At 44.2% G+C, this 71,675-nt stretch overlaps 3 protein-coding genes and 2 long non-coding RNA genes across 12 annotated transcripts in view; 1 reads left to right on the top strand and 4 right to left on the bottom strand.

The window, feature by feature from the left end:
* Positions 1-170: 170 nt before the first annotated feature.
* LOC125572321 lies at positions 171-1,850 on the bottom strand. The gene is made up of 2 exons (XR_007313764.1): positions 1,798-1,850; positions 171-246 (listed from the first exon to the last, which is right to left on the bottom strand). It is a non-coding gene; the product is annotated as an uncharacterized LOC125572321 (long non-coding RNA).
* An 11,205-nt stretch (positions 1,851-13,055) lies between these two features.
* On the bottom strand, positions 13,056-38,463 carry LOC116610363. 8 transcript variants are annotated; one of them, XR_007313677.1, is made up of 5 exons: positions 37,996-38,463; positions 37,834-37,907; positions 23,792-23,873; positions 18,580-18,661; positions 13,056-13,355 (listed from the first exon to the last, which is right to left on the bottom strand). XR_007313677.1 is itself a non-coding variant. In XM_048732323.1 (4 exons), the coding sequence occupies exons 1-4, from the start codon at positions 38,382-38,384 to the stop codon at positions 13,307-13,309; spliced, it is 447 nt and encodes a 148-aa protein (XP_048588280.1). In that variant the 5' UTR covers positions 38,385-38,463; the 3' UTR covers positions 13,056-13,306. The 8 variants fall into 8 exon arrangements, 3 of the variants coding, with proteins under 3 accessions (XP_048588280.1, XP_048588279.1, XP_048588281.1); XR_007313680.1 differs by lacking the exon at positions 13,056-13,355 and having other exon boundaries at positions 17,937-18,661; positions 37,998-38,062; positions 38,128-38,463; XM_048732323.1 differs by lacking the exons at positions 18,580-18,661; positions 23,792-23,873 and having other exon boundaries at positions 37,996-38,062; positions 38,128-38,463.
* On the bottom strand, positions 31,088-33,515 carry LOC125572195. Its single transcript, XR_007313682.1, has 2 exons — positions 33,058-33,515; positions 31,088-33,015 (listed from the first exon to the last, which is right to left on the bottom strand). It is a non-coding gene; the product is annotated as an uncharacterized LOC125572195 (long non-coding RNA).
* Positions 38,464-38,472: 9 nt separating the features above from the next.
* LOC5502904 (importin subunit alpha-3) lies at positions 38,473-58,777 on the top strand. Its single transcript, XM_048732321.1, has 21 exons — positions 38,473-38,694; positions 39,879-39,923; positions 40,163-40,267; positions 40,690-40,742; positions 40,823-40,870; positions 41,596-41,643; positions 41,716-41,801; positions 41,899-41,985; positions 42,091-42,173; positions 42,576-42,662; positions 49,018-49,062; positions 49,472-49,603; positions 49,747-49,803; positions 50,037-50,108; positions 50,445-50,498; positions 50,807-50,857; positions 52,040-52,180; positions 52,795-52,836; positions 53,122-53,173; positions 53,383-53,474; positions 57,061-58,777. The coding sequence occupies exons 1-21, from the start codon at positions 38,632-38,634 to the stop codon at positions 57,157-57,159; spliced, it is 1,542 nt and encodes a 513-aa protein (XP_048588278.1). The 5' UTR covers positions 38,473-38,631; the 3' UTR covers positions 57,160-58,777.
* Positions 58,778-71,277: 12,500 nt separating this feature from the next.
* Positions 71,278-71,675, bottom strand: part of LOC5502911 (serine/threonine-protein kinase 24) — an 8,480-nt gene continuing 8,082 nt past the window's right edge. The window contains exon 12 of the mRNA XM_032371204.2: positions 71,278-71,675. This exon is cut by the window's right edge and continues 998 nt beyond it. The gene's annotated coding sequence lies outside the window, so the exon portion shown is untranslated.

The following is a 71,675-nucleotide window of genomic DNA, read 5'->3' as shown; positions in this document are numbered from 1 at the left end:
CAATAATGCAATAATAACTGAGCACTTTCCTAGTATTTTTCCCTTTCCCTATTACCTTTAAGATTGATATAAAACTGTTTTCTTTACAAATTTATTAATGAAAAAGCACAAGTTTGTTGTTATCTTTATATAATTTAAGTAACTTTGATCTAATAAAACCCTCTTCCCTTTATAGAACTTGTATCAACGCTACATTCTGACCAGCTTTGCCCTTGCAAAGAAACAAATAATGAATGAAACAGCATTCTAAAGATACAATACACCAAAAACTGGAAATCGACTCTGCTATGGCAGAGTCGATTTCCAGTTTTTGGTGTATTTTATTCATTGTTCTGGTACGAGATCGCGACAGTTTGGGCTTTTTGATTCTATTCCAAATATATAATGATACAGTTATACATTTCAGGTGCCATATGGAAGTTTTGTCTATCACATACTGGTAATACTCCATCACCAGGGATATTATAGTCATGCATTACATATTTTTTATTACATATAAAAAAGAAATGGGACAATATCTATGATAAAAAAATTAACAGTAATGCAACAACACTCTCCTAACATTTCCCCTTTTCCCCATTATCTTTAGGTTGATAGAAAAAGTTTTCTTTACAGATTTATCATTGAGAGCAAGTATCTTGCTCTAAAAAACCTGTTACACTTATACTTTCGTATAAAAGTATAGGTAATAAGGGTGGCATTTATTTTTTTTTTATTTTCGAAGAGAAAATTCTTCTGTAATTGTAAAATTAAAGTTGTTATGATAATGTTGAAAAAATGTTGCTGTATCTTTAAAAAGACTAAATACACAGAATATAAAGACAAGAAAGGTCTTCTTTAGCAATATATGACAGGATGATATTTCTCAGCCTTTATTAAATATATCAACACAGTCAATAAAGTTAGAGAGAACGAAGAATATCAAAGGATGTTGTTATGCTCAACATGTTTGATCACGAACACGAATTCTCAAAGCAAACTCTAGAAACAAATGTATAAATCCAACAAGCTAAGTGGCATTGATACAGTAACTAGACTACTACGTATTTCTGTCGTTAAATTCTTACTTACCGTGAGGAATTCACGCCTGAATTTACTTATAGAACTTGTAAGCATTTACGTATTTACATCAAAACAAGGATATATGACTTTGATATGGCATCTTGACGTCAAACTAAAGCTGGTACGGTGTTTTAGTCTGAGCGATTGGTTATGGAAAAAAAAACGTACAAACAAGCATTATAAAAGCACAACAATAAAAGAAAAATAACTTTCATATTCTCAATACAAATCGTCGTCTAAAACTCACCTTGGCAGTTTTTTTTCTGTTGTGGTTGTGTTGTTCGCTTTTGTTGTAAACTGTGAAGTTGTCAAATTTCTGCTAGCAAGGAACTCGTCGACACAAGCGAATGATTTTTATAGCTGAAAACAGACATCAAGGCCCTTTCTTCTCAGGATCTCCTTACATAATTATAGACGTGAATGAATATACAATGGTAGTGTAGATCCTCTATAGTCCTCTTTTTAGCTGTTGCGACGGGCGGGATTCACGAACACTCGGGTAGATTTTACTGTCGACTCGTACTTCAGACAAAACGGTTCCTAAAAGACTTCAGTCCATTTGAATCCGCATACTTTCTCATTAAATACTGCCTTTTTTTTCTGTGAACATACGAGTTTTTAACTAAAACTCATAAAAGCGTAAGACCGAGAGGGGCCTGAGAGTTGCGCGGCTGGATTACTAGCTGGCTGGCCGATTTGTGACACCACAGGGTAACCGCGCGATGACCACAAAACCAAGTCGCATAGCTTACCATATTTCTATACCTATGGAGCTCCGCGCGCGGCCTGCGGCCGCGCTGGCTTCGCTAGGATCAGTGCTTTACAAGCGGAAAGGCAAATAACATAAATGGATAACTTTTTACAGAGCAGAGATATTGTCTTCCACCATTAGCGCATTTCATTTTTAAATTAAACGTCAAGGAAACAACAGTTTTTTTAACGATGGCTATTGTTAGAAATTCGCGCGCTTTCTTGATGCTGTTCTCTGATTGGTTCAATATGTTTTCGCGCCAAGATGGTCTGTGATTGGTTCTTACCGAGTCTAGGTTTCTGATTGGTTCCTAGCAAGGGCCGAAAGTGTATAAATAGCGAGGTTTCGTTTTTGTTTTTCTATAGTGTCCAACCCATCGATGTGGAAGGAAGCCCTTGTTTCTTTTACTCGAGGGTGCTCGTTTGGATTTGTTTTTTTCGTGAGTGGACGCATCTCTCTTTACCTGTTATGTTGGGAAGTGTCGGAGTGGTTGAGAGAAATGACGCCGGAAAGGAAGGAAGTGGAGACGGAGTGAACCATGCCGCTGCTGGTGCTGCTGCTGGTGCATCTGCTGATGGACCTGCCATGGAAGGCATTCTTCACAATATCACGGGTATTCTTGATTTTGATGGCTTTACAGTGAATAAGGAGTTTTGGTGCAAGGAAGCAGCGTTTTGCCATCACGGTGATGAAGTGGTTGGCAAACATTTTTCGTTCCCCATCGCATTCCGATTCCGAGTCGATTTCCAGTTTTTGGTGTATTGTACATATTTTTTCAAGTTTAGGGCGCCGTGCTCGAAAAGTATGTGTCACTGATTTGCCCTAATGCCGGTCTTGGTAAGATCTTTCATCCACATTAATTACATTGAGATCGCACCAATTTCCAGGGAGAAATTAACAAAATACCACTCGTGACAATTGGCTTTTATTCGATAGCAATTGATCCGAATCAAACCAAACTCATACAGATGAAAGGGCATTAGTAAGATCTTTTATCCACGTTAACTACAATGAGATCGCACTAATTTCCAGAAAGTATTTAACAGAATACCGCTCGTGACAATTGGCTTTTATTCGATAGCAATTGATCCGAATCAAACCAAACACATACGGATTAAGGAAATTTATCGTCTTGCCCATTTACAACCATGACAGGTTATTTACGGAGAGGGGAGGGATGGCATGTGTCGGACAAGGTAACTGACCTCTTATAGTCTAGTTACGAATGTAGTACAAAAAATTGCTTTTAAGCACTGAAGAAAAGATATGAACAACGCTACTAACAAGACGCGCTTCAAAACAAGGATTTTTGTTTGTTTATTATTCGGAACTTTCAACGGAAATCGGAACGCTTAACCTACGAGGCTAAAACTACGAACGCTTGCATGTGTTACATCTAACAAGACGCGCTTCTAAAACAAGGTTTTTTTGTTACTAATCCGATACAAATGGATACAAATTGCATATGACAGAATGTCAAATATGCGTGAAATAACGTAGCACATCTGCGCTTAGTGATGTTGTCTTAGCTTTTCTAAACGGAATGGTTTTTTTTTGTTCAGATTAGAAAGGAAATAAATGGTGATCCTAGTATGACATCCCTACCCCTATCCCCATAACTAAGCAAAATATACTGGTTCCGCCGGTTCCGCTTTTTAGTAATGCCGACATTCTCGTGCTCTGCTGCTAAACGGAGCTGTGCACATAAGACTCTCATGACAAGACGCAAGCGTACCCAAAAGGAATGCGTGTATTGTTACAAGCATTCCTTCGGGGATTTAGAAGACCAGGCGTTGTAATCCTTTACAGTTTGCCTTAGTGTAATCCGCGCTGTCGTCAACGTTGACACATTCCATAAAACAATAAAAGAAAAGAATTGACACAAATTGGAACTTTTAGAACATATTAAAACGCTTTTAGTAGCCGCCCTGATGAAGGACTGCCAGCAGGCAAGTAAAGTGCGAAAAGCTGGAATCTTTCGACTTCTGTTTTCCCTAACTTGTTATAAAACAACAAACGAATACATATGCCGTCAAAAAATCACTTATCTCAGCCGCTTTGCATAAATCTCTTGGAAATTACTACGAGATCCTTAGTCTATATACTTCTGGGGCCTACTCTGTGTACGTTACGGACGGTGTTTGTTATGAATTGAAGTAATAAACGCGAACATTTGTGACGAACTCTTCTCGATTCAAGACTTCTTTTTGTTTAATAAATGCAGTCAAATCTCGCTTTATATTGTTCTGCAGAAGTTTAAAAATTATCGGATTACTTTTATAAATTGGTCTTACCCAAATTTGTTTTATTTCATCGGGATGGTTTGTTGGTGTTTTTGGTTAAAAGCGGGTATTCGTACCATGGCACCTGGGGAGAAGGGGGACATAAAAGGGGAATAATGGTTGTGATACGGGTAGAGGTAGGTGGCAGGGGTGAGGGCGGGAGGGTCATTGTGGGGATAATGCTATGTTGAGTGGAGATGGACTATAAGGAGTGTACGAGATAGTGATGCAATTGTTCTTACCATGGCGTATAGGGTGAATGGGAAGATTAAGGAGGAGGTAGTGGGTAGGGAGGTATAGACCGGTGGCAAATTGACTTTAGATCATAGAGATTGAGTTATAAAAAGCCCTATTTATATCAAGCATACGAAACAGTGAAATAAAGTCCGGATAATATTGTCATACTTTGCACAATATGCAAAAAGGGGACAAAACGAAGCGTTTGAAGTATAAAAACATTACAAAGGAACTAGCAAGTGCCTGGTTTCAAAAGCAAAATAATATTTACCAGCACGTCATAGCACGACAAATTCATCACGACACACAAACAAATCTCACATTGAAATAGGCTTGGAGGATAAAGATTTTATACGATCTTTATACGCTGATAGCATCATGAGAGGAGTGGATGCGGGGGGGGGGGGGGGGGGGGGCAGGGGGTGATTGGCCAACACTTCTAGTCGTACAAAATTTTCGATTTCATATAATATTCTCGCAACAACCACAGCTACTGCAAACGTTATAACTCCAGCGAAAAAAAGGCAGCATTATAGTTTGATCGTTTATAAAACATCACTTATTTGTTACCAGGTCTTGAAATTACTCTCAGAGCCCGAGTACCTAATACGGCTGTTTAGTTGACCGCGCGAGGGTCCGGATCGTAAGCTGCTACAAAAGGTCAAATTACGCAGCGCGTGCAATCGCTCTCACAAATGAATCTAGAAAAAAAGAGGGAATCTACCTCACATCTAATAAATGTATTTGTATATTGGGTTTCCCTTCTAAACGCATTAATATGTTTAGAGGAGAAATATTTACGCTTTACTTGACTACGTGTGTCGTAGGAATTTGACCTAGCTAACAAAACCACAATTTGACAGATAGTGCTTGTTGTCAATTAACACCTTGGCTACTAGATATGGCTCTGATAAAACAAATAGATTAGTGCAGAGTAGGGAACTTATTCAATTAAGTTTTCGCGAATAAGTAAATGGAATCTCCCCATTTCGTTTTACGACTTATCTTTCTACACGCGTACTCAAGTAAAGCGTGAATATTTATCCTCTAAATACTGTATATTAATGCCTTTGAAAGGAAAGCCCAATATGCAAAAGCATTTATTAGTAATAAACGTGGATGAAAGACCTTACTAAGACCCTTCATCTGTATGAGTTTGGTTTGATTCGGATCAATTGCTATCGAATAAAAGCCAAGTGTCACGAGTGGCATTTTGTTAATTTCTTCCTGGAAAATAGAGCGATCTCAATGTAATTAACGTGGATGAAAGATCTTACTAAGACCCTTCCTCTGTATGAGTTTAGTTTGATTCGGATCAATTGCTATCGAATAAAAGCCAATTGTCACGAGTGGTATTCTGTTAATTTCTTCCTGGAAATTGGTGCGATCTCAATGTAATTAATGTCTATAAAAGATCTTACAAAGACCCTTCATCTGTATGAGTTTGGTTTGATTCGGATCAATTGCTATCGAATAAAAGCCAATTGTCACGAGTGGTATTCCGTTAATTTCTTCCTGGAAAATAGTGCGATCTCAATGTAATTAGTGTGGATGAAAGATCTTACCAAGACCCTTCATCTGTGTGAGTTTGGTTTGATTCGGATCATTTGCTATCGAATTAAAGCCAATTGTCACGAGTGGTATTCTGTTAATTTCTTCCTGGAAATTGGTGCGATCTCAATGTAATTAATGTGGATGAAAGATTTTACTAAGACCCTTCATCTGTATGAGTTTGGTTTGATTCGGACCAATTGCTATCGAATTAAAGCCAATTGTCACGAGTGGTATTCTGTTAATTTCTTCCTGGAAATTGGTGCGATCTCAATGTAATTAAAATAGATGAAAGATCTTACTAAAACCCTTCATCTGTATGAGTTTGGTTTGATTCGGATCAATTGCTATCGAATTAAAGCCAATTGTCACGAGTGGTATTCTGTTAATTTCTTCCTGGAAATTGGTGCGATCTCAATGTAATTATTGTGGATGAAAGATCCTACTAAGACCCTTCATCTGTATGAGTTTGGTTTGATTCGGATCAATTGCTATTGAATTAAATGCAATTGTCACGAGTGGTGTTCTGTTAATTTCTTCCCGGAAATTGGTGCGATCTCAATGTAATTAATGTCGATGAAAGATCTTACTAAGACCCTTCATCTGTATGAGTTTGGTTTGATACGGATCAATTGCTATCGAATTAAAGCCAATTGTCACGAGTGGTATTCTGTTAATTTCTTCCTGGAAATTAGTGCGATCTCAGTGTAATTAAAATGGATGAAAGATCTTACTAAGACCCTTCATCTGTATGAGTTTGGTTTGATTCGGATCAATTTCTATCGAATAAAAGCCAATTGTCACGAGTGGTATTCTGTTGATTTCTTCCTTGAAAATAGTGCGATCTCTATGTAGTAAACGTGGAGGAAAGATCTTACCAACACCCGAACAATGTCTACACTTCGAATTTATGATCAAGCGTTGAGTTAAATTGCACGTATTTTTCTTGCTTTTTTAATGGCTTCTTATAGCCAAATTTGTTGTTGCGCGACCTCCCAGAATCCATAATTTGCGCGTTAGTCAACCAAACCAAACAATCAAAACCAGACAAACCGCCCCCAAAGCTTTTGTCTGACTACACGCTATTCCCAAACGAGATAAGGATTTTGGATTCACCGTGGTCGCGCAACAACAAATTTGGCTGTAACTTATCAACGTTAATTATTGTTACGAAAAGTTTTCAAGAGGCTTGTGTTCTTCACGAGTAGTTGTCACGAGTGGTTGTCACGAGTGGTTGTCACCAGTGGTTGTCACCAGTGGTTTTGTCACCAGTGGTTTTGTCACCAGTGGTTGTCACGAGTGGTTGTCACCAGTGGTTGTCACCAGTGGTTGTCACAAGTGGTTGTCACGAGTGGTTGTCACCAGTGGTAAAAAACGTTTTGACCCCTGCTCAGGGGGTGGGGCTGGGGGGCCATCGAGTTGCGGGGCATGAATTTCGATTCGACCCCCTCAACACGCAAAGAGACACAGTAAACGTTTCCACACCGTACGACAATTGAAACGCGGTTGAAGAGGACCCGCACCAAAGCAACCCATGCTACAAGTGATCCCTTCCCTACCAACCCTCACCTTATTTATATACAAAAAACAACAACTTACTACCACAGAAAAGAAGGCTTTTATTAATCTACATCTCTCTCTTTAATTTTACAACTTAAAATAACCATAAGGGTAAGTGCGCATGCTCCGTCGCACGCGTTTGTTGTGAACGACACGAAATGTCTTGTGCGCTGGCACCGTGTGTAAAGTTCTGTGGTGCACATTGCGCTGAATGGTGTAAGGGAGAGTAACGTGACGCTCTTCCGCCACCACGCCTTCAACGCGCAAGAGTTCCAACATGCTGGTCAGGTTCACGATATCAGCCATGCGAAGGTTGATGTGAAGTCCCTTTACTTTACGCGTAGAATGACCCTGTTGCGTGGTGTACCTGTAACTCTTGGGTCCCGTGGACGAATAACGATCGATAAAGTCTCCTGGCTCCAACTCGCTCGTCAGGTCTCCTAGATAGTCCCCGAGGGGTGGTTTCCACTCTCCAGGGCGGTGTAAGAAAATGACGCTATCCGTGTCATGATACAGACAGCGTTCCCCTAACCCGTCCAGCACGTCGTACAACTTGAGGCGCGCGTACGCCGTGGTGAAGGCAGCAATCAAGACGTTGGTGTGGGGTTTCATCTCTTGAAACTTTTCCCCCAGCCTGCAGTGAATTTGAATGAGGTCGTCGTTCACGATGAGCAGATCATTCACCTCGATACTGTCGTTGCTCAGCAGAGCAAAGTAGGCCTTGGGGTCGTCCACGTACTCGGCCAAACTTTCCCCACATACAATTCAGGCCCATCTTTGCCACGGAGCGGAGGCCTGGGTTCTTCTCGATCTTGCTAGGATCCATACGGACGCCTTGGTGGCGCTCGTAATCGTCGACGTACTGCATCTTGTCGGCGTCGGTGGTGCACCAGCGGGCCAACCCGACGCTTCTTCTTTGTACTTCAAGAAGGTCTTGATGTACTCTTCAAACAACCGTGCCCAGCGCTCCCAATGCCACACCTCGTACACACGGATCACGCGATAGCCTTTCTCTAGAGCTTTGTAACCCTCGGGGTGGGCCCACGTTCCCGTGAACGCCCGCTCCTCGTCCGAATGCGTGCACGAGCCTTGCTCCTCCTCTTGGGCACACCGGTGACACAGAGGGAACATCAACTTGTCGTTGACACGGACAGGGAGGACGGGAAAGAATAGGTCGCGTGGCAGTAAAACACGTAGCTTCATCAATCCCTTGTACGCGTAAAGATCTTCCTCGACTCGAAATTCTCGGTAAGGATCGCGTCGGGATGGCCCACGGGGTACTCGCACATGGCATTGACCCACGGGTACAACGACGCAAAGTCATAGTAGTGAATTTCTTCGCCCTGCTCCACGTTGGCTTCGCAATGCAGTCGAATCGCGTTGGTCCTGCCTCCGAAAAAAGCATCACGAGCTTCAAGAGGTTTTCTGTGCTCGACATCCCCCACGAGAGCTCGCAGTTCGGGGTGCGTGTTCAGTTGCGCGTCAACTACGAGGAGGTGTGGGAGACACCTCCTCGTAGTTGTAGCCCTGGGCTTTGAGACGCAACTCCACCGCACGCGTATGCTCGCAAAGCTCTTGCATCGTGGGGTTCGTCAAAGGGTTGACGGTGTGAGGCTGGAAATACGTGGTGCAACCGTGGTAGAAACACCTGTGGTACTGATACACCGTGTTGGTTGACTCGGCGTACCCGTCCACCTTGATCCGACCTATCAAGCGCACTGTGGCGCACAACCGCCACGGTTCCCGGCATGTTGAATAAACACTCCTTCTCCCTCGCGATGTTCGATGTACTTCAACCAGTGCAACGCTTTCAGAAATGGCACGTCGTGGCCACTGTACCCGCGCGTGGGTATCAGTCCAATAGTCTTCTCCAGAAACTTGGTGCGCAGGATACGGCTGGACAACGAGGCAATGGTGATGGCCACCTGAAACGGATGAAGACCTGCAACGGTCATGATGAGCTCGTCGAAAGCGAGTACCGCTCTCTTGCGAGTACCTCAACGTCCAGATCACAGTAGGAAGCAAGATCCTCTTGCAAGTTAAACACGGCGCCACGAGCCACTTCGGCTTGGTGCCAGGCACGTAGGGCGTGGGCATCTTCTTCTTTCATCCCTTGAAGGTCGTTATAACTCAAGTCGGGCATGGGCCCCACGTAGTCTTGGTGCTCGGGGGTATTGAAAAAATGAGGAAACGTTCCCTTTTGGGTCACGTGATCAAACCCAAAAGCTTTGGGGGGCTTGCTCAAAGGCATCTGCAGAAAGTTCAGGGTGCACTTCAAGTCGATCCGCAACGACTTGATGTTCAGGTACATCACCTTTCCTCCAGTGAAAATCACTTCGGGTTTAAAGCCATTCGTAAAAAGGTATTCGAGGATGAAATAGGAGTCGTAACCTTTGAAATTGTGAGCCAAACACGTGTAGCCGGCATTACTAACATCGAACAACCAGCAGTCGCAAAACGCTTCTACCGTGGTACACACGTCTCGCACTCCAGGCGATCCATAGACCACCCCTTGCAGGTCTCACACAGTTTTTGCACCACACACATGGTCTCCTTCCTTTCGATCCATCATATCGACGCGTTTACCACACGTCTCGCACTTGTGGTACCGTTGACAATACGACCAAGAGTCCTGGGGCTCACCACAACCACCACGCTTCTTGGCTCCATGAGGTTTGACACGTCGGTGGTTCTCGAAACATGTCTGCGTGCGAAAGTACCGGTGACACTCGTCACAATACTGCCACTCCAAACGATGGTCTTGTTCGGCGGGCGGAACCAAAGGAGAACACTCTTGCTCACCACACCCATAGCACAGGTTGTTACACTTGTGATTTCTTCGATCGTACCCCTTTTGACAGCTCGTACAATAATAACAGCGACCAAGCATCCCCGGCATGCTATTGATATAATCGAAATGTCCCTTGGCGTAGTAGAGGTAGAGCCTGTACTCGGGAGCACGTAAGTTTCCGGAATAGATTACCGTGTTTACTTGTTCCCTCGACACCACGTTAACCCCGAAGCCGCGTTCTCCCAGATAGCGTTGAAATTGCTGGATCTCGGGGAGACCACACGGCCCCTCGAGGACTCCCGCATCGCGGTGCAGTGCTCGAGCGCGCTCCGTCTGCAAGGGAAGTCTAGCACCTCCAGCTTTTGGGTTGTACAACTTAGCATAGTCAGGATCCTCGGTGAGATGAGCCATTCCGATCACGAGTGCTCGAGCCGCGCACAGTTCGTCGTGATTTCTAACGCGCGTGATGCTCCTTTTTCCCTTAAGCCAAGTCTCTAAATCTCCCGTATCCAGAGTGGAGGAATTCTTCTTAGACATTCCCCGTCTCCCAGCCCCATAAGGCATGTGCGTGCGTACCACATGGAGATGGAAATTACCTAGCAACACAAACTGCTCGTTCGATTGCATCACGGTCTGAACGACTCCCATAATGCGCTGAGGGGTAAGTTGATGTCGCCGCATCAACGGTAAAGCAATGGGATTCTTGAGAGCAGGGGCGTCGAGAGTAAGGCGTGCGTAATCGTGCTTTTGCACCCCGCGTAGCGTATCGCCGAGGACCCGGTCTAACACCCGCTCCACATCCTCCAAAGCTTCCTCGATAGTACCACGAGTAGGTAGATCGACAGACAGTTCATAATCGGTACAGTCAGTACGCATTTTGGTAGAATGTCGAGTAGTCACTTGACGTAAATCATACGTAACATCATCCTTCTCCTCCTCCTCTTCCTCATCATCACTATCAACAGAGCGTTTCTTCCCATGACCTTCTTGTTGTTGCAACCCGGAAGGCCCAGGTTTGTTCAAAAAAGGATCTTCAAACGAAATCTCCTCCCCCTCCCCCTCTGGGGTGCAATAATAATCAACGTGAAAAAAATCAGGAGGAACTCGTTCACTCTCTTCTTCACCCTCTTCTTCAGCCTCTTCTTCACCTTCACCTTTACCTTCACCCTCACCCTCTTCTTCACCTTCACCTTCACCCTCTTCTTCACCTACACCTTCACCTTCACCCTCTTCTTCACCTACACCTTCACCTTCACCCTCTTCTTCACCTACACCTTCACCTTCACCCTCTTCTACACCTTCACCTTCACCCTCTTCTACACCTTCACCTTCACCCTCTTCTACACCTTCACCCTCTTCTTCACCTACACCTTCACCTTCACCCTCTTCTACACCTTCACCTTCACCCTCTTCTTCACCTTCACCTTCACCCTCTTCTTCACCTTCACCCTCTTCTTCACCTTCACCTTCACCCTCTTCTTCACCTTCACCTTCACCCTCTTCTTCACCTTCACCCTCTTCTTCACCTTCACCTTCACCCTCTTCTACACCTTCACCTTCACCCTCTTCTTCACCTTCACCTTCACCCACACCCTCTTCTTCACCTTCACCTTCGCCTTCACCCACACCTTCACCTTCACCTTCACCCACACCTTCACCTTCACCCACACCTTCACCCACACCTTCACCTTCACCCTCTTCTTCACCCACACCTTCACCTTCTTCTTCACCCACACCTTCACCCTCTTCTTCACCCACACCTTCACCCTCTTCTTCACCCACACCTTCACCTTCACCCTCTTCTTCACCCACACCTTCACCCTCTTCTTCACCCACACCTTCACCCTCACCCTCTTCTTCACCCACACCTTCACCCTCTTCTTCACCCACACCTTCACCTTCACCCTCTTCTTCACCCACACCTTCACCTTCACCCTCTTCTTCACCCACACCTTCACCTTCACCCTCTTCTTCACCCACACCTTCACCTTCACCCTCTTCTTCACCCACCTTCACCTTCACCCTCTTCTTCACCCACACCTTCACCTTCACCCTCTTCTTCACCTACACCTTCACCTTCACCCTCTTCTTCACCTACACCTTCACCTTCACCCTCTTCTTCACCTACACCTTCACCCTCTTCTTCACCTACACCTTCACCTTCACCCTCTTCTTCACCTACACCTTCACCTTCACCCTCTTCTTCACCTACACCTTCACCTTCACCCTCTTCTTCACCTACACCTTCACCTTCACCCTCTTCTTCACCTACACCTTCACCTTCACCCTCTTCTTCACCTACACCTTCACCTTCACCCTCTTCTTCACCTACACCTTCACCCTCTTCTTCACCTACACCTTCACCTTCACCCTCTTCTTCACCTACACCCTCTTCTTCACCTTCACCCTCTTCTTCACCTACACCCTCTTCTTCACCTACACCCTCTTCTTCACCTACACCTTCACCTTCACCCTCTTCTACACCTTCACCTTCACCCTCTTCTACACCTTCACCTTCACCCTCTTCTTCACCTTCACTTTCACCCTCTTCTTCACCTTCACCCTCTTCTTCACCTTCACCCTCTTCTTCACCTTCACCCTCTTCTTCACCTTCACCCTCTTCTTCACCTTCACCCTCTTCTTCACCTTCACCCTCTTCTTCACCTTCACCCTCTTCTTCACCTTCACCTTCACCCTCAGCTTCACCTTCACCTTCACCTTCTTCACCCTCTTCTTCACCTTCACCTTCTTCACCCTCTTTTTCACCTTAACCTTGTTCTAAAAAAATAAAACAATCATTTTTAATTTTCAACCTTTTTTCTACCCTCTAAATGGACAAATAAAAATACTTAAACCAATCAGTAACGTTCCTGATGATCTCTTCGATACACAGGGATCCCGTGATCATTATTTTATTTTTTAAAAACACTCTATACTGTTTATAATAACATTTATGACAAAAAAAAACAAAAAGAGAGGGGAGGGGTGGGTAAAAATAAGCCGTGACATCATCAGTATGACGTCTTCCGTTTTCCAAACCTCTGATTGGTCAATACAACCCTTACACGTGACCTACTTGAAGACGACGACGAGCCGGGACCACTTCACAGTCAGACCAAGACTAAAAAACAACAAAGCAATAAAAAAATTCAAAATAATAAAATCCAAAATAATAATTAATAATGGAGCCAAATGCGTGCATCATCTGCAAGAAAATGAGGGAGAACCAATGGAGGTGATTAAATGCTGCAAGCAATCTCTCCACTCCCATTGCCTCACTAAATGGATTAGAAACCAATCCTGAGGGTAGACATGCCACCTGTCCATTCTGTCGCGGAGAAATTTTCCTGCCACCAAGACCCAAGATGAAAAAAATTACCATATCCATCACCGAAGAGGATATGGTCTCAGGAGCTATCACCACTACATCAAGAGAGGTTGACTACAGAGATGGTTGGGGGATAGAAGAGTGGATGGTGGCTGAGGCTCCCCACAGGGACTCAGGGAGCATAGACTTTGCTACGGGACAGAGAAGAGGATAAAGGGACACACTTTTTTAAAGAACATTTTTTATTTAAAACATTTTGTAAAAATACAAATGGTCAATAAAACGTTTATAACCAAGCAAATGTCTATTTTCTCTAAGAAAGAAAAGAGGGGTGACGGGTGGAGGGTCTACAATTTGACGTGCAATGTCTCTGGTCACACCCAAAACTTGTTCCTCTCTCCCTTGCAACAAGCCAGGCAACTCCCCCTTCCGGGCATCTTTAAAATATCCACGGGGGCTAGACAGTCCAACAAATCTTGAATGTAAGATTTCCAATGACCTTGCACAGCAAGCCCAAGTCTATCACTCAGTTTTTGCAATCCCTCCCATGTCAATTCCATACAGTCCTTCAGGGAATCTCTGGCCTTATAAAAGGTCTTATTCCAACGCTCTTGGTCACGGTGCACAAAGCGAGCCCACTCTCCCATCAGTTCAAGGATCACCGCCTCCACATAATGACTCACGACATGCATGACGTTATACGTGTCAATCACATCGTAAGTCGCCTGAGGCTCGTCAAGGTCGTTATAAGACTCCATGGACTCTTCCTCCTCCTCATACATGGAATTTTCCTCATCGCTAGTGTCAATCTCGACGACAACATCGGTATCACTTCCACTACATCCGGCATCTCCTCCTCCTCCTCCACCACTTCTTCTTCTTTGGGCGGGGGAATGGGAACGCTTACGTTTACGCAAGTTGTAGGGAGCTTCTTGCCTTTGCCCTTCTTCTTGGAGGGTGGTGTCCATAGTGGCACTGCCTTCATTTTCTTTGCTTCCTTCGGAGGCAAGATGGACGAACGATGAAATGGTACTTGTGGCCAGAAACTAATTAACTTTGGAAAAGAGTAGGTGTAGCGCCGTAATTAAAGGGATGCGAGAAGCAGTTCCACATAGAACTTTTGACGCCATCCAAAACCAAGTCTCAAAACCAAGAATAGGAACTACATACGGATTCTGGAGCAGATTCGTGCTGAATGCTCCGAGGTAGAGGTGATTGATTCAGGAGTCCTTAAGGATAGGAAGGACAACGTGTGTGTGCAAACTACATCCAACGTTCCCGGTTAGGCAGGACGGGCAGCATCGGTGGAGTTAGTGGGTAATATCCAGGTGGGCCATCAACTCGCCAAAACAACCAGGGCATGCACTAATAGACGAAAACAGCCTGCCTACGATACCAGCAGGGCAGAGTTCAACATTGATGAGGGAAATGTTACCCTCCGAAAAAGTAAAAGAAAGGCAAAAGATCCGCCCGATGCGACCCACCACCCCGGCCAACTGACTGTCGACAGGCCTAAGCACCTAGTGTGTATTTTTCACGCTGCAGCCGACAAAAGGGATGAAATGCACACAGGGGAACAATTGTATCACAACATTGGGGAAGGAATGCCTCTTGCGGAAGAGCAGTAGTGATCAGAAAAAGCTTCTCGATGCAATCGACACGTCTTTGTTGTCTGTCGAGGTCAAGTTGGGTAAATCGAGAGATTTTCTAAAAACCATCCACGACAGACGTCCGAGAGCTGGTCCCAGCTGGGCCGGTTCTGTGGCAGCTTCTAAGACCAGTGACTATCGCAGAAGTAGATGACGCAATTTCCTCCAAGAAATCAGCTAGCAGTCCAGATGGAGTGCCTTGTGATGTCCTTCAAACCATGGGCGCCGCCTCCCTAGCAGATCACTCTTGTGGCTGTTGGCTGGTGCTCGGCCCAAACGCCTAACAGAATGCCGAACAATATTTGTGCCTAAGGAGATAAACACCCAACTGCCCCTCCATCACAGGCCAATCACAATCGGCTCGGTGGTTGTAAGACTCTTCCACCAGATTCTGAGAAAGCAAATGGAAGCTGTACTGCCATTGGGGGCGGGCCAGTGGGGTTTTCGCAAGGGTGACGGAATATTCCAGAACATCTGGCTACTCCGTACTCAAATCAGAGGCAGCACTGATTTGCTGAGCCACTCAAGCTGGTCTTGTTGGATGTGAAAAAGGCCTTGGATACGGTTAGTCACCAATCACTTTTAATTGCGGCGAAGCGTCTTAGAGTGCCCGGGGCCGCTCCTAACGTACATCAATGAACTGTACTTACTCTCGTAGAGAGTCTTGGAGTTGGGGGCGAGAGCAGTGACTCTGTTAAGGTATCCCAAGGGGTAAAGCAAGGGGATCCATTGAGTTCGACGCTATTCAACTGCGTCATTGACTGGGCGGTCTCAGATCTCGACCCAAACATAGGCGTCTTACTAGGGGAGTCTCGAGTCTCCTTTCTAGCTTACGCTGATGACCTGGTTCTCCTATCGGAGACCGATGCTGGACTGACAGGCTAGCTGAACTCAATTGAAAAGAGTCTAGCGCTCTGTGGTCTCCCTCTCAGTACGGGGGACGGTGGTAAATTTGCTTCGCTGAACATTGTGATTGATGGTGAAGCTAAGCGGTGGGTTGTAAACCCTACCCCCTTCCTACGTGTGTCCGGCGGCAAAATTCGATCTCTCGTCACAAATGAGACGAAAAAGTACTTGAGCACTAGCATTGGAATGGAGCCCAGGGCGCGAAAGCTGCTGAATACAAAGTATTCAAAGCACCCGATAACCTGTCTCGAGCTCCGCTTAAGCCGCAACAGAGGTTATTCCTGTAATTGTACAAAAATGAAGGGGGTAGTGGTGCTTGTATCAGAGCTCAGGGAGCTACTTTGAGAATTTTGGGCCATTCCACCAAAGAAATTGCGAAGAAGCGGAAGAAAACCAGACGATGGTTAACCAATGGGGGAAAAAAGAGTCCTTTGAAGACAAGCCAAGGAGGAGCTCGGCCAACAGTTTTGACAAATTGTGCACGCAAATTGATAGAAAAGACCAAGTACAAGCGAAATAATGCAACGAAAAAGATTTCCAAAGATCTACAACAGAAGAATATCTGTGTTTGTAATACAAGTGTGTGGACTAAGGCTGAAACACTTTCTTGTAAAATAAGCGTGTCTACAGAGGGAATCGAAGGGATAACAATGTTTCGGTGTTGGGCAAAAAAAAAAATATAGGACAAATTAGTGATGGGGTCAAAACAGAAATGAGAGACACAGCCCTATCTGGACGTTTTTGAGACCTAAACTCCTGTGTCAGCAATGAGACAGAGAGGAACCATACGTTGGATCCTAGGTAAAAAACCAAGATCAGCCAGATATCAGGGTCTAGTAAGTGGGGCCCCAGTGATGACAGGGATCTCGTGAAAGAACTCCAGGAATTATGAGTCGAGATTGCTGCAGTCAAAGAAACAGTCCAAAAGGGATCTGGGCCCATGCACAAGGGAAACTTCAATGAAGAAAGGGAAGGAGGTGTAAATGACAAGGCAGTTGAGGGTCGCCCCGTTAAAGAGCTACAGCAGTTGAGGGGAGAAATTGCAGCAGTTGAAGAGAGGGTGCACCAGACCACAGGCCAACCCAGGGGTGAGACCAAGCCTGATAGACCAGCCAGACCTCCTCGTTGCCATCGATGTCAGCGAGAAAATCTGGAGCACTGCATCTACTGTTTCAAGTGTGGGAGCTCAGACCATTATGCAAGGAGCTGTAGGAGGAGCCAAAAGCCATCAGTAGCCGGAAACCAGGGAAACGGGCAGCGGTCACACCCTGTCCAATCATTGTGTGCATTGTGGAAAGGCAGAGGGGGAGACCAAAAGGTCAGTTATTGTTCTGATTGCAAAGTAAGCAAATATTGTTCAAAAGAGTGTCAGAAGGCCAATTGGAGAGATATAGGGAACTTTGTAATGCAATTTGTCAATTAAGAGAAAGAGCAAATAGCATTGCCCCCCCTGATCCAGTAGCAGTATATAGTTGTAGCTTTGATGCTAAAAGAGCAAATAAAACTGACCAAGCTTGTTGGAAAGAGGTGTGTTGTTGACTGTGTTCTACAGGGAAAGGAAGTACAAGCCTTATGGGACACAGGGGCCCAAGTAAGCGTGATTTCTAAGAAATGGTTAGACGCCTATCTCCCAGGAGAACAAGTTAGGAGGGTCAAGGAACTGTTAGGGGAGGGGCAGGAACTGTCTCTGGAGGCAGTAAATGGAACCACAATACCCTATGTTGGCTGGGTGCAAGTTCAATTTTGCTTAACTGGGGCTGGGAAGGAAGTAGAGGATCTTGAAATTCCGTTACTAGTGGGTGAAAATGACCAGGAACCGCCAATCATTGGTTTTAATGTTATTGAAGAACTGATTCGGATCAATGACAATGTTGACTGTGTGGGGCTGATACGGGGCGCATTTCAAGGTGTAAACAAAGCCAAAGTAGGGACTCTGGTAAACCTTCTTAGGGATAGTAACCCAGAACAGGAACTTCATGAGGTGAAAGCAGAAAAGCGTGACATAATTATTCCCAAGGGGAGTAGGGTGAGCATAAAGTGCCCGCTTCATCTAGGCCCAGTTACAACCGAGTTTCCCGTAGTTTTTGAGCCTATCGAAGAAGGGTTGGTAATAACCGAGTCACTAAGATCCCCGTAGGGGACTCCAGCCATCTTATGGTCCATGTTGAGAATACAAGTGACCGTAACATCACAATTAAAGTATAGTGGTGCTTTTGCAATCACCCTTAGGACTGTGCTGAGAAGCTTTTTGATAGGGGTTATCCACTTAACTGTGGTTCACAAGAAAAGAAATAAAAGTACAATAGACTACCTCTGAATTTGTTATTGAATTATCTATCATAGATACTTATTTGGAGAACATCATTCAATTTTATGGCCAGTAAAACAACAAACACTCAAGTAATCTGTTGGAAAAGTGGCTGCCTTACAGGGGTGGTTTAATAACAACTAAAACTGCTTACCCAGTGCTTTTATTGCAAGCTATTTTCAGAGACAGCAGTATTAGTAGAGGTGCCGCTTCTTACTTTGATAGGTTTGATATTGCTGAAAAACATAACACTTGTTCATTTCTCAGTGAATCAAGGGTACCACACCACATCTCAAGCAGCTTTAATTTAATTTCTTTCTATTAATTCATGTGTCATTTATTACTATTCATTAATTATCTACGACTAGTTTTAATTTGAAAGGACCTCTAGGACTAGTGCAAACTAGTTGTTCAGAAAGAAAGAATTTACAAAACTAACCTTTATTGTTCTTACCAAACAAAAATCAAAGCAGAGAAAATATCAGAGATAACATACATTCGTTTAATCTTTTTGCCTTTTGGTCTGGCTTAGACTCGTATTTCGTTTAGAATAATTAGCTTGGAAACCTATAACTTATATAATTAGCTTTTATAATATAAAATTGTCACGAAAAACGTCATTTGAACAGAAATAGCAGAAGCGGAATTGTTGTTCTTCGAACAGTTCGCATTTGAGAGATTTATTATTTTTAAGCAAATCTGTTCAGAATACTGTTCTTACTTCCAAAATTAAGTTGTCAACATTTGTTGTGTCTGTATACAAAAATGATGTTGAACCTCTGGCAAGCATGTGTAAAAGGGGATCTACAGGGTGTTCCGGAAGTTCGTCCCCATTTATAATTGCATTAAACCATATTCGTATAGGACATGAAAGAAAACAACTAGGTGAATCTATCCGTGATATTTTAACATTTGATTGTGATTTCCAATTTCCCGCCAATTGTCTTTTGGTTGGAGCCTTCTTGTGGCGGAGTTGTAAGTAAGGGGTATAGGGGAAAGGGACACCACAGACCGAGAAGGTATACCGCCCTTGGCGAGTGGTGGAAGGCATAAAATCGTAATGCCGCCCTTCGACCTGCTCCTGAAACTAATGCCAACCAACTGGCTCTGGGGCCAACCATCCCAGAGGCAGAAAGCTGAGGGGTTACAGAGAACAATTATGACAAGAGGGACGGATCGGCCACTGCTGATCCTACCTCAGCGCTTTTGGGGGCTGTCAGTGAGGGCAGCCTAGTATGCAATTTGTGTGGCCTTGCTTGCAAGTCTCTTGGGGGGCTATCGATTCATCGAAGGATCAAGCATGCTACGGTGTACCACGCAGAAAAGCAGACCGCAACACGGGCAAAGGCAAGATGGACGAACGATGAAATGGTACTTGTGGCCAGAAACTAAATAACTTTGGAAAAGAGTAGGTGTAGCGCAGTAATTAAAGGGATGCGAGAAGCAGTTCCACATAGAACTTTTGACGCCATAAAAGGTCTCAAAACCAAGAATAGGAACTACATACGGATTCTGGAGCAGATTCGTGCTGAATGCTCCGAGGCAGAGGTGATTGATTCAGGAGTCCTTAAGGATAGGAAGGACAACGTGTGTGTGCAAACTACATCCAACGTTCCCGGTTAGGCAGGACGGGCAGCATCGGTGGAGTTAGTGGGTAATATCCAGGTGGGCCATCAACTCGCCAAAACAACCAAGGCAGGCACTAATAGTCGAAAACAGCCTGCCTACGATACCAGCAGGGCAGAGTTCAACATTGATGAGGGAAATGTTACCCTCCGAAAAAGTAAAAGAAAGGCAAAAGATCCGCCCGATGCGACCCACCACCCCGGCCAACTGACTGTCGACAGTCCTAAGCACCCAGTGTGTATTTTTCAGGGTGCAGCCGGAAAAAGGGATGAAATGCACACAGGGGAACAATTGTATCACAACATTGGGAAAGGAATGCCTCTTGCGGAAGAGCAGTAGTGATCAGAAAAAGCTTCTCGATGCAATCGACACGTCTTTGTTGTCTGTCGAGGTCAAGTTGGGTAAATCGAGAGATTTTCTAAAAACCATCCACGACGGACGTCCAAGAGCCGGCCCCAGCTGGGCCGGTTCTGTGGCAGCTTCTAAGACCAGTTACTATCGCAGAAGTAGATGACGCAATTTCCTCCAAGAAATCAGCTAGCGGTCCAGATGGAGTGCCTTGTGCTGTCCTTAAAACCATGGCGCCGCCTCCCTAGCAGCTCACTCTTGTGGCTGTTGGCTGGTGCTCGGCCCAAACGCCTAACAGAATGCCGAACAATATTTGTGCCTAAGGAGATAAACACCCAACTGCCCCTCCATCACAGGCCAATCACAATCGGCTCGGTGGTTGTAAGACTCTTCCACCAGATTCTGAGAAAGCAAATGGAAGCTGTACTGCCATTGGGGGCGGGCCAGTGGGGTTTTCGCAAGGGTGACGGAATATTCCAGAACATCTGGCTACTCCGTACTCAAATCAGACGCAGCACTGATTTGCTGAGCCACTCAAGCTGGTCTTGTTGGATGTGAAAAAGGCCTTGGATACGGTTAGTCACCAATCACTTTTAATTGCGGCGAAGCGTCTTAGAGTGCCCGGGGCCGCTCCTAACGTACATCAATGAACTGTACTTACTCTCGTAGACAGTCTTTGGAGTTGGGGGCGATAGCAGTGACTCTGTTAAGGTATCCCAAGGGGTAAAGCAAGGGGATCCATTGAGTTCGACGCTATTCAACTGCGTCATTGACTGGGCGGTCTCAGATCTCGACCCAAACATAGGCGTCTTACTAGGGGAGTCTCGAGTCTCCTTTCTAGCTTACGCTGATGACCTGGTTCTCCTATCGGAGACCGATGCTGGACTGACAGGCCAGCTGAACTCAATTGAAAAGAGTCTAGCGCTCTGTGGTCTCCCTCTCAGTACGGGGGACGGTGGTAAATCTGCTTCGGTGAACATTGTGATTGATGGTAAAGCTAAGCGGTGGGTTGTAAACCCTACCCCCTTCCTACGTGCGTCCGGCGGCAAAATTCGATCTCTCGTCACAAATGAGACGAAAAAGTACTTGAGCACTAGCATTGGAGCCCAGGGCGCGAAAGCTGCTGAATACAAAGTATTCAAAGAAGCACTCGATAAGCTGTCCCGAGCTCCGCTTAAGCCGCAACAGAGGTTATTCCTGTAATTGTACAAAAATGAAGGGGGTGGTGGTGCTTGTGTCAGAGCTCAGGGACCTACTTTGAGAATTTTGGGTCATTCCACCAAAGAAATTGCGAAGAAGCGGAAGAAAACCAGACGATGGTTAACAAATGGGGGAAAAAAGAGTCCTTTGAAGACAAGCCAAGGAGGAGCTCGGCCAACAGTTTTGACAAATTGTGCACGCAAATTGATAGAAAAGACCAAGTACAAGCGAAATAATGCAACGAAAAAGATTTCCAAAGATCTACAACAGAAGAATATCTGTGTTTGTAATACAAGTGTGTAGACTAAGGCTGAAACACTTTCTTGTAAAATAAGCGTGTCTACAGAGGGAATCGAAGGGATAACAATGTTTCGGTGTTGGGCAAAGAAAAGAATATAGGACAAATTAGTGATGGGGTCAAAACAGAAATGAGAGACACAGCACTATCTGATGAGGACGTTTTTGAGACCTAAACTCCTGTGTCAGCAATGAGACAGAGAGGAACCATACGTTGGATCCTAGGTCGAAAACCAAGATCAGCCAGATATCAGGGTCTAGTAAGGGGGGCCCCATTGATGACAGGGATCTCGTGAAAGAACTCCAGGAATTATGAGTCGAGATTGCTGCAGTCAAAGAAACAGTCCAAAAGGGATCTGGGCCCATGCACAAGGGAAACTTCAATGAAGAAAGGGAAGGAGGTTTAAATGACAAGGCAGTTGAGGGTCGCCCCGTTAAAGAGCTACAGCAGTTGAGGGGAGAAATTGCAGCAGTTGAAGAGAGGGTGCACCAGACCACAGGCCAACCCAGGGGTGAGACCAAGCCTGATAGACCAGCCAGACCTCCTCGTTGCCATCGATGTCAGCGAGAAAATCTGGAGCACTGCATCCACTGTTTCAAGTGTGGGAGCTCAGACCATTATGCAAGGAGCTGTAGGAGGAGCCAAAAGCCATCAGTAGCCGGAAACCAGGGAAACGGGCAGCGGTCACGCCCTGTCCAATCATTGTGTGCATTGTGGAAAGGCAGAGGGGGAGACCAAAAGATCAGTTATTGTTCTGATTGCAAAGTAAGCAAATATTGTTCAAAAGAGTGTCAGAAGGCCAATTGGAGAGATATAGAGAACATTGGAATGCAATTTGTCAATTAAGAGAAAGAGCAAATAGCATTGCCCCCCCTGATCCAGTAGCAGTATATAGTTGTAGCTTTGATGCTAAAAGAGCAAATAAAACTGACCAAGCTTGTTGGAAAGAGGTGTGTTGTTGACTGTGTTCTACAGGGAAAGGAAGTACAAGCCTTATGGGACACAGGGGCCCAAGTAAGCGTGATTTCTAAGAAATGGTTAGACGCCTATCTCCCAGGAGAACAAGTTAGGAGGGTCAGGGAACTGTTAGGGGAGGGGCAGGAACCGTCTCTGGAGGCAGTAAATGGAACCACAATACCCTATGTTGGCTGGGTGCAAGTTCAATTTTGCTTAACTGGGGCTGGGAAGGAAGTAGAGGATCTTGAAATTCCGTTACTAGTGGGTGAAAATGACCAGGAACCGCCAATCATTGGTTTTAATGTTATTGAAGAACTGATTCGGATCAATGACAATGTTGACTGTGTGGGGCTGATACGGGGCGCATTTCAAGGTGTAAACAAAGCCAAAGTAGGGACTCTGGTAAACCTTCTTAGGGATAGTAACCCAGAACAGGAACTTGATGAGGTGAAAGCAGAAAAGCGTGACATAATTATCCCCATGGGGAGTAGGGTGAGCATAAAGTGCCCGCTTCATCTAGGCCCAGTTACAACCGAGTTTCCCGTAGTTTTTGAGCCTATCGAAGAAGGGTTGGATGGGTTGGTAATAACCGAGTCACTAAGATCCCCGTAGGGGGCTCCAGCCATCTTATGGTCCAGGTTGAGAATACAAGTGACCGTAACATCACAATTAAAGTATAGTGGTGCTTTTGCAATCACCCTTAGGACTGTGCTGAGAAGCTTTTTGATAGGGGTTATCCACTTAACTGTGGTTCACAAGAAAAGAAATAAAAGTACAATAGACTACCTCTGAATTTGTTATAGAATTATCTATCATAGATACTTATTTGGAGAACATCATTCAATTTTATGGCCAGTAAAACAACAAACACTCAAGTAATCTGTTGGAAAAGTGGCTGCCTTACAGGGGTGGTTTAATAACAACTAAACCTGCTTACCCAGTGCTTTTATTGCAAGCTATTTTCAGAGACAGCAGTATTAGTAGAGGTGCCGCTTCTTACTTTGATAGGTTTGATATTGCTGAAAAACATAACATTTGTTCATTTCACAGTGAATCAAGGGTACCACACCACATCTCAAGCAGCTTTAATTTAATTTCTTTCTATTAATTCATGTGTCATTTATTACTATTCATTAATTATCTACGACTAGTTTTAATTTGAAAGGACCTCTAGGACTAGTGCAAACTAGTTGTTCAGAAAGAAAGAATTTACAAAACTAACCTTTATTGTTCTTACCAAACAAAAATCAAAGCAGAGAAAATATCAGAGATAACATACATTCGTTTAATCTTTTTGCCTTTTGGTCTGGCTTAGACTCGTATTTCGTTTAGAATAATTAGCTTGGAAACCTATAACTTATATAATTAACTTTTATAATATAAAATTGTCACGAAAAACGTCATTTGAACAGAAATAGCAGAAGCGGAATTGTTGTTCTTCGAACAGTTCGCATTTGAGAGATTTCTTATTTTTAAGCAAATCTGTTCAGAATACTGTTCTTACTTCCAAAATTAAGTTGTCAACATTTGTTGTGTCTGTATACAAAAATGATGTTGACCCTCTGGCAAGCATGTGTAAAAGGGGATCTACAGGGTGTTGCGGAAGTTCGTTCCCATTTATAATTGCATTAAACCATATTCGTATAGGACATGAAAGAAAATAACTAGGTGAATCTATCCGTGATATTTTAACATTTGATTGTGATTTCCAATTTCCGGCCAATTGTCGTTTGGTTGGAGCCTTCTTGTGGCGGAGTTGTAAGTAAGGGGTATAGGGGAAAGGGACACCACAGACCGAGAAGGTATACCGCCCTTGGCGAGTGGTGGAAGACATAAAATCGTAATGCCGCCCTCCGACCTGCTCCTGAAACTAATGCTAACCAACTGGCTCTGGGGCCAACCATCCCAGAGGCAGAAAGCTGAGGGGTTACAGAGAACAATTATGACAAGAGGGACGGATCGGCCACTGCTGATCCTACCTCAGCGCTTTTGGGGGCTGTCAGCGAGGGCAGCCTAGTATGCAATTTGTGTGGCCTTGCTTGCAAGTCTCTTGGGGGGCTATCGATTCATCGAAGGATCAAGCATGCTACGGTGTACCACGCAGAAAAGCAGACCGCAACACGGGCAAAGGCAAGATGGACGAACGATGAAATGGTACTTGTGGCCAGAAACTAAATAACTTTGGAAAAGAGTAGGTGTAGCGCAGTAATTAAAGGGATGCGAGAAGCAGTTCCACATAGAACTTTTGACGCCATAAAGGTCTCAAAACCAAGAATAGGAACTACATACGGATTCTGGAGCAGATTCGTGCTGAATGCTCCGAGGCAGAGGTGATTGATTCAGGAGTCCTTAAGGATAGGAAGGACAACGTGTGTGTGCAAACTACATCCAACGTTCCCGGTTAGGCAGGACGGGCAAAATCGGTGGAGTTAGTGGGTAATATCCAGGTGGGCCATCAACTCGCCAAAACAACCAAGGCAGGCACTAATAGTCGAAAACAGCCTGCCTACGAAACCAGCAGGGCAGAGTTCAACATTGATGAGGGAAATGTTACCCTCCGAAAAAGTAAAAGAAAGGCAAAAGATCCGCCCGATGCGACCCACCATCCCGGCCAACTGACTGTCGACAGTCCTAAGCACCTAGGGATGAAATGCACACAGGGGAACAATTGTATCACAACATTGGGGAAGGAATGCCTCTTGCGGAAGAGCAGTAGTGATCAGAAAAAGCTTCTCAATGCAATCGACACGTCTTTGTTGTCTGTCGAGGTCAAGTTGGGTAAATCGAGAGATTTTCTAAAAACCATCCACGACAGACGTCCGAGAGCCGGTCCCAGCTGGGCCGGTTCTGTGGCAGCTTCTAAGACCAGTTACTATCGCAGAAGTAGATGACGCAATTTCCTCCAAGAAATCAACTAGCAGTCCAGATGGAGTGCCTTGTGCTGTCCTTCAAACCATGGGCGCCGCCTCCCTAGCAGCTCACTCTTGTGGCTGTTGGCTGGTGCTCGGCCCAAACGCCCAACAGAATACCGAACAATATTTGTGCCTAAGGAGATAAACACCCAACTGCCCATCCATCACAGGCCAATCACAATCGGCTCGGTGGTTGTAAGACTCTTCCACAAGATTCTGAGAAAGCAAATGGAAGCTGTACTGCCATTGGGGGCGGGCCAGTGGGGTTTTCGCAAGGGTGACGGAATATTCCAGAACATCTGGCTACTCCGTACTCAAATCAGACGCAGCACCGATTTGCTGAGCCACTCAAGCTGGTCTTGTTGGATGTGAAAAAGGCCTTGGATACGGTTAGTCACCAATCACTTTTAATTGCGGCGAAGCGTCTTAGAGTGCCCGGGGCCGCTCCTAACGTACATCAATGAACTGTACTAACTCTCGTAGACAGTCTTTGGAGTTGGGGGCGAGAGCAGTGACTCTGTTAAGGTATCCCAAGGGGTAAAGCAAGGGGATCCATTGAGTTCGACGCTATTCAACTGCGTCATTGACTGGGCGTCTCAGATCTCGACCCCCACATAGGCGTCTAACTAGGGGAGTCTCGAGTCTCCTTTCTAGCTTACGCTGATGACCTGGTTCTCCTACCGAGGCTGGACTGACAGGCCAGCTGAACTCAATTTAAAAGAGTCTAGCGCTCTGTGGTCTCCCTCTCAGTATGGGGGACGGTGGTAAATCTGCTTCGCTGAACATTGTGATTGATGGTAAAGCTAAGCGTTGGGTTGTAAACCCGTCCGGCGGCAAAATTCGATCTCTCGCCGCAAATGAGACGAACAAGTACTTGAGCATTAGCATTGGAGCCCAGGGCGCGAAAGCTGCTGAATACAAAGTATTGAAAGAAGCACTCTATAACCTGTCTCGAGCTCCGCTTAAGCCGCAGCAGAGGTTATTTCTGAAATTGTACAAAAATGAAGGGGGTGGTGGTGCTTGTGTCAGAGCTCAGGGAGCTACTTTGAGAATTTTGGGTCATTCCAACGAAGAAATTGCAAAAAGAAGCGGAAGAAAACCAGAAGATGGGTTAACAAATGGGGGAAAAGATAGTCCTTTGAAGACAAGCCAATGAGGAGCTCGGCCAACAGTTTTGGCAAATTGTGCACGCAAATTGATAGAAAAGACCAAGTACAAGCGAAATAATTCAACTAAAAAGATTTCCAAAGATCTACAACAGAACAATATCAGTTTTTGTAATACAACTGTGTGGACTAAGGCTGAAACACTTTCTTGAAAAATAAGGGTGTCGAAGGGATAACAATGTTTCGGTGTTGGGCAAAGAAAAAAATACATCAAACCAAGACCAATTGTAACAGAACATTAAAAAAACGGCTAAACGGCTGCACACCCGCAAGTGTAATTATGCGTTATTAAATTAAATCTTCTTAAATTACAATACATGCAAAATACAAATAGCTATTATTATCCAAGTCATAAATATATCTAAAGAAGCAATGAAAAAATATTTACTGAGGAATTTGTTTTTTTAAGGTGGAGGGGTGTTTGTGCTACTCTATCGATCATGGCAAAAGTACAGCCTAGACCGAAACAAAATCGGTGCTTAAACAGTTTCTTGTCGCAGATGGTTAGAGGACGAAAATAAATGAGTGGGACTAGATATGAAATGATGGACCTATTCACGCTGCCTATATCAGAGCGACGCATATAAGATCAGTCACACAAGAGTGAGTTGCTCCCTTGACTTAACTGTTGCGCTTGCCGGTTGTGCATCAAGTTAAGTTGTCTAATGGCGGAAATTCAATACCCCCGTAGGGCTCAGCAGCCAGAAGCGGCCTAGCAAGCGGTGGCCCAGCAAGAAGTGACTCAGCAACAGGAACAACCTGCACGTAAACAACCTTAGCCTGCTAGCCGGCTCTCATTGGGGGTTATTCGAAAATGTTTTACTTTCAAATATTGGGAACCCTGTGCGCGCGCGAAGGCCGAGGTGCGCTGGGACGAGGGTGCAAAGAAATGAGAGCCGGCAACAAAACATCATCCTTAAAAAACAACCGATAGTAACTAGTTTTAGGATTGGGTTGCAACTTGTTAGAAGGATAGTACTCGGCAGTGCTCTAGTTTGGTTTAGCGAAGAGTTTTTAAGTTGTCTTAACCAACTTTAAATTAAAACAAAATCGGTGCTTAAACAGTTCATATGCTGGACAATGAAGTTCGCAAACAAATGTCTTCGGTAGTGTATTTAACATTGGCCCATAATTTGCCCTTACGACGGACTCTACAACTTGCTGAAGCCCCCTTAACGAAATATCACTTAGGACATGCACGTTGTCTGTTTCCTTGAAAAGCTCGTGTTTGTTCCTTTCTATAGATGATTTTATCGTGTTTACAACACGCTCCACGCTTGGACCAACGGCGTCCGCCATCTTGTTTTCGAACAAAACTAGAACCTAGGCCACGCGCACCCATGGAGAAAGTTGGACCATTTTCAAGCAGAAATTTCCAAGCGTGCATTGACCTATATATTAACAACAGCTAAGCTTAATGCAACAGGTCACCGGTGGGTAGCGGAGTTAGCGGACTATAACTTCACTATCAAGTACCGCCCGGGGAGGACGAACATCGACGCAGATACGCTGTCTAGACTACCACTAGAGCCGGAAGAATTTATGACCTGTTGCACTGAAGAAATGGACAGAGCGAGTGTGATGGCAGGGATGCAGCCTTTGGGTGAAGACCTAGAAAACAATAGTCTGTGGGTCAACACAGTCACCTCAAGGTATGGCGAAGTAAACGCGGAACCGGTCACGACGCAACTTCGATTCCACAAAATGACGCCAAATGAGATACTAAAACACCAACAAGAGGACCCGGTTATCGCGAAAGTCATGGAGTACAAGCTGAAAGGACTACATCCATCCCCTAAGGACCGGAAGTATGAGGACCGCGAAGTACGTACTCTCTTAAGGGAAGTAGGCTCCATATCCATGGCGATGGAACACTTTGGCGAAAAACAAAGACAAGAAGATAGTTGATCCTCCCATCCAAATTCAAACCACTAGTTTATGAAGAGCTGCATGTAAATATGGGACATCTCGGGGCTGACAGGGTGCTAGATCTAGCGAGGTCAAGGTTTTACTGGCCACGAATGCAAGCAGATATCGAACAGTTTATCAAGCAGAAGTGTAGATGCATTCATCAGAGGCAGCCGAATGTCCCCCAGCATGCACCACTGACACCCATCACGGCCACTGCACCGTTCGAGATTATTGCCATTGATTTCCTCTATCTAGAGAAGAGTTCCCGTGGAAATGAGTACATCTTGCTTGTCGTGGACCACTTCACAATATTCTGTCAGGCCTACCCAAACAAGAAACAAGTCGGCCCAGACGGTGGGGAGGAAGATCTATGATGATTTCATACCTCGGTTCGGGTTTTCATCCAGAATTCATCACGATCAGGGCAGGGAATTCGAAAACAACGTGTTTCACCAATTACACAATATCAGTGGAGTTTCCAAATTCCGTACGACACCTTATCACCCGATGGGCAATGGCAAGGTGGAAAGGATGAACAGGACACTCCTGTCGATGCTGAAGACACTCCCAGAAACAAGGAAGTCAAAGTGGGATGAGTCCCTGAACAAGATGATCTACGCCTATAACTGCACAGACACGAGGCCACTGGGTATAGTCCATACTTTTTGCTTTTTGGCAGAGCACCACGGTGACCCATTGATCTGCTCTTTGACTTGAACCCTGACAAGAACATAGAAAGCTACACAGAATATGCTCGGAAGTGGAGGGATGAAATGAAGGAAGTATATGACAATGCAGCAGGACGGAATAAAGTTAAGTACGACAAGCGAGTATCCGGCGCTGTCCTTCACCCCGGTGACCAAGTACTGGTGCGAAATCACAAGGAAAGAGGAGGGCCTGGCAAGCTCCGTGCCTACTGGGAGGATAAGGTATATGTTGTAACTGAAAGACACGGAAACGACAGCCCTGTCTACCGAGTCAAACCAGAGGAGGAACAGAGAGGGTGCTTCATCGTAATCTGTTGTTTCCATGCGACGCAATCGACTTGTCACAAGATCCCCCAAGTCGGAAACGATGCACTTTGACGAAGAAGACCAGGAACCCACATTGAGCGATGCGGCCATCTAACGTTGAAGAAACCGCCTCTTCCGAAGAAGATGAACATGCGACATGGCAAATCGTAGGAGACATCCCACAGACGGATGATGACATCCGTGATGGTGAGCCATCAGACTCTGCGACAGAAGACGTGGCTCCCCTAGATTGTGCCAGTGAAGAAGAGGAAGAGAGTCAGAGTGAAAGTAAGGGAGATAGAACCGAGGGACCGCAGTGGAAGCACAATCCTCCAGTTAGGTTGACGTACTATGAGGTTGGACAGCTAACATATCAACGTGTCGGAACGGGAGTCTGCACGTTACAACCTGATTATACTCGTACTGAACCACAGCAGTACGGTCACTCAGGAAGTTACCCGTACAGGTATTGGGCAATTAACTCGCAGTCGTCTGCCGTACCAACCACGCGTGCGGGTGGGTTTGGTAACGGTGATGTAGGGGTCTTTGCGTTACAGACCCCCTGGGGAGTAACGCACTACTACCCCAGTGCACCATTTGTATACTAACTCGTCAAATAAAACTGGGAGCAACACTTCATGAAGTCCATTTACAAGATGAAAGTTACGGATGAAAGCTACGGTTGAAAGTAACGTTAGAGATTGCAAGGAAATTAACAGGTGTTATCATTATTTGTCAAGTGTTACAATTATTAAAGTTGTGCGTGGCGTAAGCAACAAACGGAATAAACCCAAGGCGAATAGGAGGGTAAAAAAGGTTACGGGGCAGCCAGCAAGAACTTTATGTTTGTTAGTTAAGAACATTTTTTCTTCCCAAAGTCGCGATATTAACTTTATCAAGTTTATCAAAGACGGTGTACTAAGCTTTTGTAAGAGCTGATCACTCTTTATCAAGCTGTATTATGCATAGCTGAGGAAATTAGCTCCTCTGGTCGCGATAGTTAAGATTTTATTAGTATTGTTAATGTTATTGTAACTGATATTGTCGGGACGCCAATTATTTTTTGGCGGGGAGTATGTAGGGGCCACCTGTGGCGATTTCGGCCGCGCGCCCCTGGATCGACCCGTTTGAAATGCATTGTGGGGGGGGATTTTCCCATGTGAGTTTGTAGAACGGAAAAAGTAGACTTTTACGTTACATTATTATTATTTAAATTGTTCACTCTTTTTTATCAATAACAGAAAGATGCTGTTGCAAGGGAATTATCTAAAGAACAGAAGAAGTTATCCTCTCTCCAAAACAAGGTCAAAAAGAAAAGTTTCGATATATATATAAATATATAACAAATTTAAATTTTTTTAACATAGCTTTGAGGCTAAGGAGAATTAATAAAATGTAATCCTTTCAGTTTTTTTTAAGATTTAATCAATTATATAAATTTACATCAATTATATTGTTATATTAGTTCTGGAAATTATGCCTTATGCCTCTCAGGATTGTTGATCAAAAATCGTGTTGTTAATTACAGCCCGATGAGATCAAAGTCAGGCAGAAAGATTCATCTGTAGCAGAGAAAGGTGGTAGGAAGCAGCTTGCACCAGAAACAACACTTAAAATAAAAAGGAAGTGGAGGCAGTGAAACCAATCAGAAGTCAGTAATGAAAATTCTGAGGTGTTTGAGGCACCTTCATCTTACATCTCATGCATTTATGAGCAACTCAAAGAAAGTACTGCCTAAAATTACAAAACCTCAGGTTAACAACTTTGAGCAGAGTAAGGGCAACCATGTAAGAAGCCTAAAATGTCTCTATACAGGCAAGGGCTTGTTAAGCAAAGAACAGTATAAGGGTATGAGTATCAATTCAACTATGTCATATAATGAAGCTAACAAGGGTAGAACATCCTATGAAGTTATGAAAGGTGTACGAATACCTAAAACACTTCCCTATGCTAAGGCTAGGCTTTCTTTTAGATCGTCACCAGAGAGTGCGGATTGATGGTCAACTCTCATCCTCGATATCTCCACGAGGGGGGATACCCCCCTCGTGGGGCTAGCCCCACTGTTGTTTGTGGTACTTGTGAACCAGCTGGCACAGGATTGGAGCACTAGATTGAAATACGTGGATGACGCAACTATTCTTGAGTTAATTCCAAAGAACTCTCCTAGTTACCTACCACTAATTGCTTCCGACATCAACTTGTATGCAGACAAGCTCAATATCAAACTAAATCTGAAGAAATTTAAGGAGATGGTGGTTAACTCCTTGAAATACAATTCGGTAGCCTTACGACCTCGGATGATCGGAGGATCTGTAATTGAACAAGTCTCGACACATAAGTTGCTAGGGGTCCACATCGCAAACGATCTTACTTGGAACATCCACTGCGACTCCATCTACAACAAGGCGGTTAAACGTCTGTATGGCCTACGGGTCTTGAGAAAGAGTGGTCTTTCAACCCAGGATCTTGTGAGCTTTTACATGAAACATGTAGATCCCAGAGAATGAATGTTTAGCTAAGTTTCTCTTCGCCCTTAAAGAGAAGCTTTGTGCTGGAAGACTACAAAAAAGTGCATTTGAGAGAGTGATTTGCCTCAAGATAAAGGGAGAATTTACTCTATCGCTTACGCTGCTTTACAGCTTAGAGGTGCTGTATGTCTTTTTTCTCGCGTCACAATTAAGGAAGGTCACTTAACCTTACTTCAGGGCTACTGCCAAAGGTTCTTTAATGTTGTTTCTGCATTACTGAACAAAGTTTACACCACAGTTTGGACAGTAGGTTGTGTCGTGCCATATCATTCCAAACTTCTCTTCGACCGTTTTCAAGTTGGCCTTGGCATCAACAGCATACAAGGCCACGAGGCAAAGCATGTAAGGCTGCAACAGTATGCCAAACATGAAAGTCTATTAAATAGATGGGAAGTTGTTCTCAAGCACAACTTCATATCAAATGTGTGGCTTCGTAAAGAAGACCCACAACACTTTGGTTATGGTTATTTGGCCTGGTGGTTGTATTTGTTTGCTAGTTTGATTTTTGCGAGTTTGATGTTTCTTCAACATCAACCAAAAGCCAAAACATCTGGAATGACAGTTAAGATAGTTATTTCTTTCCTTTCTTAGCATTATACGTTGGCCTAGAACATGTGATGGCATACAAATTCTGATTTCATAATGTATGAAAACTGTTAATATTTGGAAGCACGTTTTTGTTGTTTTCAAAGTTATATATTAACAGACAATTACTTGAAAAATGTACTATGATTTAAAACATGCTTTAATGAAAATGGTTAGACGTGGAACTTTAAAATTATATAAATGGCGTCAGACACAAGGGATTATGTCCATTACATAAGAATTTTACATTTATTCAAGGTGACAGTCACACAAAGGTGGGACTCTTTTAAGCCAAAACACTTGAATGTATAAAGGTTCTAAATTGTAATAATACATATTTTGGACATCTATAATTGAGATTATTTTGAGGGTTCTGCGGTTTTGAAAATACTGAAGTCTTATCTGGTGATGTCAGTTAGACTTTTATATTTATGAGTATTTAGAAATTTAGATACATGTGACTGTTTTCTTTAATGTTCTATATTTAGATTTTAAACATATCTAACTTAATTTGAATGATAAATTTTAAATAAAATAAACCTGTTCTTGATGAATCGCCTATTACATATTTTATGGACCACTGAACATTGCGTTAGGTCCATAGAGTAAACCAAAAATTGAATCAGCTACGATGATCGTGATCCAGTATTGCTTTTGCCACAATGCTCTTGTCAAATTCATGGATTCATGTGTAACATTCAGTAGAGTACGGTGTAGCAAAATGCTACATCGTAATTGTATATCTTGTTATGTATCCCAATGCTGTAAGTCAGCTTCATTTTTTAGAGATGCTGAATAAAAGGTAGAATAATTATTGTTCTTGAATGGAACGAGTTTTCAACAACATCTGTCATCTGTTTCATCTAGAAAACTATCTATAGACGTCCCAAAATTGTCTACATCTTACAAAGAACACTTAGGGAAACCTTTTAACATTGGATAAAGGCTCGTTGATATGAAAATGCTCATTGAGATATTGCCTTCTCTTCGCTGCAGTGAATGAGCCGATTTCAGTCTAACGTTTCTGGAAAATCAACTTCAAAGGAAAGGCTGTGCTTCCAGTCTAAGGCTGTTGTGTCCAGAAAACAGAGTTTGTCACTTCAAAAAAGCAAACGAAGAGTTATTTAGTAAACAGGCGCATTGTATATTCCATGGGATCGTTTGGTAAGGGCCACAAAAAGGTTTTGTACCTTGATTAACATGCCGCAACATCCAACAGCATAAGCATATGACAAAAACTATTAGTAAGCATAACAAAACTATTGCTCATGAAACAATGAAGAAAGCAGTAGATGATATTGAAAGAAGTGGAGTGTAATGTGATGGTACATGGCAAAAAAGAGGGTTTTGCTAAAAAAAATAGATGTGTCACAATCATTTTCATGGATAATTGAAAAGTCTTGGACACTGAGCACAGCTTCAAATGGAATGCCAACTACCATTGGCCTGCCCCTGGCATGGAGTCGGTTGGAGCTAGCTGCCTATCCAGCTGTTCCATTGATAAACACAAGCTCAGATACTCTGAACTTTATGCTGATCATGATTCTAAGAGCCATACTGAAGTTGAACACATGTATGAAAATGACAATGTAGTTGTAGAGAAAAAAAGAATGCATCGGACATGTTAAAAAGAGACCAGCACTACAGAAATTGCAAAATGCAAATGCAGGAACTGGATGAAAGTGGAAATTGACTGATGCCATTATAGACAAACTGCAAAACTATAATGGCACTGCCATACGATCAAACCTTGATTACCTGAAAGGAATGAACAAAGCTATTTATGCTACCCTTTTTCGCTGCGCTCCTAATGACAAGGTAGTTCATGACTATTGTCTTGATGGACCAAATAGTTGGTGTGGTTACAAAAGGGACAGTGCAAATAAGACCAAAATAATGAGATAAACAGCTGGCAGATCTCAATCCAAAAGAAATACTGTGAAGTATTCTGAAAAACCATTGACGATATTAGAAGAAGATGAAGAACAAGGACGGAAAGGAACACAAAACCACAAAAAAAACATCAAAATATTTTTAAAAAATATGTTTAAATATATCTAAATTAAACTTAGTACACAAAAAAATGGTATTTTATAATACTAGTATTTGGTGTATTGTATTTATTCTTCTGGTTCACGATCACAATAATTTGGGCTTTTTGTATTTAAATGTAACTCAGAGTTTTAGAGTCTCAGAGTCTAACCGTGCTCGTCTAGTGTCATTTTTATTCTTTCTTTTACATACAGTAGAGGTATATATAACAAGTTTGACAATGTTATTTTCACTGTTGACCGAGCAGTATCTGACAAGAGCGACTGTGAGAATGGATGGAAGAAGACATAAAAGCTTGGCAACTTCAACCTTGTACAAATAAATCACCTTTTTAAGGCCCATATTCAATTAGAAATATTCCATTTCAATTAGAAATATTTAGACTAGAGTCTGAAAGCGAGTGCATATGTTTATGTTATGTTATGTTTATGTTAAATAAGCAACAGAAAAGTCCAAAGTACCAAGAGGTACTCCACCGTTTGGTGACGTTTCTAGAAGGTACTGGATACTTACATCCCTATCAAGGCGAAGCTGGTCAATGGGATGTAATGCAAAAATTTATTGACCTGGGGTCTACATGCCTTCAAACAGGTTCTCAGCATCCAAGGCAGAGCACCAGGCAATACTAGATGGGAGGCCTATCTTCAGCAATACCAAGTCAAACAAGCACAAGGAAGAAAATATAGCATGTAGTCATAGGTGGATGGCTCATTAGTTCACATGGCTTTTGTCACGTCACTACTATGTCCCAGCGACAAGCATCTTGGGGACTAGTTTTAGACAAGCTTTTCAATTTCCATACAGTCGCCAACACTCATGACCGTCCTCCAACTTGCCTAATCACAGCATGTGCTACTTTATAACAAACAAAGCCATTGTTATTATATGAACAAATCTATATATTTGTGCACGTTAATTACTATTACCCTTAGCCATTTTTAATTTTAGTGATGGTATCAAAAGAAAACAGTAGAATTATTATAATGAGAAGCACAGAAAGACCACCCAAGAAATCCAAACAGACCCACTGCCAGAAGTCATTTCACTGTATGTTGTTACCATAGAAATCTTTTCTATTACTGAGGCAACAAAATGTCATTGGCTGTGCCTAGCAGAACATAACCTCTGCTGTGCCTAGCCTGTCATTCAAGAGTCAAAGATTTTTTTTCCTGTCAAAGCTCTTGTTTTATAAATTGTTTAATCAAGATTGCCTTTTTTAAATTTAATGAAAATAAACTTCTCTCTTCCTGTTATACAATACACTATATATCATATATACATATAACAACTTATTTACAAACGTTTGACAATAAAATGATTGATAATAACCCTGTATTTTTTTGTCAATGACATTTAAATATTAATGAGTTGGTTTATAAATATCAATGGACCCAACTCTGGTGGGTAATCCTGGGGAAAACACTGATATGTAGGGTCAATTCCTACATTGTGTATCGGTATTGTTACATACAGTGGAACAAGCCCACTTGAGAAGGAGGTTCTGCAATGTTGACCCAGAAGGAATTTTCATCTGCTGGTCAAATTTTTCAGCCAGAACTTTACCACATGGTAACAAAGGGGTCGGCCTTCCTCTTCACCTTTGCCATTTTTGCACACTAGTGGACAAGAGTCTGAAAAATGACTAAAACAAGATGCCAAGAATGTTCTGTTGGGCCAAACAGGAAGGGAAAAAGGGTCGAGGCTAAGTCTGGCTGTTTAAAGTGCAGGTGCGTCTTTGTCTTAGTCAAGGCTAGTCCATGGGACATAATAGATTGATATTTTGAGATTCATTGTAATTGTTTCTTTGTTACAATGTAGATATATTTCAGGTAAACTTGACAGAAAACTTTTATGTGAATGGAAAGTATGAATGAGTGATTTTTCAAGAATTTTGACAGCCTAAATAAGCAGTTTTATGAAAACCAGGTGATTTATAGATGATATTTTTACCAACTAAAAATGATAATTTGGCAAGCTTGGGAAATAATTATTATAAAGTTGTTTTATTTGGGTGCCATTTTGAATAGCACATTAACTAGTTAATTATTAACAACCATCAAGTGACATCTCCTGATCAAGAAAATGTAGTTGTATTCTTCTTTAGCAACCACGTGACCAAAAATCACATTCGCTTACGTCACACCGGCTGCCATCTTAGTAGGTAACTTAGCGTTCAAAATGGCATCTGCTAGCAGCTCATTAGACAACAACTCGATCCAAATGTCTGAATATTTTCCCACCTTAAGTGGTCTAGCCAGGGATAGGTACAAGCGAAAGGTGGAAATTCTATTTTGACTCCTATGTCCTGAAAAAGTCTGATTTTAGTGAAGATAAGTTGGTTTTACCGAGCATAGATTATCCTGATATTGCCAACTACCTTGTGTTTCGTACGTCTTGGGCAACTGGCAATAAAATGTCCAACTGGAAGTCCATGGACTCCTACAATTTCTTTGTGTTGGATGGGTAAATACTTTGCATTTGAAGCCTGTGTCCACGGAAAAAGTTCTTGTTTATGCGAGGGTAGGTTATTTGTTTATAATTGTACTTCTTGTGGTATGGCTTTGTAGCTTGAAATTACAAAGTAGACACTACATTTTAGCGCAAGTAGGTTCCCAGCGAAAATGATTACAATGATGCTTGACATCGGAAGAACAATATTTGCTTTATATGATAATTGGAAACCAATACAGATGACGACAAAACAAGTGACAAGTGATAGAGAAATAATGAGCTTTGTTTGACATTGAGCTTTCCATGTGAAGAGGAAAGCTTCAGAGAACATAGTCGCGTTTTAACCGAAGTGAATACTCACAGAATAAGTCCAACGACCTTTCTACAAGCCAATATTTGAACACATTCATCCTTTAACGTGTAGATCCTTTTATTCTGTGGTACAAAAAAAGGCTTTTAAATAACTTTTGAAGTGCAAAATGTCATAGAGCAAAGTCGCGTTTCAGGCAAAGTTTATACTCACACCTCCACCATGGTCTTGCCCCATTCTTGGAGAAATTTCTCCTTTAACGACGTGCAAACAACGTTTTCTGTAGTACAAGAAAAACATTTTAAAACGTAATTCAAGGTTTTCACCATCAAAACCGTGAACTACCCTACTGAACACGAGCAAAAACTGCTGAGGAAAATGGCGGGATGTTTCAAAGTCGGTACCAGTCTCTGCATGTCTTCTTGGTAACGAGGCTGATTGCTAGACCACAGGCCTCCCGGCAAATTACAGACGATGAAGAACTTTGTCTTCCTAAACAAAGCATTTACTGGGGGATGTTTTTTGACAGTCGTCAGGAGAGATGTAAATAGGGGTGTGCTCAAATACCCTCCCCCTTCCCCCCCACATGTATCGTCAGCCATCGCTCATCTTACGGTCGATATTTTTCTCTACGCCCGCATACTTATCCCCCATCATTTTTACCATCACTTCCGTTGCGCAATCTGACGCATTCGATTGAGCCTTGAGCAGCGGTTTCCCAAAAAGCGCATGCCTTGTACAACCGGCGCGAGAGCTAGCTTTTGGAGGTGAACGTATCGTCAGATTTTTAGCCGGGTGGAATTTTACATTTTATTCATTCAGATTTCTTATTAAATTCGGTCCAAGACAATGTCTATGAGGACACCTGAATCACGGCTGAGGTACTACAAGAATAAAGACAAAGACGTGACGGTAGGTGAAGAGTTTAGCGGGAGTTTTTCCGAGCAAATGGCGGGTGGATTTGAAAAGTCTGCATGCTTTTTTCGATACTCGTCACAAATCATGTGCAATGAGTTTTATCTCGAAGATATCCCTTAGTCTAACCATATTTTTAGACAAACACCGTAAAATACTCTCATTCCTTCCTCTAAAAGTGTGTTAAGTGCTAAGGTTTTCGGTCTTTCGGCCATGTTGTAGATTATAGAAGCTCGATTTAACCTTGCTACAGGAAATAGTTGGCCTTTTCTCGTCGTAGTCAAAACCGAACGTAAAATCTATCAGTGCCATCAACAAACTTCTCATTTCAGCGTCTTTTTGTGGTTGAAAGTTTTTCCTTAGTTAAAACAGCAAAGCTTCGCAAAATATTGGCAAAAAGACAACAAATGCCGTGACATTTTAAAGGGGATTTGTCAAGAATGGCGCGATGCGAGAACTAGGAGTCGAATCTCTCGACAAATTTCTCAGCCCAATAAGTGTTTCAGTTAATGGTAATGTTTACAGCGATACTCTAACTTCTCGATCTTTAATTAATTTTACTGTAAAGTAAGGTCAATAAAAGGTGATGCGTCTATATAGCATTAACCAGATCACATGCAGTCATTTTTGCATGTTGAGAATGATCCTCATTCGAGCTAAATTAGAATAAATTGTTGTTGTTGTTTTTTTCAAAGGCATTGTTTCTGTTTATGATGCCACTTCCACATGTAGATATATATTTATTAATTTGCTGTTTCCGATTAATATTTGTATAAAATGAAACATCGTTACTTCTTTTTATTTGTTCCATGCTCCTTTTCTATGTTTTAATTCTGGTTAGTATTTTTATTATTATTATTTTTATTGGGGAAAGGGAGGAAACAAGCATGGTAGATTGGACTAGTTTGGAACTGCATTGCTTGTCGGTTATTTATTATCTGTTGTATGCAAGATATTCTATGTTTGGATTGGCATTTTTGTTCTTTAATATTTGTTAGGTTATGGGATTTCCAATACTTTTTTTCTGTTTTGCCAATCTTTTCATTGTTGCTATACACGACCATGGGGTAGTTTTCTTGACTGATCCTTATATTAGTTACCTACATTTAGAGAAAAAAGGTATCATAAAATATATTAATATTTGCTATTATTAATATTGAATATATACCTTTTTGAAACAGGCCCTTAGACAAAGGCGCAATGAAGTCACAGTGGAACTCCGAAAAGTAAGGCTCTTATGATTTGTACACTTAAAGTAGGAATGTCCCTTAGAGTCTACTGGCTGGCTAAAAATTGATCTGACTAAAATAGATTGCTTTTATTTTGACCGCAATGCAGCCAGCAAATCGGCCATTTCCAGCCAGAGCTGCATAGGCACTTCCCAGTTAGAGTATTCTAAAGAGGCTGTTAACAAATTGCTCGTAAGGTTTTTCTTGTAGTTGTTTCTTATCTGTATGTTATTTAGGCGAAGAGGGAAGACTGTATGCAGAAAAGAAGAAATGTGCCTCTTGACCTACCCGATGAGAAGGATGAGAAGTTCCAGCGAAAAGACTTGAATGCTATTGTGATGGTAAAAAATCTGTTTTATGTTCGTGACCATCATATATATTTTTACGTGGTACCAGGCCCCAAAGTGAGAGACTAGATGGTTCCATTTGCGGGTAAAAGTGTCAAAATGTTTCCATTTATTAGCTGAGGCCACTTAAGTGCATGTTTGAGACGATCTCAATTAATTACTTCTAGTGCATAACATCTTAACAAAGTGGCATTGAATTGATAGAAAAAAGCAAGTTATGGTCATGTAGGAAACAGCTGTTGTAGATACTACTTAGAATTTGTTTCAATTATATCTTGCTTCTTCCCATGTTAGCCTGCACATGCTGTCAAAGACCAATTGTTTTTACAGATGCTGCTTGAATCAAAGTAGTGCTGGGTATCACAGTAAGCCTTTTAATCCAAAACTCAGTAGTATCAAAACTTTCCAATTTCCAGGAAGCAGGAAGTGATGACCCATCAGTCCAACTTGGTGCTGTCCAGGCCGCTAGGTATGATGCCAAAAAAACTAGATTGATTGTTTATGCTCACAAATATTTTGAGGACAAAATGTGTGAACTGTCTCTTGCAGAAAACTTCTCTCTAAGGATAAGAACCCTCCAATAGATGACTTGATCAAGTAAGTAGAATGACTAGAGCCCTACCTGTACCCTACCTGTACCCTACCTGTACCCTACCTGTACCCTACCTGTACCCTACCTGTACCCTACCTCTACCCTACCTGTACCCTACCAGTACCCTACCTGTACCCTACCTGTACCCTACCTGTACCTTACCTGTACCCTTTCATCACTGGTAGAACTCACGTCAATTAGCTTGTTCCACAGACAATTTTGGGGATTTCCTTTAAAAAAAAAAACAGGTATACTTGATATCATATTTTCACCAAGAGGGAAGGGATATTGTATGAAGTAACACATGCGTAGAGAATTACAATCACTTTGTTATATAATAGGAGGCCTGGCTCCACACTTTGTTCGCTCATCATTCGGAGACGATAACTGAGTTCCATGGTTCAATTCACGATTCAAAATGTCTGAAATTGATTCTTTCCTATCAAATGTGTACTGCATATATACATATTTCTGTTAAATGTGATTTCTTGGTGGTATGGTCTGGAAAGGTATTGGTCCTTTCAGAGGCCTGTGTTGGTGAAAGGGTAATCTTTTTAAACAACATGAGCATTAGCCCTATGCCAGGGCAAAAGACTCAAAAGGGATAATGCTTAAAACATCAGTAAACAACTATTATAAGAGAGGTATTCAAGATCAAACTCTGTGTAGATTTATTCCAGTTACCACAATGCACTTCCTATTCCATAAGGCAAACGATCTCTTTCTGCAGGTCTGGAATTCTACCAATTTTAGTACAGTGCCTTCAGAGAGAAGATAAGTAAGTCGGAATAACATTTTTATACAGGCAGATACACAATTGCCTATGCTAATGTGCTATATTTCCATCCAGTCATTCACTTCAATTTGAAGCAGCATGGGCATTAACAAACATTGCATCTGGGACTTCAGAGCAAACTCAGGCTGTTGTAAATGCAGGTGAGAATAATGTGCAATAATATAGAAATCTGCATTAGGTTTGTTTTTTATATTTCAGATACAGAAGTATTCATTATCATTTTCATCTTTTTACCAGGTGCTGTGCCATTTTTCCTAAAACTTCTGAACTCTCCGAGACAGCATGTTTGTGAGCAGGCAGTCTGGGCGCTAGGCAACATTGTTGGTAAGCTCTCTTGTTTATGTGCTGAACCATTTTGCCCTTCTACCTTCTGGTTCATGGTATGCTCTTCTTTTTCAATTGATTTCTATCTTGTCGTGATTTTTTAAGGTGATGGGCCGGTTCTAAGAGATTTCGTCATTGGCTATGGTGTAGTGAAGCCCCTTCTGAAGTTTGTCAACCCTGGTGTTCCTGTGAGTTTAAATCCATCTCATAGGTTTAGGGCTAATTTTTTAAAGTGTTACTTAAAGGGATTATCATCTCTTGTTATCATAATTGATGTTTTGCATCGTCTGGCAGACAAAATACTTGTGAGAGGTCTTAAACTGTTCTGTGTGAGTCTGAGTGCTTTTACTCCCTAAACGATAATCCTTTGATTACATTTTCTCAAACATCTCCATAGATGGTAGAGAACACAAGATTTAGAAGTAATCATAGCTTGCTTACAATACAGCTATTGACATCACATTTTTTAGTAAAATAACAGGAAGTTTTGAATTGTTTATAGAATGTTTTTAGGCTAAATAAATCCCTTTTCACTAGAAAATATTGTTGAAGTAATGTGTAATTGTTGTTGTTTTTTGTTATAACTATAGATAACCTTCTTGAGGAATGTCACTTGGGTACTCGTCAACTTGTGCCGTAACAAGGAGCCCCCACCCCCCATTGACACCATCAGAGAGGTGAGGTACCACCTACCAGCCACTGACATCAAGAACATATTAATGATAAGCCCTTGCTATTGTTGTAATGTGCTTGCTATATACACATCTTATACCCATACATATTATTTAAAGCCTGTGCTATTGTTGTTATGTACTTGCTATAAACACGTCTTGTAACAAACATTAATCATAACCCCTTGCTATTGTTGTAATGTGCTTGCTATATACATGTCTTGTAACAAACATATTAATGATAAGCCCTTGCTATTGTTGTAATGTGCTTGCTATATACATGTCTTGTAACAAACAAATTAATGATAAGCCATTGCTATTGTTGTAATGTGCTTGCTATATACATGTCTTGTAACAAACATATTAATGATAAGCCCTTGCTATTGTTGTAATGTGCTTGCTATATACATGTCTTGTAACAAACATATTAATGATAAGCCCTTGATATTGTTGTAATGTGCTTGCCATATACATGTCTTGTAACAAACATATTAATGATAAGCCATTGCTATTGTAGTAATGTGCTTGCTATATACATGTCTTGTACCATGCACATTAATGATAAGCCCTTGCTATTGTTGTAATGTGCTTGCTATATACATGTCTTGTAACAAACATATTAATGATAAGCCATTGCTATTGTTGTAATGTGCTTGCTATATACATGTCTTGTAACAAACATTAATGCTAAGCCCTTGCTATTGTTGTAATGTGCTTGCTATATACATGTCTTGTAACAAACATATTAATGATAAGCCATTGCTATTGTTGTGATGTGCTTGCTATATACATGTCTTGTAACAAACATATTAATGATAAGCCCTTGCTATTGTTGTAATGTGCTTGCTATATACATGTCTTGTAACAAACATTAATGATAAGCCATTGCTATTGTTGTAATGTGCTTGCTATATACATGTCTTGTAACAAACATATTAATGATAAGCCATTGCTATTGTTGTGATGTGCTTGCTATATACATGTCTTGTAACAAACATATTAATGATAAGCCCTTGCTATTGTAGTAATGTGCTTGCTATATACATGTCTTGTAACAAACATATTAATGATAAGCCCTTGCTATTGTTGTAATGTGCTTGCTATATACATGTCTTGTACCATGCACATTAATGATAAGCCCTTGCTATTGTTGTAATGTGCTTGCTATATACATGTCTTGTAACAAACATATTAATGATAAGCCATTGCTATTGTTGTAATGTGCTTGCTATATACATGTCTTGTAACAAACATATTAATGATAAGCCATTGCTATTGTTGTAATGTGCTTGCTATATACATGTCTTGTAACAAACATATTAATGATAAGCCATTGCTATTGTTGTAATGTGCTTGCTATATATGTCTTGTAACAAACATATTAATGATAAGCCCTTGCTATTGTTGTAATGTGCTTGCCATATACATGTCTTGTAACAAACATATTAATGATAAGCCCTTGCTATTGTTGTAATGTGCTTGCCATATACATGTCTTGTAACAAACATATTAATGATAAGCCCTTGCTATTGTTGTAATGTGCTTGCTATATACATGTCTTGTACCATGCACATTAATGACAAGCCATTGCTATTGTTGTAATGTGCTTGCTATATACATGTCTTGTAACAAACATATTAATGATAAGCCATTGCTATTGTTGTAATGTGCTTGCTATATACATGTCTTGTAACAAACATATTAATGATAAGCCATTGCTATTGTAGTAATGTGCTTGCTATATACATGTCTTGTACCATGCACATTAATGATAAGCCCTTGCTATTGTTGTAATGTGCTTGCTATATACATGTCTTGTAACAAACATATTAATGATAAGCCCTTGCTATTGTTGTAATGTGCTTGCTATATACACATCTTATACCATGCACATTAATGATAAGCCCTTGCTATTGTTGTAATGTGCTTGCTATATACATGTCTTGTAACAAACATATTAATGATAAGCCCTTGCTATTGTAGTAATGTGCTTGCTATATACATGTCTTGTAACAAACATATTAATGATAAGCCCTTGCTATTGTTGTAATGTGCTTGCTATATACATGTCTTGTACCATGCACATTAATGATAAGCCCTTGCTATTGTTGTAATGTGCTTGCTATATACATGTCTTGTAACAAACATATTAATGATAAGCCATTGCTATTGTTGTAATGTGCTTGCTATATACATGTCTTGTACCATGCACATTAATGACAAGCCATTGCTATTGTTGTAATGTGCTTGCTATATACATGTCTTGTAACAAACATATTAATGATAAGCCATTGCTATTGTTGTAATGTGCTTGCTATATACATGTCTTGTAACAAACATATTAATGATAAGCCATTGCTATTGTAGTAATGTGCTTGCTATATACATGTCTTGTACCATGCACATTAATGATAAGCCCTTGCTATTGTTGTAATGTGCTTGCTATATACATGTCTTGTAACAAACATATTAATGATAAGCCATTGCTATTGTTGTAATGTGCTTGCTATATACATGTCTTGTAACAAACATATTAATGATAAGCCCTTGCTATTGTAGTAATGTGCTTGCTATATACATGTCTTGTACCATGCACATTAATGATAAGCCCTTGCTATTGTTGTAATGTGCTTGCTATATACATGTCTTGTAACAAACATATTAATGATAAGCCCTTGCTATTGTTGTAATGTGCTTGCTATATATGTCTTGTAACAAACATATTAATGATAAGCCCTTGCTATTGTAGTAATGTGCTTGCTATATACATGTCTTGTACCATGCACATTAATGATAAGCCCTTGCTATTGTTGTAATGTGCTTGCTATATACATGTCTTGTAACAAACATATTAATGATAAGCCCTTGCTATTGTTGTAATGTGCTTGCTATATACATGTCTTGTAACAAACATATTAATGATAAGCCCTTGATATTGTTGTAATGTGCTTGCCATATACATGTCTTGTAACAAACATATTAATGATAAGCCATTGCTATTGTAGTAATGTGCTTGCTATATACATGTCTTGTACCATGCACATTAATGATAAGCCCTTGCTATTGTTGTAATGTGCTTGCTATATACATGTCTTGTAACAAACATATTAATGATAAGCCCTTGCTATTGTTGTAATGTGCTTGCTATATACATGTCTTGTACCATGCACATTAATGATAAGCCCTTGCTATTGTTGTAATGTGCTTGCTATATACATGTCTTGTAACAAACATATTAATGATAAGCCCTTGCTATTGTTGTAATGTGCTTGCTATATACATGTCTTGTACCATGCACATTAATGATAAGCCCTTGCTATTGTTGTAATGTGCTTGCTATATACATGTCTTGTAACAAACATATTAATGATAAGCCCTTGCTATTGTTGTAATGTGCTTGCTATATACATGTCTTGTAACAAACATATTAATGATAAGCCATTGCTATTGTTGTGATGTGCTTGCTATATACATGTCTTGTAACAAACATATTAATGATAAGCCCTTGCTATTGTAGTAATGTGCTTGCTATATACATGTCTTGTAACAAACATATTAATGATAAGCCCTTGCTATTGTTGTAATGTGCTTGCTATATACATGTCTTGTACCATGCACATTAATGATAAGCCCTTGCTATTGTTGTAATGTGCTTGCTATATACATGTCTTGTAACAAACATATTAATGATAAGCCATTGCTATTGTTGTAATGTGCTTGCTATATACATGTCTTGTAACAAACATATTAATGATAAGCCATTGCTATTGTTGTAATGTGCTTGCTATATACATGTCTTGTAACAAACATATTAATGATAAGCCATTGCTATTGTTGTGATGTGCTTGCTATATACATGTCTTGTACCATGCACATTAATGATAAGCCCTTGCTATTGTTGTAATGTGCTTGCTATATACATGTCTTGTAACAAACATATTAATGATAAGCCCTTGCTATTGTTGTAATGTGCTTGCTATATACATGTCTTGTACCATGCACATTAATGATAAGCCCTTGCTATTGTTGTAATGTGCTTGCTATATACATGTCTTGTAACAAACATATTAATGATAAGCCATTGCTATTGTTGTAATGTGCTTGCTATATACATGTCTTGTAACAAACATATTAATGATAAGCCCTTGCTATTGTAGTAATGTGCTTGCTATATATGTCTTGTAACAAACATATTAATGATAAGCCCTTGCTATTGTAGTAATGTGCTTGCTATATACATGTCTTGTACCATGCACATTAATGATAAGCCCTTGCTATTGTTGTAATGTGCTTGCTATATACATGTCTTGTACCATGCACATTAATGATAAGCCCTTGCTATTGTTGTAATGTGCTTGCTATATACATGTCTTGTAACAAACATATTAATGATAAGCCCTTGCTATTGTAGTAATGTGCTTGCTATATACATGTCTTGTAACAAACATATTAATGATAAGCCATTGCTATTGTTGTAATGTGCTTGCTATATATGTCTTGTAACAAACATATTAATGATAAGCCCTTGCTATTGTAGTAATGTGCTTGCTATATACATGTCTTGTACCATGCACATTAATGATAAGCCCTTGCTATTGTTGTAAAGTGCTTGCTATATACATGTCTTGTAACAAACATATTAATGATAAGCCCTTGCTATTGTAGTAATGTGCTTGCTATATACATGTCTTGTACCATGCACATTAATGATAAGCCCTTGCTATTGTTGTAATGTGCTTGCTATATACATGTCTTGTAACAAACATATTAATGATAAGCCATTGCTATTGTTGTAATGTGCTTGCTATATATGTCTTGTAACAAACATATTAATGATAAGCCCTTGCTATTGTAGTAATGTGCTTGCTATATACATGTCTTGTACCATGCACATTAATGATAAGCCCTTGCTATTGTTGTAATGTGCTTGCTATATACATGTCTTGTAACAAACATATTAATGATAAGCCCTTGCTATTGTTGTAATATGCTTGCTATATACATGTCTTGTACCATGCACATTAATGATAAGCCCTTGCTATTGTTGTAATGTGCTTGCTATATACATGTCTTGTAACAAACATATTAATGATAAGCCTTCTTGTAACAAACATATTAATGATAAGCCCTTGCTATTGTAGTAATGTGCTTGCTATATACATGTCTTGTACCATGCACATTAATGATAAGCCCTTGCTATTGTTGTAATGTGCTTGCTATATACATGTCTTGTAACAAACATATTAATGATAAGCCCTTGCTATTGTTGTAATATGCTTGCTATATACATGTCTTGTACCATGCACATTAATGATAAGCCCTTGCTATTGTTGTAATGTGCTTGCTATATACATGTCTTGTAACAAACATATTAATGATAAGCCCTTGCTATTGTTGTAATGTGCTTGCTATATACATGTCTTGTACCATGCACATTAATGATAAGCCCTTGCTATTGTTGTAATGTGCTTGCTATATACATGTCTTGTAACAAACATATTAATGATAAGCCATTGCTATTGTTGTAATGTGCTTGCTATATACATGTCTTGTAACAAACATATTAATGATAAGCCATTGCTATTGTTGTGATGTGCTTGCTATATACATGTCTTGTAACAAACATATTAATGATAAGCCCTTGCTATTGTAGTAATGTGCTTGCTATATACATGTCTTGTAACAAACATATTAATGATAAGCCCTTGCTATTGTTGTAATGTGCTTGCTATATACATGTCTTGTACCATGCACATTAATGATAAGCCCTTGCTATTGTTGTAATGTGCTTGCTATATACATGTCTTGTAACAAACATATTAATGATAAGCCATTGCTATTGTTGTAATGTGCTTGTTATATACATGTCTTGTAACAAACATATTAATGATAAGCCCTTGCTATTGTAGTAATGTGCTTGCTATATACATGTCTTGTACCATGCACATTAATGATAAGCCCTTGCTATTGTTGTAATGTGCTTGCTATATACATGTCTTGTAACAAACATATTAATGATAAGCCCTTGCTATTGTTGTAATGTGCTTGCTATATATGTCTTGTAACAAACATATTAATGATAAGCCCTTGCTATTGTAGTAATGTGCTTGCTATATACATGTCTTGTAACAAACATATTAATGATAAGCCCTTGCTATTGTTGTAATGTGCTTGCTATATACATGTCTTGTAACAAACATATTAATGATAAGCCTTTGATATTGTTGTAATGTGCTTGCCATATACATGTCTTGTAACAAACATATTAATGATAAGCCATTGCTATTGTAGTAATGTGCTTGCTATATACACATCTTATACCATGCACATTAATGATAAGCCCTTGCTATTGTTGTTTCAGGTTCTCCCTGCTCTAGCTCTCCTTATTCACCACCAAGATCTTGATGTGAGTTAATTCAGAGAGTTTTTGCTGTTGTTCATTTGACTGTTGAATATTAGTATTCCAGTTGTCATTTTGCATAATTTTTTAAATAAATTAACCATGTGGCACATAAGGTTGTTAATCTTACCCCTTTTTTAATTATATATTTGCAAAGAAATGTTTTGCACAGATGATTTTTCCCATGCCATAGTTTTTTTCCTCATATCTTTTTGTAAGTAGTGTGTTTGAATTCTTATTAAATGTTAGACTTCCAATTTAACTTCCATTAGACACTTTGTGGCCTCTGATTAGTAAATGGCTGCAAAGTATTCATCCTTATGGTCGATGCAAGCTAGCAAGCAGCAGCAGTAGCTGTCAAGAATAAACAGAACTTTAAAGTGAAAGTTTTACTAATAAATTGTCGATGATTCAGATCCTAGTCGACACAGTCTGGGCCCTGTCCTACTTGACGGATGGGGGTAGTCATCAGATCCAGCTAGTTATCGAGTCTGGAGTCGTCCAGTACCTTGTCCCTCTACTGAGCCACCAGGAAATCAAACTACAGGTTGGTACCCAAGTGGGCGAACAACGATATTTGATAGCCAGTACAAAGAGAGTGAGAAGACCTAGTGATAATATTTATGTTGAGTATCACTTTATTGAGGTTCCACTTCTATTCTATTCTGATATTGTTTCTGTGTGTTTTAGACTGCTGCCCTGAGAGCTGTTGGTAATATCGTCACAGGAACAGATGAGCAGACCCAGGTTTGTTACGTCTCCACCCCTCACTCTTTTCTGGCATGTTATATGAAAGCATTCTATAGCCTTCGGAAGCATGTAAACAAAAGTGCCATAGAGTAGTCTTCAAAATTTGTGGCTTTATCACCCATGCAAAAGCTAGATCTCAGTGACTCAGGTTTAAACAAGCAGCCAAAGCTCAAGTGGTCACTGTCCCAGGTTGTGCTAGTTCTCTTTGCTGACAATGTGTCCTGTCCCAGGTTGTGCTGAACCATGGAGCTCTAAGTCATTTCACCGGCCTCCTCACCCACCACAAGGAGAAAATCAAAAAGGTCTATTTATTTTAAAATCTGTGTTTGTCCTATAAAATCCAAATGCATGCCATTGTTGTGTAAAACTTATAAAGAGTAGATGTCCTACATCAATACCTTGTGTCCTCCCTGAGTAGATGTCCTACATCAATACTTTGTGTCCTCCCTGAGTAGATGTCCTACATCAATACTTTGTGTCCTCCCTGAGTAGATGTCCTACATCAATACTTTGTGTCCTCCCTGAGTAGATGTCCTCCATCAATACTTTGTGTCCTCCCTGAGTAGATGTCCTCCATCAATACTTTGTGTCCTCCCTGAGTAGATGTCCTCCATCAATACTTTGTGTCTGTTGTTCAGGAGGCTGTGTGGTTCCTGTCAAACATCACCGCAGGGAACCAGTCCCAAGTCCAGGTGTGTTAAGAATGCAAAAATGCTTTTATTTACTTTTTTAAGTCTTTACTTCTAGAATTTCCTCACGCGCAAGGGATTTTAGGGGTTAGGGGATCTTTTGATGTTGAACTGATAGAAGTGCTTGTCATATTTTTATCTGGCCTCTGTTGTCTTTAAGTTTTTTAGAAAGAAAATGTGCTTTTTTATTAGTAGGGGCTCTGAGCCAAAGCCTAACAATTTTTATTGTGATGTGATGATTAATTGATTTAATCACAGTAAGCAAGTATGTTTTTGACCATTCCCTAATGCAGTTTATTTGACTGTTACAGGAAGTAATTGATGCTGGCCTTATTCCTCTAATCATACAGACCCTTGAGACGGTAGGTTGCTGGCCTTATTCCTCTAATCATACAGACCCTTGAGACGGTAGGTTGCTGGCCTTGTTCCTCTAGTCATACAGACCCTAGAGACGGTAGGTTGCTGGCCTTATTCCTCTAATCATACAGACCCTTGAGACGGTAGGTTGCTGGCCTTATTCCTCTAATCATACAGACCCTTGAGACGGTAGGTTGCTGGCCTTGTTCCTCTAATCATACAGACCCTTGAGACGGTAGGTTGCTGGCCTTATTCCTCTAGTCATACAGACCCTTGAGACGGTAGGTTGCTGGCCTTATTCCTCTAATCGTACAGACCCTTGAGACGGTAGGTTGCTGGCCTTATTCCTCTAATCATACAGACCCTAGAGACGGTAGGTTGCTGGCCTTATTCCTCTAATCATACAGACCCTTGAGACGGTAGGTTGCTGGCCTTGTTCCTGTAATCATACAGACCCTTGAGACGGTAGGTTGCTGGCCTTATTCCTCTAATCATACAGACCCTTGAGACGGTAGGTTGCTGGCCTTGTTCCTGTAATCATACAGACCCTTGAGACGGTAGGTTGCTGGCATTGTTCCTGTAATCATACAGACCCTTGAGACGGTAGGTTGCTGGCCTTATTCCTCTAATCATACAGACCCTTGAGACGGTAGGTTGCTGGCCTTATTCCTCTAATCATACAGACCCTTGAGACGGTAGGTTGCTGGCCTTATTCCTCTAATCATACAGACCCTTGAGACGGTAGGTTGCTGGCCTTATTTCTCTAATCATACAGACCCTTGAGACGGTAGGTTGCTGGCCTTGTTCCTGTAATCATACAGACCCTTGAGACGGTAGGTTGCTGGCCTTGTTCCTGTAATCATACAGACCCTTGAGACGGTAGGTTGCTGGCCTTGTTCCTGTAATCATACACACCCTTGAGACGGTAGATTGCTGGCCTTGTTCCTCTAGTCATACACACCCTTGAGACGGTAGGTTGCTGGCCATCCCAAATTCTATTGCATCAAGAATATCACTCTCTTGCAGCCTGGATTCATACTGTTTTTTTCTGTTTTGAATTAACCAATCTAAGCCACTAGCAGATGTGTTAGAGTGGGGCTTTTCTTCATCTTTCACACAAGATGACAAGGTATTGATTCATAGAAGCCAAACATTCATATTTCCCTACTTCTTGTTGTTGAACATAGGGTGAGTTCCAAACACAAAAGGAAGCAGCTTGGGCCATTAGTAACATGACCGTCAGTGGCCGAAGGGAGCAGGTGGCTGTGCTGGTCCACTGCAATGCTGTAGAACACCTATGCAAACTGTTGGATGTCAGAGACACACAAGTAAGATAATTGTCATGTCTGCTAAAACAAGTACAGTGGAGCCTAGATTTTACGATATGCCTGGGGAGAAAGAAAATGTATCGTTAAATCGAGGATAAGTTGCAAAGAGGTCCTTGATTTTACGATATCAAGAAAAATCCATTGAAAATATCGTTGTAGCCAGGTCGGGTTAATTATCAACTTTTACAAAATAATATGTAACTCTACTCTGTGTAAGACTGTACAGTTACTATCTGTAAGACTGTAAATCTGCATTCAGTAAGATCTATCAAGTAAAAAAAACGATTAACTGTACTGTACGTGTGTCTCTAGTTTTTCTGATTGACAGACTCAGTGATATCGTTGTATCGAGGTTAAACTTACGCTTGGGAGAACAGATTTGTATCGTAAAATCAAGAATATCGTTGTATCCAATATCGTACGATCGAGGTAATTTCTTATACATTTCACTGTATTTCCACCGGGAGAAAGGGAGGCCATCGTAAAATCGAGGTTATCGTATAATCCAGTATCGTTAAGTCCATGTATCGTAAAATCCATGTTCCACTGTACTGACTGGGAATCTCTTTTGTCACCTCTTTTTATGTCTCTGATTGATAATGTGTCTGTTTCAGGTTGTCCAGATAGTTCTTGATGGATTAAACAATATCTTGAAGGTAAGCTAGTGTTTTCACCTTACTAGGACAGCTTTCAAATATTGGAATGTATAATTAAGCCTGAAGAAGCGGCGTTGCTTTCCCCTGGATCCACCTTTTGGCCCATGCTTTTGGGAAGACAAAGAAGTATCCAAAACGATTAAATATTTATATTTCTGACCTTATAATTTTGTGATGAGAGCCCCAGAACTAGGTACCATGCCTTGCTTTCTCTAAAAGAGTGCCAATCATTCCCATACCTACTATTGTTGTGCTGATGATTCGCATGCTGTTCAATTGTCACAGATGGCAGGAGATAAAGCCACAGTCATCGCAACTGCTATTGAAGAAGCCGGAGGTGAGCATATAATTGTGCATCTTTGTGATCAGACTCAAAATTGGCAAACTAAAATCTGCTTCAATTCTGATGAATGATCAAATTTATTGATAACCTGGCTTTATGGTCTTAAGGACATCTGAGAATAGTGACATTGTGTCGGTTGAAAAGGTCTAACTAATCTAACTAGTGATAACTCTTGATTCAGGTGATGTTTGTTTTCTACACAGGTCTGGATAAGATAGAATTGCTGCAGCATCACCAAAATGAGGAGATCTACAAACTTGCCTTTGAGATGATCGACAGATACTTTTCTATAGAGGTGCGATTTTTGCTTGTACAATCCTTGTGTTATTTTTGTGGTGCCTTGTTCGTTGTGCTTCTTCGGTTGGTTTGTATTGCTTTTGGATACTAACTATTTTACAGTTGTTGTATCAAGAACCTAAAATACATTTATAATAGCTAAAAGTGTTTAGACCAATTAAATTTCTTAGTCAGAATTGGTAATTGAAGGCGGCTTGGTTGAATCACCATCCCCAGATTACCAGATTAGATATGGGTTAGATTCTTGATGATCACAATACAACGAATTTGACTGAGTTCTCATTCCCTAGCACCTTTATTCTAGTCCCTATATCTCGTTTATCATTGTGTTCCTTTGGTAAACTGCTACTACAGTCCCTGTATCTCGTTCGGTGTGATGTAACTTCAGTACATTGGTTCCGGTATCTGGTTCGGTGTGATGTTACTTCAGTACATTGGTTCCGGTATCTGGTTCGGTGTGATGTTACTTTAGTACTTTGGTTCCGGTATCTGGTTCGGTGTGATGTTACTTCAGTACATTGGTTCCAGTATCTGGTTCGGTGTGATGTTACTTTAGTACTTTGGTCTAATAGTCCCTGTATCTGGTTTGGTGTGATGTTACTTCAGTACATTGGTTCCGGTATCTGGTTCGGTGTGATGTTACTTTAGTACTTTGGTCTAATAGTCCCTGTATCTCGTTTGGTGTGATGTTACTTCAGTACATTGGTTCCAGTATCTGGTTGGGTGAGATGTTACTTTAGTACTTTGGTCTAATAGTCCCTGTATCTGGTTTGGTGTGATGTTACTTCAGTACATTGGTTCCGGTATCTGGTTCGGTGTGATGTTACTTTAGTACTTTGGTCTAATAGTCCCTGTATCTCGTTTGGTGTGATGTTACTTCAGTACATTGGTTCCAGTATCTGGTTGGGTGAGATGTTACTTTAGTACTTTGGTGTTATAGTCCCTGTATCTCGTTTGGTGTGCTGTTCTGTCTGGTCCATTGTTGTAATAGTCGTTCTGTCCCATGCCCTCTCCATTGGTGTAATAGTCCCTGAATCTCATACAAGGTATCTTCTGTAATAATCCTCGTGTCCCATCCTCCCCCCATCGGTGTAATAGTCCCTGAATCTCATACGAAGTATCTTTTGTAATAATCCTTGTGTCCCATGCCCTCTCCATTGGTGTAATAGTCCCTGAATCTCATACGAAGTATCTTTTGTAATAATCTTTGTGTTCCATGCTCTCTCCATTGGTGCAATAGTCCCTGAATCTCATATGAGGTATCTTCTGTAATAATCCTTGTGTAATGCTCTCTTCATTGGTGTAATAGTCCCTGAATCTCATACGAGGTATCTTCTGTAATAATCCTTGTGTAATGCTCTCTTCATTGGTGTAATAGTCCCTGAATCTCATACGAAGTATCTTTTGTAATAATCCTTGTGTCCCATGCCCTCTCCATCAGTGTAATAGTCCCTGAATCTCGTACGAGGTATCTTCTGAAATAACCCTTGTGTCCCATCCTCTAATCCTTGTGTCCCATCCTCTAATCCTTATGTCCCATCCTCTAATCCTTGTGTCCCATCCTCTAACCCTTGTGTCCCATCCTCTAACCCTTGTGTCCCATCCTCTAACCCTTGTGTCCAATCCTCTAATCCTTGTGTCTCATCCTCTAACCCTTGTGTCCCATCCTCTAATCCTTGTGTCCCATCCTCTAATCCTTGTGTCCCATCCTCTAACCCTTGTGTCCCATCCTCTAATCCTTGTGTCCCATCCTCTAACCCTTGTGTCCCATCCTCTAATCCTTGTGTCTCATCCTCTAACCCTTGTGTCCCATCCTCTAATCCTTGTGTCCCATCCTCTAATCCTTGTGTCCCATCCTCTAACCCTTGTGTCCCATCCTCTAACCCTTGTGTCCCATCCTCTAATCCTTGTGTCCCATCCTCTAATCCTTATGTCCCATCCTCTAATCCTTGTGTCCCATCCTCTAACCCTTGTGTCCCATCCTCTAACCCTTGTGTCCCATCCTCTAATCCTTGTGTCCCATCCTCTAATCCTTGTGTCCCATCCTCTAACCCTTGTGTCCCATCCTCTAATCCTTGTGTCCCATCCTCTAATCCTTGTGTCCCATCCTCTAATCCTTATGTCCCATCCTCTAATCCTTGTGTCCCATCCTCTAACCCTTGTGTCCCATCCTCTAACCCTTGTGTCCCATCCTCTAACCCTTGTGTCCCATCCTCTAATCCTTGTGTCCCATCCTTTAATCCTTGTGTCCCATCCTCTAATCCTTATGTCCCATCCTCTAACCCTTGTGTCCCATCCTCTAACCCTTGTGTCCCATCCTCTAACCCTTGTGTCCCATCCTCTAATCCTTGTGTCCCATCCTCTAATCCTTATGTCCCATCCTCTAATCCTTGTGTCCCATCCTCTAACCCTTGTGTCCCATCCTCTAACCCTTGTGTCCCATCCTCTAATCCTTGTGTCCCATCCTCTAATCCTTGTGTCCCATCCTCTAACCCTTGTGTCCCATCCTCTAACCCTTGTGTCCCATCCTCTAATCCTTGTGTCCCATCCTCTAATCCTTATGTCCCATCCTCTAATCCTTGTGTCCCATCCTCTAACCCTTGTGTCCCATCCTCTAACCCTTGTGTCCCATCCTCTAACCCTTGTGTCCCATCCTCTAATCCTTGTGTCCCATCCTCTAATCCTTATGTCCCATCCTCTAATCCTTGTGTCCCATCCTCTAACCCTTGTGTCCCATCCTCTAACCCTTGTGTCCCATCCTCTAATCCTTGTGTCCCATCCTCTAATCCTTGTGTCCCATCCTCTAACCCTTGTGTCCCATCCTCTAACCCTTGTGTACCATCCTCTAACCCTTGTGTCCCATCCTCTAACCCTTGTGTCCCATCCTCTAATCCTTGTGTCCCATCCTCTAATCCTTGTGTCCCATCCTCTAACCCTTGTGTCCCATCCTCTAATCCTTGTGTCCCATCCTCTAACCCTTGTGTGCCATCCTCTAATCATTGTGTCCCATCCTCTAATCCTTGTGTCCCATCCTCTAATCCTTGTGTCCCATCCTCTAACCCTTGTGTCCCATCCTCTAATCCTTGTGTCCCATCCTCTAATCCTTGTGTCCCATCCTCTAACCCTTGTGTGCCATCCTCTAACCCTTGTGTCCCATCCTCTAATCCTTGTGTCCCATCCTCTAACCCTTGTGTCCCATCCTTTAACCCTTGTGTCCTATCCTCTAACCCTTGTGTCCCATCCTCTAATCCTTGTGTCTCATCCTCTAATCCTTGTGTCCCATCCTCTAACCCTTGTGTGCCATCCTCTAACCCTTGTGTCCCATCCTCTAACCCTTGTGTCCCATCCTTTAACCCTTGTGTCCCATCCTCTAACCCTTGTGTCCCATCCTCTAATCCTTGTGTCTCATCCTCTAATCCTTGTGTCCCATCCTCTAACCCTTGTGTGCCATCCTCTAACCCTTGTGTCCCATCCTCTAATCCTTGTGTCCCATCCTCTAACCCTTGTGTCCCATCCTCTAACCCTTGTGTGCCATCCTCTAACCCTTGTGTCCCATCCTCTAATCCTTGTGTCCCTCAATCCAGGGCGATAACGTGGATGAAGAGATCGCACCTCAGCAAGTCGACGGACAGTTCCAATTCAGCGCCAAAGACGGAGCGCCTCCTGACGGCTTCAAGCTATGAGCCCACACCAGTGAGAGAGCGAGTGAGAGCAGAGCGAGAGAAAAACTGCGCGCGAGTACCGTGAGAACGCGACGAGCGAGCGAGCGAGCGTGACCGTGCGTGCGTGATTCGACAAGATCACGCAACGCACAGCCGACAAATGAGTATGTAACGCGCCTCCAACCAGACCAAGACGCTACACAACAAAAGAGAACAACGACGCCGACCTATGGCTACCGTAATTCATCGCGAGGATAAGATCCCAGAAACCAACAGTGAAAGCGCTCTTCCCCCGTCAGGATATCTGCGTTAAAAATCACTCTAGTACCCAGGCCCTTGATGGTAGCAAGCAAGGGTTCTCGAAGGGTGTTCTACCGGAATGTTGGACAATGGGGAAGTCTTCGACTGGAAGAATTTTAAATTGAGAGAAATTTTTTAAAGTCGCCAGTCCGCCGTTGAGTTTCGAAAGACTATGAACTGACGCAAGAGACAGCCTAACGATAATGACAGCAAACGAGAGATGGACATACCCAGTGTGGGCTCCCTGTGTCAACTTGGGAGAACTGGGACAAGTCAGACATTAATTAACAGAATGCTACTAAAGTCATTTTTATGTCATGTTTATTTTAATATTATCCATTATTAGTACGTGTGGTCGTGCTATTGCAAAACCAGAAAAAGTGTAATTCCAGAAAATATTTTAGTCATTCCGAAAGTTTGCTTTAAAAGTCATGTAGAGTTTTTTAATGTTTCTTTGATTGAGTTTTAATACTTTTTAACCTTGCTTTGTATATATCTGGGAATCCCATGCCCGAGAAAAGCTCATTACAGAGCACCCTAGATGCCGCCATGGAATGGCCTAGAGTGTTTTCTGGAATAACACATTTCGCTTGTATTATAGTGCTTGCCGTGATAAAGCCCTGGTCTTCCGTAAACGAAAGATGAAAATCTTAGAGGCTTTATCTTGAACCTTTTTTTTTAGATTAAATGAAAGTTATGATGTGTTACTGACTTTAAGTGAAAATGGTTCACTGCAAAACGTTTACCTTCTTTAACCATTACCCATTTTACACGAACGCGCTACATAAAAGTGATACCCGCCCCATTTCCTAATGCTGGCGAACTAGTTCTTTCACAACCTTTTGGCTCCTCTCTACAGAGCTCTACACTTGGTGAAGTCGAATGGCAGCTTTTATAGTGCGCGTTCGTGTTTGACTATTAGGCCGACCTTTTTGCCGCCTTGATGCTCACAATGTCAATGATTTACAGTACATGATTGCTGTTAGCTTGAAGTAGAAATATTTTATTTGGCATTCAAAAGCGCAAGTAATCTGTTACTCTGTTGTGGAAACTGCAATATGACATTGGGCCAATAACGTAGTAAGAAGAAAGCTCTTGTATTGGATCAAACATTGCCTTAAATGGAGCTTTCAAAATAAGAAATCCCAGGGGCCTGTCCACCAACAATGAAAACAGTACTCCCAAAATGCTACAATAAAGTATGGATAGTCTAAAGCATAGGTCGTCCCTGGGCTATTGGAACATGGAAATGCCCTTGTTGTAATCAGTTGACACATTGGATAACCCTTTAGTAAATGCCTGTGTAGATGGCATAACAGAAATAAATTTTAATAGTTGATTTCTCCTGTTTTGGGTGTTTGTTGTGGGAGAAATGGTGACGTAAGCTGAGACCGAAGCGTAAAAGTCTTATGTCGCGTGAGAACCGGCTCGACGTAAGCGCAAGAAGAACGGGAAGTTTAAAACCGGATCGATCATAAACAGAACTTAGGCATCCAAATCAACCAAACTTGTCGAGGAGGTATGGGTCTAGACTACATGCGTAAAACCCTGCGCTTACGTCGAGCAGGTTCTCACGCGACATTTCCGGCTTTTAGCACCCATGAGGTTTTTGAGCTATCTATTCAGGAGGACCGGTACCCCAAAAATGCAGTAAACGTATGAGACATCTAAAACAAAATAGACAATGCCTTGAAAAGGCCTTTTGGGCCCCCTCCTGTTAGAAATCGTAACTACGCCGCTGCTATTGGAGTTCTTGTTTCATTTTGACTTTAACTATTCCATTAGCGGTCATTCCCGGGTCGTCCGTGTTTCGTCACAGGTCCAAGCAAGAGCTTTTGATCAGGACGCAACGAATAGATGTAAGCAAGATGGGGGGGGGGGGACTAAGTTTTTTCATAGACACCGGGGACCCCTTCGCGTAGAAAAGGAATTAGCAATTGTTAATCTACGTCGGGCGGGGTTCTGGTTGATAAACAATTGGCAATTGTTAATCTACGTCGGGCGGGGTCCGGATAGAAAAGAAATTGGCAACGTCGGGCGGGGGCTTTCATAGAAATGGGGATAACCCGCGCCGCGCCGCGCCCCCCAGCCCGTTCTTCGTATGCCCCCAGCGCTTCGCGCGGCATACCCAACGTCTGGGGTATACCGTCTAGGGGCCTCCGCTCCCTTCGGTCCTCCGCGCCACTACATGCAGCAGACTTATCCTGGTGTCCCGCCTCCTCGCCCCCCGGAGCGCCTAGCGCGCGCCGGGCGGCGCGATAACAGGGCGGCTGGCCCCCCCAGTGCTTCGCGCGGTAAAATGTGGGAACCTCGCAATTAGACCCCCGTCTGTCCTGTAGTATACCGAGCGTTCGAAGGATGAAGTGCGGAAAAGATCACTGCGGGTGGCTAAACGTCGGCCATGGAAACACGTGTGGCCAGAGATGCATGGACACCTACTGCAAGGTGCACCTCCAAAGGCTCCGTAAGGGCAGCCCCCTCCCCGTGCCGTGCAGGATCTGCGGCATAGGGACGCAGTCGGAGTCGCGGTTGTGTCGCCCCTGCGGAGCGAATCGTGTAGGGCAGAGGATGCGCGGCACCGAGAGGCGCGCTCGGGAACGGTTCGCACTCGTACTGTCTTACATCGCAGCCCGCGACACGGGCAGTTAGAGACTGGGTGGCACAAGGCACACCCAAACACTCGCCCCGTTGGCTGCGATACGGGCAATTAGAGACTGGGTAGCACAAGGCATACCCAAACACTCGTCCTGTCTGACACCGCAGCCCGCGATACGGGCAATTAGAGACTGGGTGGCACAAGGCATACCCAAACACTCGTCCCGCCGGCTGCGATACGGGCAATTAGAGACTGAGTGACACAAGGCATACCCAAACATGGACGCCTACATAGAGGAGATTCTCAATAGCATGCATGACAAAGAGGCGCCTGCCGTACTAGCAGGGCTGGTCCAGAACATCCTGGACGAGGACATCCACGAGGATGTCAAACACAAGCTGCTTAACAGCTCGTACCGGCGAAAGCGCGGCGCGAGTTCGACCCTTTGCTGGAGCAAAGGGGCCCAGAGGGCTTAGATCCCGAGGGGTACTATTCTCTCTTCGTCGGCGGCGCCCATCTTCGGTTCCCAAGCGTGGATGCCATTCTACGGGGCCAAGACATAAGCGCCGGTGTTTACCAAGAGATACGGGATCCTGCAGAAGCAGGAGTCATTGCTCCAAAGCCAGTTATGCGGGGGCCTGATATCAATGACGATGGCTCGGTGTGGTGGGTCTCGCACGAGCGAGAGTCTCTGAGGGCAAACGCAGTGCTGCCACTGGTGCTCGAGATGGTAGACCCCGGCCAGCGTTACAGACTCTTCACGGTCGTTGGTAAGGCCCCCGCAGAGCCATTGGCGCCAATCACGGAGGAGGAAGGGCGCTCGGAGCACAGGATCGGTGGGTCATTAATCAAAAGAGGAGACCAAATCGCAGTCGGCGCCCTGGAAGGTATCGATGCGGGTATTTGGGAGAAAGGGCGAGAGTACCTCGTTTACGTGAGATACGAGCTTCGCCCTTTACCTGAGCAAAATTGGGAGCCTGGGCCAATGTTTGAGCGAGAGGGGAGTGACGCCTTCGCTAACTGTGTTGTGAGCTATGTTGCCGACTTCTTGAGGAATCGCAGTACCTCACGCTCACTTGGTCTAACCAAGACACGAGACAAGATCCTCGAGCGATTTGACAACAAGCTGGCTACTACGGAATTCACCAAAGAAGACCTCTTTGAGATGGAAAAGAAGCTCGAGATAAAGCTAGTAGCCGTGGACCCCTTGGGCAACGTTATGTGGGACTCGGGAAAGTACAAGACTAAGGTGAGGGTCACTATCCCTTGCCACAATAACCACGCCTGGGCGGAGCTTCCGACTGAACCACGTGCGATCACGAGCGAAAGTGCGAGAGGTGCTCATTCGCTTTACAAACAGGGCGATCCCAAGAAGCACGAGGATCCGGCTATGCGGGGGCGTTATAGTCACGCACGAGGGGAAGCTATACCGATCGGAGAGAGACAGCATCGCGATCGACAGGGCGTTTACGGACGAGACAGGACATGATCCTCAATGGCTCCCTGATGATCACCCAGCCTACCAAGAGTACATCGAAGCTACGCACTCGATGGGCGGCGCAATAGGTTATCGTTTTAAGAAGTGGATCAAAAGAGAGAACATCAGGTCAACGCCTCTTAAATACAGGGACGTCTGGCAAGCGGCGCAGGTTGAGTCCAAAGTGTGGAATAGCAAAGAAAACTTAGGGGCGCAGCCTCATGCGCACATCGACATGCGTGCGGCGTACCTAGGATGCGAAGACAGTCTCTCCGGCGGCGCCTCGGACGCCATTGATGTGGTACGGAAATACGGCTTCCCTACGAACGTGTATCGTATCGCGAATGTTGTGCGACGGCCATTGAGCGAGGTTCTTCAACTAACCGGGGTCATTCAGCTGACCGATTTGGAGTTCTCTGAGGCATGCCACCCCTACACTTCCGGGAGGGTAGGGCAGCACTTGGAACAAAACGAGGGCTGGATCACCACGCTAGAGCTCAAGGACCTGTTAGACTCGGGTGACCTCGTCATGGCCACGGCGAGGGAAGTGTTGTACAGCGTCGGAAAAAAGGACTCCATCAGGTTCCCGCACTCCAGCGCGAGTAGCGAAGACTTGAAGTATCCTGAGGGTCGAGATCTCGCTGTCCGTTTCGTAGGCAAGTGTGCTCGCCATGGCGACGAGTCCTCGATCGTAGTTCGCGACCATGAAGAAGCCGCGTATCTGACAAACCTCCTTGCGGGCACCGACCACTTACTTAACTTCGAGCATGCCGACGGTGCTCATCTGATCCAATACAAAGACGGTGTCCGACGCTCGCAATGGTACCATACCAGGGCCTTGATATGGGATATGGGATGCAAGCTCCTTCGAGTACTACGCACGAAAGCTGGGCTCCTGTGGTGCCCTGGCTCAGCCCGTCGGACCTCCACCCCGTGGTCTGTTAGGAGCTTTGTGGTAGCACCCTTGAACTCCGTGCCGTCATCAACCATGAGGACTTTAGGCCATGTGAGAGGTCCCTCTGCATAGATGTCAGCGAGTTCGCGGGAGACGACGGCCGCGCTTTTAGTCCTCAGTGGGCGGGCGGCTTTATATCGTGAAGCAACGTCAGAGACAGTCAGGGCATACTTGTACCCGCGGTCGGTTGGCAAGAATAGCAGGTCCGACTGGTGGATACGGTTTGGTATCTGCTCCGAGAAGTGGGAGTAGGTAGTCGGAGGGGGTGTCTGTGTGTAGCCCCCGACGGGCTGCAAGCTTACCCACCTGCGCACTCGATCTATGGAGGCTGAGCCCTTGGGGAGTTTGGCATGCAGAGCGGTCACTCCCTGGAAGCCACCTCTGGCGTAGTATATAGGACGAAGGAACGCACCGAGGTCTTCGTCGGACATGCGCTTCGCCGCCATTATGTGTCGGCTATGTATTGCAATGCATTGCAACAGGTGTGTCAGTCTCCAACAGGCGGTTGCCGTCCGCTCGGGCGTGCATACGCACTACCGCGCGAGGCGCTCGGTCTTTCTGAGGTCGGTAGGCCCTCGGAGAACGACAGTGGCGAATCTCTTTACGCACTCGCTGTCTGCGCGCCACAACTCGAGGCTTCGGTCAGCAATGTCACCAAAGCTACGACACCTTCGGTGTCATCCACACATCGACGACACCTTCGAAGTCACTCGCTTAGCAGCGGCTGCTACGCCTTCGGCGTACTTGCATAGCACCCCACAACCGGTCTGCAACCATCTTATACGTATACGTATAAGCGCAGTATGGAAAAGGGCCGCATAGATGCAGCAAAGCTGCATCACAGCAAGCAGCTAGCTGTGTAGCCGATGGCGAGAGCGCCGGCGCCGATCTACGCCAACTCAGCGTTTTTCTGCGTTCGGCTGGGGGGGTAGTAGTCGGACAGCTCAGGAGCACGCATTGACTCCAAGAATTGTTTTGGTCCGGTCTGGTTGTAAAGTTTGAGCGCGTAGTGTCAGTGTCAGTGTCGGTGAAGTTTTGCTTTGCGAGGGCCCCTCTCTCGCGACTTTTCGCTTGCCAATCGAGGATTTTTTGTCGCCGATGTTGGTAGCGTCCATAGTCCCGTTGGTATTTCTCGAGGGCCTTGTCGTGCCTCTCCTTCTCAGCTAAGGCAGGGCTCTCATCGTTCGACAGGAACTTTGCGAGGTAGTTGCCACCAACGAATGCAGTCGCGTTTAGGACGGCGCAACCAACCAAAATTGCGATGAAGGCCATCGAGTAGTGTGTGATGCTGTGTGTACGTGTACGTACATGAACACGAGTCTAATACATGGCCTACACATGTAGTGTAGTACACTACTACATGGGCAGGATCTTCTCAAGGTAACCCTTCAAAGCGACAGCACCTGCAACGGCGGCAGTCATTTTTGCGTAGTTCATGGCGTTCGCAAAGGGGTCTTTGGAGAAGTCTTCGCGCAAGGCCTTGCGCCCAACCCAGCCGATACCGGCGACGAGGCCGGTTATGACTGCGGCGTCGGTGATGGTCTTTGTAATCTTGCTTTGCTGCGTCGTCGACATTGCGATGCACGGACGTGCGGATATGGGTGGGGGCCTCGTGTCTAAATGTCTGCTTACTCCATGGCTAACAGCCGAGATTTGCATTGTCCGGGTCGGCTCGCCGGAACGGCAAGCGGTGGTTGCGGGCGGAGTCACGTCGTCGGTACCTTCGGTAGCTCGCTGTTTAACAGCTGGTGTACGAGTGAAAGCGGCAGCTAGCTCCCGCCTACGTGTGTAGAGGCCGATCAATGACACTAGAAGACCAGCAAACCCGATAACCGAGCTAGCTGACCAAGCAGAGTTGCTTTCCGGGACTGGTGTGTACGCCTTCGGCATGATAGCCCTCGCGTCCCTGCGACTCGCCAGCGACCGGCGACTCAACGTGTTGCACAGCTTTTTTCTTTGCTCTGTTAAGTCGGTTCCACTTTTCCAAGCGCCTTCCGGCTTCGACTCGTCCAGGGTGTTTTGGTTGGGCCGCGGGCGGTTCGGGGCTCGTGATTCTCCACTAACGCCTTCGGCGTACGTGCAGGTTCATGAGCAGTTTGTTCTACGTCTACTCTGGGATGGCAGACTCGCCAATGTGCGCGCACACTGGTGAGTCCGCGACTGCTAACTCGTGTTGACACCGCGTGTCAGCGCCGTTGGTGTTCACATGACGTGCTACGTGTAACGCCCTGACGGCTAAAGCCATCAAACGACCGCAGCATAGAGACAGGCTTCCTTACAATGTGCGGAGCTCGTTGTTGATGATGTAGTCGGACACGAGGTCATTGTGAAGATCGACCACACTGTCTATCGGCAGCGTCATGCCTACTAGCTTGGTCGTAAGCTTCAGGAAGCTGTCTGCCAGGGCGTCTGTAGTCCGGCTGGCTAGGGCGGTCTCGTATCGCTTCTCGTACTTCCTCACCTCCTCGGCGTTCATGCGTTTGACGTCGTCGTGAGTCAGGACCTTGCCTACCATCTCTCTCGACTTCCCCGAGGCTACGAGAATCGCGAGTTTCTCCCTCGCGTCTGCTATCTCAGTTTCTGAGAGCTCTGCGCCGTAGTCATGCAGGATAGCTTTCATGTCCGCCTTGCTAGGGGTGTAGAAGACCACCAAGGCTGCGATGTTCTCACGGAACGGCTTCGTGATGCTGGTGAGCTGCTGCGTGATCACCCACACCCTAATACCCACGTGGCGCGCGCTGAACGCCAAGTTGACGAGCTGGTCAGAGCGCATCTTTACGTCTTTTGAGGCCGCACAGTCGTCGAGTATGATTAGGGTATTAGTGCCTTCGAAGACAGCGGAGACAAACCTCAGCAGTATGTCGATCTGACCCGCCTCAGGTGTGACGACAAACAGACGATCGTCGCCCTCGCCGAAGCCTTCGTATGTTTTGTTGTAGACAAAGGTAGGGCACACGAGTACGATGTAGTCAAACTTGCCCCGGAAAGGGCCGCGCAGCCGGTCCACTATGAATCGGATCTTCCCGTATGACGTCAGGCCCACGATGAGAACGTTGAATGGGATGTTTTTCGGGTACATACCGCGCTGCCGCGCCACTGTGCTCAGTATTGTATGGACTCTAGCTGTCCGTTCATAAGGTTCAATTGGGCGTCGGCCACCACAAACACGTGACAGTTTACGGTACCCGAGCCGCTTGCCGTGCGTTTTATCTCGAGATGCACACCGTCGCGGGTGTTGACCAATCGGAGACCACCCCCATGGATAGCACTGTCGTCCGTCGTTCGAAGGTCGATCCACAGAGCAAACTTGTTATCGCCATAGAACGACTCGGGACTGACACTAGGCGCTCCGCTGCCACTGACGAACCGCCTTTTCGCCTCCCTCCAGAAATCCGTGGGGCGTAGTCCCTGGCTGAAGACCTTGTTTGGCATGCCGTCGATTGTAACGCGAACGCTCTTGATGTCGGGGTACACGAACTTCTCAGAGCCGCGAGCCCCTGCCTTGTATGGCTTGTTGATTATGCTGTCCGTCCCTTTGCTATTCACGAAGGACTTGTGGAGGTTCACTTGCTCGTAGAAGAACGTTGTGCCGTTTTGGTAGGCGGCGGCTGCAGACCGGGCGAGGTTGTCGCCCCCTGGGGCTTTCGTATTCCAGCTCTAGATTTTTGATGCCCTAGGATAATTTGGTAGCATCGCTTCCGACTACTACCTGGTCAACCGTTGCGAGCGTGATCTCGAAGAGCAGCGCCTCGGAGAGCGCCCTTGGGTATAGTACGCCGTGGTCCGTCAGCAGAGAATGGTCTAGCGGGATGGTGTACTTCGCCCCGTGGGCGGCGTTTAGAGCGTTCTCCTTAGCGTTACTAGTCGCTTTATCGCCAGCCTTGGAGCGAAGCTTGCGCATGTTTTCTGACTGTATGCCCTGCTCCAGGCGGTCCTCTCTCTCGACCTTGGACAGGTAAAGCTCCTCATACGTCTTGAAGACATCGTAGCGGTTGGTGTCCTGGAGCGTTTCTCCTGCAAACGTGATTTTCAGGCTGCTCACGAGATTTCGGCCGACGTTGTTAACGACGGTATTATTCGCTTGGCCTGAGATGGAGAGATCGAAACCGACCCTCAAGGAGCCAGGCACAAGCGTGACGCCTTCCGATAGCTTTGGGACCGCCACATGTAGCATCTTGCCGGGGGAAGCCGTCGACGGGTTGAGAGTGACCCGGTGAACAGTTCTCTCGGCTTTCAACCCCAGAGGAGTTCTGGGTGTTCGTTGGGGGTCAAGTTTATCGCTGACTGACATTCCTAGTAGTACGAAGTCACGTGGCTATGGTGCGGACTGTTAGACATGTCTAATATAGCGTAGCATGCGCTATGCGCACGCATCATGGATGATGTTGACGTTGACATTGACGATACCTTGCCGGTTGCGTCCGCCGAAGACAGGGACGACGAGACGACGCCCCTTATCCCGTTTGACCCCGACGATGGGGAGTCGATCCCAATGACGAGTACGTCATCGCGGGGGGGCCCGGACGCAAACGACCGCTGAAACCTCGTTCACCACAGAAGGTGCAGCGACGAGACCCGGTCTCCAGTCCCTCAGGGAGAAATACCCAGACCTTAACGAGAATCTGATACGTTTCCAGTCAGACCAGAGGGGAAAGACGCTAATACAGCTTCGCAACCTCGACAAAGGAGGTTGGACTAAACCAAGACAGCTAATCAACGAGAACGGGGGCGTTCGCATGGACGTTGCGAAGCTGAAAGGCTTCAAGCTGGCGATGGGGTCTGTGGCAGAGATAGACGCGGTCATCCAGGAGGACACAGAACGAGTCCAAGAGCTGCAAGGGGTGGTAACCACAGACAGTGAGACCATCGACGACCCTAACACGTCAGAAAGTCGCCGCCAAGAGGCCCGTGAGCGCAACGAGGAAAGGCTATCCGAGATTGACGAACTTGAACGCGAAAACCGAGAGCTCGAGAACCAAAAGCCGCTCAGAGAGCGCATCAAAGCCATCTTCAAAAAGTACGGCTTTACCGTCATCGCTATCGGGTTGGCCGTAGCGACGACGATCGCGGCCATGGTGACGTCGCTCGGCAAGTCGCTCTCCTCCGTGGCCAGAGGGGTAGGTAACGGGCTTAAGGCTATCGGGAAAAAGCTAGGCAATCTTCTCCCTGGGCTAGTAGGCAGCATCGCGAACTTCGTGTTTAAAGCTGCAGGAGAAGCGATGAAATTCCTTGGCGAAAATGCGTGGCTGCTCATTCTAGCCGTAGCCGCGTTCTTGGTTCGTCGAATGCAAAGCAATCATCGGAACAAGTAATACGCCGCGGCCACCGCGAGTGCCGACAACCCTGCCTTGAGGGCGGTGTGGTCACTTTTTTCGCCCGGTCCGGGCGATGTCATGCTGCGCATACGCGAAGAGGGGGTCGGCGCCGCGCCCTCTGCGTGCACTTTCGCAGGTGCGAAAGCCTTGCTTCGCACCTCGCTGTCAATCCTCGGATTAGTCACGTGTTGCACCCTAGGATGCCCACCGGCCATGTTATGAGCACCGACTGGCTTTGTCTCGGTGTTGATCACGTTTGCGCCGAGCGTCATGGAGTCTGTGGCTTTCTGCAGTTTATTGTTGTAGCCCTCGACGCTTTGCGTGTTTATCACCAGATCGCTCGGCATCAGCCACACTCCTGGTGCGACCGCAAGACTCAGTCTCACCTTGGCCTCCTGCACGGCTAACTGGTACCTTTGCACGCTTTGAGCGACGTCGTTTTCTACGATCGCGTCTTCAAGCAGCTTCGTGAACTCCGCCTGCGCCTCTATGGCCGGTCCGCCGGCCCCCGCGATAGAGAAACGGACGTTCACCTGCGCGCCAAGCACTGTGTAGACGAACGCTTCGACCGAGCGATCGAGTCTTCCTAGCCCTGCTTTTGTCGGCCCCTCAACTTTGGGAGGCGCAAACCAGCTATATTGCACACCCCTCGTGGTCGTCGTTGCGTATGAAACCCACCTGCTTCCCACTATTGTACGTCCCACCTTCGTCGCTAAACAGATTGAGGTGGCTCGGGTACTCGTCCGCCGCAGTGTCGTAGCCACGGATCACGTGCACGTTGCAATACCCCTCCCCCGGGTAGAACACAAACACAACGCCTAGCCCGTGGTTCCGCCCGCCTTTCCATCGGAAGTCCGGCTTACGCGGCAGACCGAACTCTATGCATAGACGCTCGAAAGCGGCTTTCTTGTAGTGGTTATCTTTTTGCGTGAACGGGCTGTCGCCAGGCAGGGGGGCGCCGAGCTCGTAGAATTTTCTCCGCGTGGTAAAGTAGACGTGAAACCTTAGAAATCCCCTGATGACAGAGGGCAGCGTGGCGAAAGCGGGGTCGGTTAGGGACACCCCGCATCCGGCGGTTGCGCACTAGACCGCAATGTTGAGTTGCTGTGGCCAGCACCCATAGGAAGGCTCCGATAGCCACCGGCGAGACTCCTTGGCGGACTTGTGCGTGACTACTGTCTCTTTGAATATGTCTCGGACCCTAGTCGTGAACGATTTGATGTCTGAGGCCGTGCTCTCCACGGGGGTCGCGGGCACGGCGTAGAGCAGCTTTTACCCGAGGGTCAGAGGAAAACCGGATTTTGCGTGTTTGATTTGTTCGGCTATAGCGTGTTTGATATGTTCGGCTATAGAGGCTCCTGCCGCAGTTGCCGCATTTTTCGCCTCTCCCGCCCCTTTCGCCTCCTCGTTCAGCATCCGCCAGCCTTCCCAATCTATGCTCAGTCCTATTAAACACGAAGGCGGGCTGTGTTCAACACAATGGTGGTCCTACATATTATGCTCACCAAAGGCGAACAGACGCTCTACTTCGAGCGGCCGATAAGGCACCCACGCTTCGTGGCGCTCCGGCAGTGCTCGCTGTTTAACAGCTGGTATAATCTCGAGCGGGAGCATCAGATAACAACTATATCCGCCCTCCCACCCATCGCTACCCTGCCAGCCGGGCACCACAAGGCCGAGTCCATCGTGGAAACGATCAACCGCGCTGAAAGCAATATTCTGACCGCGAAGCTGGATCCCATCACCGGGATAATCGCGTTTATGTCCAATGGCGTTGCATCCCTGAATGCCGAGCTTTGCGCACTATTTGGCCTAGAGGCTAAAGACAATCAGTTGGGGGAGCGGGGCCTTGCACTGCCCTTGGAGGGACCCCCACTTAAGGTGGCTTTGCCGAAAATAGAGGCCCTCTACATCTGCTGCGATATCGTAGATCGCACGCAATGCCTCTCCTTAGGCGAGCCTTCAAACGTTCTCGCTTGCCTAGAAACCCGCGGGAGACCGCACGAGAAAGTCGTCTATATACCAGACATCCCCGTTTGTGTCGCAGCATCTTCCTCTGAGTTTGTCTCGAGTATCCAAATATGGATCAGGGATGACTGCGGTAGACGGGTGGACTTTAAGGGCAAGCCTATTCGCCTCGTATTAGAGCTGACCTAGTTCCGACATAACAAACATGGCAAATAGCGACGTTAGCGGTGGTGTCATATACCACTCGCTTCCCAGTATGCACGCGACGCAGGGCGTCGGCAGCGACGTGCGAAGCTTCCGACTCCAGAAAATATGTGACACTCAGGCGGTTCTAGACAACGAGATAACGTATCATCGACAGGTGCGGAAAAAGTATAAGCGCGCCTTTGCCATTACCCATGCTGTGTCTGTGGCATCCGGCATCGCTGCAGGGGCGCTTTCCAGCGCCGGGGTAGGGGTCTTTTTTAGTAGGATGGGGGTTCTGATCGGCGGTCCGCTGGCAGGGGTCGCTGGGCTGGTCGGTGTCGTGTGCGTAGGCGCAGGGATAGTCTCTAGGGGTCTTACGAGCAAGGTGGCTAAACACGAAGACACGATGGTTTTAGCGGAGAGTAAGAAAAACTCGATCAGCGAGCTGGTCTCTAAGGCTCTGCAAGACGGGCATATCTCAGACGAAGAGTTTCGGCTAATACTTCGGGAACAAGAGAGATACTACGCGCTCAAAGCCGCTATCAGAGCTCGACACGGCCTCGCTTCGCGTGACAAAAAAAAGCAAGAAAGGGCCCCCGAGAAAGTCCCTGGGGACACGCGAAAAGGTGAAAAAGAGGCTGCGAGAAATTCGCGAAGAGTTCGGGAGCGAGGTGTTCGAGTAAAACTCAGGTTTAAACGCCACGCTAGCGGCTTCGAATTTACGGCCGAAAAACGGTTATTCCTCGCTCCGTAGGGTGGCGGTCCAATCCAATGCTCGGTATACTACAGGACAGACGGGGGTCTAATTGCAAGGTTCCCACATGGTTACCGCGCGAAGCGCTGGGGGGCCAGCCGCACTGTTATCGCGCCGCCCGGCGCGCGCTAGGCGCTCCGGGGGGCGAGGAGGCGGGACACCAGGATGAGCCTGCTGCATGCAGTGGCGCGGAGGACCGAAGGAAGCGGAGGCCCTCAGACGGTATACCCCAGGCGTTGGGTATGCCGCGCGAACCGCTGGGGGCATACGAAGAACGGGCTTGGGGGCGCGGGTTATCCCCATTTCTATGAAAGCCCCCGCCCGACGTTGCCAATTTCTTTTCTACCCGGACCCCGCCCGACGTAGATTAACAATTGCCAATTGTTTATCTACCAGAACCCCGCCCGACGTAGATTAACAATTGCTAATTCCTTTTCTACGCGAAGGGGTCCCCGGTGTCTATGAAAAAACTTAGTCCCCCCCCCCAAGATAAAAAAGATGTAAGCGTTGAAAATTGCAGCAAGCGCAATTCACCAAGAGGAAGTTTCAAATGGAATAGTATCTGTCACAATTTCTCTAAAATCAAACTCCAAAGTGACGTATTTTATTATGAGTGGTAAACTGATTTATGAACATACAGTAGAATACATATCAAGAGCGTGAGGTTGAGGCTTTTCTAGAAACACTGGTTTTCAAGCTCCCCCAAAAATGTTTTTACTGATAGGGTCAACAGCATGCACAATAAAATCCAAAATGAGCCAAACAGCAATCCTAGTGGCAACATTTTGCACTTCACTGTAGCTAACTTAAAGTATTTCAACGTGACCAGTGGCGGCTAAGTAGCAAAGATACTGACACAGGTCTCCACAATTGTCTATTTTGCCCGTCTTTCATCTTTCCCCTCAGCACATTCTTATTACAGGGGGACCCCCATTTATCGGACATCACGACCTGAAGTGTCTACTATAAAAATGATGTCCGCTGAA

Source organism: Nematostella vectensis, chromosome 9 (assembly GCF_932526225.1).
Source record: "Nematostella vectensis chromosome 9, jaNemVect1.1, whole genome shotgun sequence".
In the NCBI taxonomy this organism is placed as follows: domain Eukaryota; kingdom Metazoa; phylum Cnidaria; class Anthozoa; order Actiniaria; family Edwardsiidae; genus Nematostella; species Nematostella vectensis.
The sequence above is the reverse complement of the archived record's forward strand: the minus strand, read 5'-3'. Positions and strand labels throughout refer to the sequence as shown.

Coding starts and splice junctions, on each gene's coding strand:
- LOC5502904 (XM_048732321.1), top strand. CDS start 38,632: ATGTCTATGAGGACACCTGAATCACGGCTGAGGTACTACAAGAATAAA. Junction 52,181..52,794: donor TGGATGTCAGAGACACACAA/GTAAGATAATTG, acceptor TGTCTGTTTCAG/GTTGTCCAGATAGTTCTTGA. Junction 53,475..57,060: donor ACAGATACTTTTCTATAGAG/GTGCGATTTTTG, acceptor CCCTCAATCCAG/GGCGATAACGTGGATGAAGA.
- LOC116610363 (XM_048732322.1), bottom strand. CDS start 38,384: ATGGCTGACGATACATGTGGGGGGGAAGGGGGAGGGTATTTGAGCACA. Junction 37,908..37,995: donor GGCAAGACCATGGTGGAGGT/GTGAGTATAAAC, acceptor TTTGTACCACAG/AATAAAAGGATCTACACGTT. Junction 23,874..37,833: donor AAGGTCGTTGGACTTATTCT/GTGAGTATTCAC, acceptor TATGTTTTTCAG/CAATATCAAACCTATCAAAG.